This window comes from Tursiops truncatus, chromosome 20, assembly GCF_011762595.2.
Source record: "Tursiops truncatus isolate mTurTru1 chromosome 20, mTurTru1.mat.Y, whole genome shotgun sequence".
Taxonomy (NCBI): Eukaryota; Metazoa; Chordata; class Mammalia; order Artiodactyla; family Delphinidae; genus Tursiops; species Tursiops truncatus.
Genome location: NC_047053.1, coordinates 2,995,109 through 3,062,066, shown reverse-complemented (window position 1 = coordinate 3,062,066; position 66,958 = coordinate 2,995,109). Strand labels below are relative to the sequence as shown.

The 66,958-nt window shown below is 45.3% G+C and overlaps 1 protein-coding gene across 2 annotated transcripts; it reads right to left on the bottom strand.

The window, feature by feature from the left end:
- Positions 1-32,245: 32,245 nt before the first annotated feature.
- Positions 32,246-66,472, bottom strand: TEKT3 (tektin 3). Of its 2 annotated transcripts, none has more exons than XM_033847705.2 (8): positions 66,181-66,472; positions 58,060-58,667; positions 55,188-55,271; positions 50,475-50,545; positions 46,972-47,115; positions 44,354-44,576; positions 40,856-41,010; positions 32,246-32,998 (listed from the first exon to the last, which is right to left on the bottom strand). In XM_033847705.2, the coding sequence occupies exons 2-8, from the start codon at positions 58,636-58,638 to the stop codon at positions 32,782-32,784; spliced, it is 1,473 nt and encodes a 490-aa protein (XP_033703596.1). In that variant the 5' UTR covers positions 58,639-58,667; positions 66,181-66,472; the 3' UTR covers positions 32,246-32,781. The 2 variants fall into 2 exon arrangements, with proteins under 2 accessions (XP_033703596.1, XP_033703595.1); XM_033847704.2 differs by having other exon boundaries at positions 66,363-66,472.
- Between the last annotated feature and the right edge of the window lie 486 nt (positions 66,473-66,958).

Here is a 66,958-nt window from a genome sequence, read left to right as displayed (position 1 = left end):
CTCTGGGTGTGCCCGTTCTCACCGCAAGTGGCAGCCTGTGTGAGAACAAAGAGGTCCCCCAGTCCTCGGTCCCATCCCCCTCCCCTCCCAGTGGAGTCTGCAAAGATGAAATACACTGTGTGTACAACACGTGTGTGCAGGTAGGTTCCATCCTTTATCAACAACATAATTTTAAGGGGCTCAGACATTGCACAGGTCATCTCTTCACAGCATCTCTGCAGGGAACCAAATCACGTCCACGGTCCCAGCCCCCAACAGCAGAAGGGCCCTGCTACCTGCCCTGTCTGTCTAGACCCCTCTGTGCTCTACCACATGGGCGGGTACTGGAACACAGCTCCAAGAAATGGGTTCTTTCAGCTCTGTCTTCCATGGGCCTTCAATCGAGTCGTGATTAAATGTTGACCTTCATGAGATAATTCAAATAAGCAAAGCTCCGTTGAGAACATTCTAACCTGTGGGGCAGGACAGGCTGGAAGGACAATTGAAGAGCTGCTGCGGAGAGGTAGACAAATGAAAGCTGGTGTTCCTCGGGCTCTCTGCAACTTGTCCCCCTTCGAGCTCGGAAAGCATCCTCCATCTCTAGCAAGTCCTCTTGGGTGGAAGCTTCAAGACAAGGGGACTTGGTTTCACTGAATGAGTTTCCTGGATTTCTGGCAGTTTCTCCCCACCTTATGTCGAGGGTCCCCCATCTGGAGCGCCCATGCATGCGGGGACGTCCCTCTCTGCCACAGACGCTTTGCGTTCTGTTGGCCTCCGCAGTCAGGAGGTGGCCTGCTGGCCTTCCCCCGTCCTACCCCCAGCCAGCATCTTTCCAGGCCCAGTGAAACCATTTAGCCTCTTTTCATATCTCAGATCTCACCCTCAGCTGTTCCTCAGAATCCCCCGAGAGCCTGGGAATATACTCGCCCGGGCCCAGAGCCGTGGACGCGGTGGCCTGGGAGGGGGCTCAGGTGTGGGTCATTTCTAACGACCCCGGATGTTCCAGCATCCAGCCAGCTTGTCATAGGGTGTCAGGCGGTCCCCGGTTGCCTTCCAGCCGCCTTCTCTTGTGGAACCCAAATCGAGGTAAGTCCTAGTGTGGGCTGCAGTGTTACACACGCTGTGTTCAGAGTCTTGCCAGGCAAAGCAGGGGCGTGTGTGTATATTTGGGGTGTGTGTGTGTGTGTGTGTGTGTGTGCGTGCGTGCGTGTGAGACAGACACAGACAGAGGAGATTCCCACAATCCACGGTGCTGATGGGGACCGATAAGCATGATTTCCCGGCCTCCCCAGACAGCCCTCTTCCTGGGTGCCCCCATGATCCGACTCTGAGGCCTGCATGACAGAAGCCACTGCCCCTCAGGCCAGGACTCAGCCTGGAGACGTCTGAGAAGATCTTCCTGCTCCAACCCCTAAGGATTCAGAGGAAGGAAGCTCGGGTAGGGTGGGCTGTGGGGAATAGATCTTGCTTCTGGCTGGATTGAGCCAGTCTCATCAGCCCACCATCCTGGCATGAGCTCCGCAGCCGGGACCTGCTCTCCCAGCCCTGTGCCTCCTTCCACGTGGCCCCCTGCAGCCAGGCCCTGAGGGCCCGCTGGCTTTGGCTGTGACCTGTTTGACACGCTTCTGGAGGCTTCGAGGCGTGGGAGCCGGTCACCGCCATGCTCTGCTGGCCCCTTCGTGGGTCGCAACACGCTGTCCCACCAACCTGGGCCAGCGTCTCTGCCTCCCCACGGTCAGCCGAGGAAAAGGCCTGCCGAGACCTCTCTCCCGCTTCTGGAGGCCCCTCTTCAGCCAGATGGGACCCCACTCCAGGCATCTGTGCTGAGCAACGTATCCTGAGGACCACGGGGAGTATCCGCTGGGCTACTTGCCATGATAATAAATCGAATAGTCACCAGACCCCATTTATTATTATTATTATTATTAAATTATCTCCTCCCATCTTCTAGCTAGGGAAAATGAGAATTGGGCAAACTCCCTGAGGAAAGAAAGTGAAGACACATCAGACGAGCTCGTCCCGACTGGCTGCACTGTGCTACCTCAGCTCCCTAGAGATAAGTCACCCACAAGTCACTCACCAACGTAATAACAACAAGAATAGCTCCTATTTGCCTGGTGCTTCCTGCGTGTGCGGCATCATTCTGAACATTTTGTGTGAATCAGATCATTCTATCTTTACAGCAGTCTTTGGAAACAGGCACCCCATCAGCCTCTTTTTTACAACGGGGAAACCAAGACACAGTAAGACACTGAGTGATTTTCTCAAGACACCCCGTGAAGAAATGGCAGAGGCCACGTTCAAACCAGGCACGTGGCAGCAGAGCCCACGCTCGGTACCCAGTGCTGTTTGGAGTCTCTTATGGGCGTCCGACGCTCATAGCACATCGGTACCTTTTCCGTGGCGCTTCCATAGACGTTATATAATCTAATTCCCTTTTCTCACCAAAGATACTGACACGCTTTATCCATTTACACACCCAGGTTTCTTTTCTCATTAAAAAAGGAAGAGAATGTCCTAAAGCCTCCACCAGCTGCCCCAGTGCTGTGCGTCCCCCTTTCCAGCGCCCTGACGTACCCTGCCTCGGAGGTGTCAGTTTCTCCGTCCCGTGCAGCCAGCCCCGGGTGGAATTAGCACGTGCCTGACAGTTTGATTTCAGAAGACCATCACTGTTCTCTACGGGGAGGAGAATCCGAGCAGATTCTGAAAGGGAGAGGCAGCCCTTATTTTCTGCACTTACGGTGGCGAAAATGCGGTTTCATATAGTCTCTTACCTGAAGGGGAATCATGACCGTTTTTCTAGCTGGAAACTGAGGCTTGGAGAATTGACAGTGTTTCCTCCAGGGGCCAGCGAGTACCTGCTGGGGCTGGGACTTGCAACCAGCTCCTCCGATTTCCAAACCTGTGATTTTTTTTTTTTTCCATTATGCAGAGTTCCCAAAGGAAAAACAGAGGTGAGTCTCAACTGGGCATTTGTCCAGTGGATGAAGTTGTTGTTGGAGCATCGGCCCCTCACCAGGCGCTCGGTCAATATCTGGGGAGTGTTTTACTCGACCAGGGAGGACTTTCCTGTTTCATGGCAGCCAGCAGCCTGCGTGGGCGTTCCTGGCGAAGCCCGGACTCAGCTGGACTGAAAGGGTCCTCCAAAGGCCGGCTACTGCCCCATCCAGACTCTTCTGAGCAGCTTATTATTAAGAGAGCTAGCAAAGGAGGGGAAAGAAAGCAGAGCAGAGGGAAGGAAGGAAGGGGAGGGGGGAGGAGAGAGGAAGGAACGAAGCCGGTGTGACTTCCGTGAGCAGATCCCGCTAGAACTGGATGTGTCTGAAACTATGTCATCTCCAAGTCCCTGGAAGACATTCTCAATGAGCAACAGAGAAGCAGGTGGAAAGCAGCCTATGAGACACAAACTCTGGTTGGCCCAAGGCTGTTCCCTAAGTTACACAAATATACAATGTATCATGGGATAAACTGTACCTTTAGCTCCGTCACCTGTGGGAGAGAGAAAGCACAGACTGATCACGTGGAACCAATGGCATGATACAAAATACAAAGAATTCTTTGTTCCCAAACGCACTGTTGCTTAGGAAGGCCAGATTCCATAGATGCAAGCGGAGGGGGGAAGGCAGTCTTTTCTCTGACATCTCACGAGCTGGCAGAGCCAGGATGCAGAAGCAACTCAAGCAAGAGAGGGTCTGGATGGATTTGTACCTGGGATTGGAAACTCTGAAGCTTTCCTAAAAACTTTTACTCCTAGGGACATTTTTCTGCTCTGGGTGGGGAGAGGCTCCCGGAGGTGGGGAAGGGGACAATCTTGCCACATAAGGATGATGGGCTAGGAGAGGCGTGGATGGACTTTCCAAGCCCTGTGGAGACCAGGTGCGACAATGCCAATGTTGGTAGTTGTTGAGGGAGGTGGACAGGGAAGTCCACTAAAAGCCGAGGGAATGCTTGATTCAGGCTGTGGGGCATTCATCACCAGCAAAACACAAAAAAAGCAAAACAAAACCAAAAAAGTACACCTGAAACTAACACAGTATTGTAAGTTAACTAGACTCCAATAAAAATTTTTTTTTAAAGAAAGGGTGCACGCAGACCATCCCGCAGGGGACCTGGGGGGGCAGGGGGGCACACCCGCGAAGCCTCGTTGCCTCCACGATGCTTGCTTCTGTCCCATGAGCGCCTCTGAGCTGGAGGAACGAGGTTGCACTTCAAGTGAACTTGAGAGCAGAAGTTTTCCTCCTCACGACTCCTCAAACCACTTACCCAGCGTGAAACCTCAGCGGAAGCCAAGGATGTTCACAGATCGAGGTCAAAACCTTTGCAGAGGTTCAAGGCAGGACTGAGCAAAGCTTCAAGTATTTTTACCCTTCATTGTTAAAGAGTAGGAAATTTCTCCCCAGGGGACGTGGGTGATAAGGCCTGGGCTTCATGCGGCAATTACCTCAGAATTCTGATCCAGAAATTAAAATGCTAGAAATGTGGATGTGCTAAACAAAGAATGCAGCTATATGTTTCAGCACTTTTATAACGAAGGAAAACATGAACATCCTAAACCTCGAACAATAGGGGAGGGACTGGACAAAAGTCGGTACAGTCCTCGGATGAAATGCTGTGTAGATATTAAACATAACGTTGAGGAAGATGATTTAATGAAATGAGGAAAAGTCAACAACGCGTGGTTGGAGGGGGGAGTTACAAAATACCATCCCTATAATTGATCGGCACTCCCTGGGTGCTATGCTAAAACCTCGCATTTAATACCTACAAAAATCCCAGGGTGGGTGGACCGCTGTGACCCCTGCAGCCCCACAAGGCTAACCGAGTGCCCAAGGGCACAGAGCTGGCAGATGGTGGAGCCCAAGTTTAAACTTGGACCATACGTCACTAAATTCCATCAAATGTACCATCTTAGACTCATCCCAGGTTCCACAGCGACAAAAATGAAAGACTGCAAATCTTGGAGAATGACAGCTAACGTCTGTGTTTCCAACTTGTAACATAAAATGGGAAAAATAAGGTTGCATGCAACGGAACATATCACAGGGTTATTCATGATTAATAATCACAGATCTTAGCCTCGTGCCTCCGACACGATGAGCCTCTGACTTTTCTGGTGTCAGTGGAGGAATTTGCACTCGGCCCACCCCAGGGAGGGGTCAGCAGGGCCTCAGGCCAGGCCTCGCGTCATCTTTTGTGCTGTCTCCAGATGGGACTCACACACCCAGGCACGGAGGTGGTAGGACACCGCTGAATTACAAATGAAATACGATGTGTGAGTTTGGCAACCTTATGTTGTTCGTGTTTAAATACATCAGGAGGCTCAGAGAAAAAGCGGGGGAGTGGCCTGGACTTTGGTTGTTCTTTAGGAACCCTGAATAAGCCAACAGTTCTTTAGTTTAGTATGTGACTTTGAATCTGAGATTCCCTGCAACCCTCAGCAAAAGCAAGGTCAGACATGGTTCAGATGAAAACTGTGGTTCATTCGACCAAGGGCATTAAACTGACCCCCTTGTCTTACTAGCTTATTTCTCAGAACCTCTCCCTCCCTCCCTCCCTCCCTCCCTCCCTCCCTCTCCCTCCCTCCCTCCCTCCCTCCCTCCCTCCCTCTCCCTCCCTCCCTCCCTCCCTCCCTCCCTCCCTCTCTCTCTCTCTCTCTCTCTCTCTCTCCCTCTCTCTCTCTCTCTCTCTCTCTCTCTCCCTCGTCTGTCCTTTATGCCGTGCAACCATAATGAACTCAAAATACCCTTAATATCTGAATTTCAGTACCTTGTAGTTCCTAAATCCTTGGAAGACCTCAGGGCCGTTTTGAATTTTCCTCCCAAGTGATGTATCTTCAAGAGTCTCCCCAAAGGATGCTCTACCTGACACACTCACTCCTCTATAGTCTTGGATCCTTGAACTTACAATCGTGTCTTGGGAATCCCTAGGAGGGAACTAGGTGATGAAGCGTTTTCTAAATGTATGGTACCATGGAACGTTTGTTCCCAGATTTCTTCCCGAGACTTAGATTCCCTGGAGCTCACTACTGGAAACACTGGGCTACGTGACCCTCCCCGGCCTTAATCAGTGGAGACAAATGGAAGAGATGGCATTTCCTCAGACTGGCTCCAGTCACATCAGGAAATGAAGAGGCGATGTGTAGGTAGCAGGCATCAGCTAAGGCCCGCAGGCCAGCTAACTTCCCCCCAGCAGGGAAGAGACAGCTTCCACAGGGTCTGTGATCCTGAGTAAGGAATCGGCTGGATGTGGTCTGAGGTCATCGGAGCAACGTGGTTCCCAGTCGCCACTCAGGCTCTCCCCTGTCATACGTTTATTCTCCTTTTAGGGGAACCACAGCATCTTAACTCGGGGTGACCTCATCCTGGTCTTCAGAAGAACACCCCAGAACCCAGTTATGGGGTTATAGGAGTGATCCGAAGGTGGCCTCTGGGTATTGGCCCCTCAGTGGTTTATATCTTGAGCATAAGCTGAGACCCATTACCTGAAGGCTTGCTGGCATCTAACGCCAGTTTTTACACAGCCAATCAGTTTAAAATAGCCGGAATGAGTAAAGTTTTAGTTATTTAGAAGCTGCCTGCTTTGCATACCCCATGAAACCTCACCTCACATCTGAAGGCTACTGATGAGAGCCTTGTGGTTGTAAGACCCCCAAACCGCTTCGGTCCTTCAGTCCTCTGACCCAGAGACGCCCCACCGGGCAGCTGGGCAGCCTCAATGGGACACCCCCCCTCCTGAGGAGTTCCTTTCTTCTTCCCTTTCTGGATGGTGGTCCCTATGCAGGGTCTCATGCTGTGACAGACCTTGTCTCTCATGCAACCCTGTCCAAGAGCCTAATGAAGCTTGCTGTGTGTTACAGCTTCCTGTGGTCATATCTTTTTTTCCTAGATCAGCCCCAGGCCCCTCTGACGCACCCCAACGTATAGAGAGAGGTGATGCGTGGAGGAATATTGGAGCTGGTGCACAGAAACCCAGCGATGGCCGTAGGATGCAGGCTGCAGGGGAGGGCAGGAAATCCTCCAGAGAAACAGAAGCATCCTGGTCGTATCATCATGCAGACCACCCCAGCTTCCTCAAATGACCCAGCTGAAGAGCTTCTTCCAGAGAACCAGGGTGAGAGTGGTTGGCATGGGTTGCCAGTGATGGGCCCCCAACTGGAAGACCTTCTGACAAAGAAGCTTCACTCGATCCAGCTGAGGGAAAAGACCTGTCATGGGGCTGGATGCCTGGACCACTTAGCTATGGAGCTATGTAAAGGAAGAACCTGGTCCATGAACCTGTCCGTAAGCCTGGTGGCACCAGAGCGCCACTCTCTGCACGCCAGTGGGTGTGCGTCCACTCAGATGACTGCTGGGGCCATTTTCCTTATTTTTTTTTTTTTTTTCTGGAAACGTGAGGTTTATTAGAAAAGGCAAGAAAACTTTTTCTGCAAGCTCAAGTTTCTCTATTCATTTTTTTCTGTTTTTTTATTTTTTATTTTTTTGCTGTACGCGGGCCTCTCACTGCTGTGGCCTCTCCCGTTGCGGAGCACAGGCTCCAGACGCGCAGGCTCAGCGGCCATGGCTCACGGGCCCAGCCGCTCCGCGGCACGTGGGATCTTCCCGGACCGGGGCACGAACCCGTGTCCCCTGCATCGGCAGGCGGACTCTCAACCACTGCGCCACCAGGGAAGCCCTTCTGTTTTGTTAAATCGAGGTATGGTTGATTTACAATGCTGTGTTAGTTTGAGGTGTGCAGCACAGTGATTCTGAAAAATCTTTTTCAGATTTCTTTTCCTTTCTAGGTTATTACAAAATATTGAGTATAGTTCCGTGTGCTATACAGTAGGTCCTTGTTGTTTATCTATTTTATATATAGCAGTGCGTATCTGTTAATCCCAAATTGCTAATTTATCCTCCCCCCACCATGTTTTCCCCTTTGGGAACTATAAGTTTGTTTTCTATGTCTGTGGGTCTATTTGTTTTGTAAATAAGTTCATTTGTATCATTTTTTTAGATTCCACATATAAGTGATATCCTATGATATTTGTCTTTCTCTGTCTGACTTACTTCATTTAGTATGACGATCTCTAGGTCCATCCATGTTGCTGCAAGTGGCACTATTTCATTCCTTTTTATGGCTGAGTAGTATTCCATTGTATATATGCACCACATCTTCTTTATCCATTCATCTGTTGATGGACACTTAGCTTGCTTCCACGTCTTGTCTATTGTGAATAGTGCTGCTATGAACATTGGGGTGCGTGTATCTTTTCGAATTAGAGTTTTCTCCAGATATCTGCCTGATGGAGCCATTTTTCGCCCAACAATTTCACCAGCTGATCCCTACTCCCTATTCTTTATGCACAATGTTATGTGTGAATACCTGCGTGAATAGCTGAAACCAGTTGGTGTTGTCTTAACCACCACACAATGAATGAAGATCGAGTTCCCAGTCTACACCAGTGGTTGCTTCTATATGGGAAACAAAAGCCATACAGTTCCTCTTACTAAGGTCACTGGACTTTACTGGCTTCTTCCATGATGACAGAGTAAACAGATGACTAAGCGTTTTTGGCACCCAAGGCCATCGACAGTCAGAACCAGACTCTGGGAGCAGTGTACTTTGAACATCTTAACCTCAAATATGTGAAGAGGAGGAAAACTGAAGGTCTCTTAAAAACATATTCATTCACGGCTTCCCTGGTGGCGCCGTGGTTGAGAGTCCGCCTGCCGATGCAGGGGACGCAGGTTCGTGCCCCGGTCTGAGAGAATCCCATGTGCCGCGGAGCGGCTGGGCCCGTTAGCCATGGCCGCTGAGCCTGCGCGTCCAGAGCCTGTGCTCCGCAACGGGAGAGGCCACAACAGTGAGAAGCCCGCGTACCGCAAAAAAAAAAAGTAAACATATTCATTCAGTAGCTCTTTAGTGAGCAGTTACTATGGGCCAGGAGCAAACAATGTCACTTGGTCTCTTCAATCTTGATTAGATGCAAAAATAGCCGGGAAATCTTCCCGTCCCTGTATGCCCGCCTCTCTGCAATGTAGCTTTTGTTCCCTCCATGAAGAGGTACAGTCTGTTTCTCCACTGTTTGAATCCGGAGCTGACCACATGACCTGCTTTGGCCAATGGGACATTAGCAGGATGACATCAGCAGAGGCTTAACCCCCACTTGCCCATTGGGGGTTACTCTCCTGCTGCTGGGCACTGTTCCCCATCATCCCAATAAGCCCAGGGAGGCCTGCAGGGTATCGAGAGACCATACGGAGCATGAGCTCAACCATCCCGGCCAACACAGCAAAGGCCCCAGACATGTGAGCCACCCCAGGAAAGAACAGCTGATGCTGGCCCAGACCAGAAGGGATGCCAAACAAAACCCAGCCAGCTCTCAGCATCGTGAAAACCAATAATGTGTCATTTTAAGCCACTGAGTTGGGATGATTTCTTACGCAGCAGAAGCTAACTGATACATGAAGAATCACAGGGATGGGGTTTGGTACCACACAGGTTGTATTCAGAAGCAGGACTCTCTGCCAGCAGAGCAGAGGCAATGTCCTCGGGGGTAGTGGATAGACGTGGTGGCGCTCTTGGTGCTCTGGGGCCTGGAAAACGGGCTTTCATTGCTGGCTCGGCTGTGTCCGTGAAGAAGGAGAGTGGTAAGGTCAGAGAGACTGAGAAGACTCCTGAGCCTCTGTAGGACCCTATAGACATGCCAGATGGACGTGTCCCCTGGTCACGCACTGGATGTCATGCCATGTAAAACTGCTCTGAAACCTTCTAAATTCTCACTCTCAACTTCTCCTTACTCACAGCAGCCCGGTACTAGTTTTTGAGCCAGCACCGGTCCCATGTGTGCACAGTACTTCCAGCAGCATCGCTGTGGAGAAGGCTGAGCCCAGCCCTGCCGTTGGTACAATCCCTGGCCTGGAACCGCGAACTCTCATCTGTGGCATAAGCTTGACTATTAAAATGTTTTCTTTGAACACCGAAACAAATAGTACTTTTTCAATCCCCAACGCAAGGCCTATGGAAAATCAAAAAACAGGAAAGCTTTTATGAAGGACAGAACCCTTGCTTGGGAAGAGTGCTGAATAATGAAAACAATAACTCTCAACGTTCAGCACTTTCTTGGCTAGAAAAAGTAGTTGTACTGGGAAGCATCGTTCTACCACCTGTGGGTCCCAGTTTTGATGGCAACGCTGATCTGAGTGCCGGCCCTGCCCCGAGCGCTGGTACAAGCACTGCCCAGCGAGGATCAGCTCTCAGGGCTGCAGGAACTGCACTCCAGCCCGCGGAAGGATGCAGCCTGCTCTCTGAGCGGCCACTCCCCTCCACGGAGCTACCACTTTCTTAACAACCTGCAGACATCAGGACCACGAAGGGTGTCGTTTCCAGAGAAATCTGCAAAGTACTTTAAAGAGTGTCCCTTGAAGCATCTTCCTGAGGGAGGGTCTTGAAGCCTTAAGATTTTCCCTTCATGGGTGGAAACAAAGCTTGACATATGTTGAACTGTTCTTTGGAAGGGGGGAAGATAAGACTTGTCAAAGGGTCAGGGCTGCGGCGGCTCCTTGGCAACAAAACTGCCTGGAGTCCCAGGACATTCTAGAGCCAGCTATCCTCCATCTGGAGAGGATGGTTATCTCTGAAAGGTACCAGCATCCGTCCATTGCCAAGACCAGAAGCTGCAGCAGCATCCCAGCCTCTTCCCCTTCTCTCAACACCAGTTACCCACTGGCCACCAAGTGTTAGCAGCTGCACCTTGGAAATGTTTCCACCACCTTCATTCTCACGGCAACTACTCTATTTTAGGCCCTGGTTTAATTTCTCTGAATTACTGCCAAAGCCAAAGGCTCTGTCCGCCTCCATTTTGCCACTATCTACTTACCATTAATAATAACAATCATCACCAACGTATTCTGTTCTGGACACTGTGCTAAGTACTGAAAATTTGACCTGAGAAATAGTTACTATTCCTTTTCACCAACATTTTATTATGCAAAAAATTACCAAAAAATTCGACAGAGTGACCCAGTGTACACCCAAATTCCTACCACGTAGAGGCTCTATTTGCTCCCTTTTAGCGGCATTTGCTTTATCACAGAATTATCCATCTACCAACCCATTTAACTTTTACTCATTTAAAAGTAAGTTGCAGATGCCAGGGTATTTTTCACTCTTAAATAACGTGGCATGAAAATCGTTAAAGTGCAACACGTGTTTAAGTTTTCTGAGGTAAGATTTACATACAGTACAATGTGCACATCTCAAGGGCACCACGGGTGGAACTTGATAATTGCATCCACCTGAGTAATACAGAACGTTATTGTCAACCCAGAAAATTCCATCAAGCCCTTTGCCAGTCCATCTCCAGCCTCCAGGGGCAACCACTGTTGACAACTATGATTTTTGGAACTATTATTTGTGTTGTTGTTTTTTAACCAATGAGGGAAACAAAGCTAGAAACAGTGAACAATTTGTTCATAGAATCAGTCAAAAAACCTGGGTCTTTCGATCTCCAGAGACCACTTTCTCAGCCCTGTTTTGTCCACGGAGCTTCAGCCAGGTGCCTCTACCGAGGTAGCACTGCCCACTAAGGGCTCCATGGAGCACGCTAAATATTTCTTGGGAAAAAAGTCCATTGGAGGATTTCCTGATGGACATGAGCATCTAGAAGAATTCTAAAGGTTCTGAGAAGTCCTGCAATAAAAAAAAAAATCAAAACAGAGCAAAACGAAAACCTGGTTATAGCCTATTTATTAGCTGACTTACATCCTTTTCTCCTGTAACAAAACTTGCTGTGATGGTGCTTTGAAATATCCCCGACATATTCCGTCCCAGGTGACAGGTGGGCTGCACTTTGCAGCGCCTCTAACGAACATGTGTGTTCTGTCCTGTCTTCCAAGCCCTGCCCTACCCCTTCTCACCGCCTGGAATTCTCTCGGCCTCCTTCTCCTCTCTGACTTGTGCTCATCCCCCAGCTCTCAGCTTATTATTTCTTGGAAAGTTCCCAAACGCCCTGAAAGGACCGGTTAGGAATCCATCCCCTGTGTTGCTACGGTCCCCACTTCACCACCCCCGCATCCCGCCCAAATAGCACTCCTCTTCGTTGCCTTGGAGATTCTCTTTTTATTTGTCCGTCTTCTGCACTGTCTCCGAGTTGGGCCAAAGCACCATTTCTGACTCACAGCAGGTGCTCCGTGGATGACTGTGAATTTTAACCTTGCAGCTTGGAGCAGGGCTGACCTTGTTGGTGAGTCCCTAGTATATCACAGAAATGAATCTGTGACAAAGTGCTGTTGGTCGGGCTCCTGTCCCACAAAACCACAAATGTCACAATCCTGCCACCTGCACCCCGGGGACTGTGCACAGAGGTAGTCGCGGACTGTAATGGGGGCACCCAGGCTGGCTGTTGACCCCTGTCACATCTGGCCCTGGAGGATGGGAAGTGAGTGAGATGGAGGGGCCATCGAGTCCCTGAGGCTGCCCGGAACCCTGGTCAGCTTTGATTTCAGTTCAAGTTCTCATATGTTCGTACAAGCAGCTCCTTTTTCTTCCTCTGTCTCTATTTCTGACAACCAGAATAACTACCTGCACAGCAAGATTTTTAACACCTCTTGATTTCATTGCTGGAGGGTCCTTTTAGGTTAGGAATGTTGAAACATGCATCAGTTTTGTATCAGATGCTTCCAAGTGATGGAGGTGGAATCTACTCCCTGGAGAGGACCCCGTGGACCAGAGAAGGACCAGTTCTGGGAGGAGGCATTGCCCGGGGAAGCGGGGAGGTGCAGGCTACTGAAGGGCGTCCAGACAGAGGAGAGCATCGGGCAGCAGGTGCTTGGACCCGGGGTCCCAGGAGCGTGTGGAAGGAAGGTGCTAAGGACTCTTGGTGAGCACCAAAATGCACCAGCCTTAAGTGCCTAACACACTATTTCTGTGTTCTTCAGAGCAACCCTATCATCCCAAGCCAACTGAGGCTCAGAGAAACTAAACGAGATTCCCAAAGTCACACAGTTACCATGTGCTTACAAAGAACTACAGTCACTACTACGTAAGCCCCCAACAAAATCACTCTTTCCCATTCCCTAATGATGCAGTTTTAGAGAATTCTTTTCCTTAGATCTTTTTGATGCCTAATGTGGGCCGTATCCATGCTGTGCCCCAATACCCTCACATCCCATTTTATCATTTCTCTGCACCTGCGCCCCCAACTGCCCCCATCACTGTGCTTCCAATGGCGGGTACCTGCAGGTCTTTTTTGAAGGGCTGCCCTTGGGCTCCTGGACCACTCCACCTGTAGGCTCGGAGAGCTGGTGGTGCCTGGTGTTCACATACCTGCCTTGCACCCCCACCTTGGTCATTAGCCCGACTGTCCGGTTGAGGAGAATGAAAGCACAGACCCCTTGCTTTGGGTCGGGACAACTCGGAGGTGTAACTAGCCCTCCAAGCTTCGCCATAGGGTCAGGACAAGTTACCTTCTGCAGGATTTTGCCTGAGATGGTGGCATCTTTGCTTGGTTCCTCCCCTTTCGCTCCCTGCTTTCTCCATCCCTAACCAACCTGCCCTGGGAGCATCTGCTTAGCAAATCACTTGCTCTTGAAGCCCCATCTCAGCATCTGCTTCTGGAGAATCTGACCTAAGGTACGCCTCACATCCTTTTTGGAAGGTGGCGGGAAGGGCAGGGAAGAGAGGAGGGGAGAGAGAAGAAGCAGAAGAACTTCCTCTTTGGGTTACCTTCCTTGGCTATGACCTCGTACGTTTTAGCTTGAAGTTTCTGAGACATTTATTTCCCCACCACTGATCCCCGTAATTGTTGCCTTTAAGTCTGAAATTAGAATGGTAACAGGACATTCAGTTTGTAAAATACTTAAATAGGCTGGAGGGACCTCAGAGATTGGAAACTGGCCCCTGATAAGCTGAACTCAGCCCACCGACATGTTTGGTCTACACAGCGTAGAACCATGGTGTTTTCAAGTTGAATATGTCGCCAGCATTTCAAACCCGGAGTCACACGAAAATGTCCATTTCTGGCTTGTTTTGAAAAACTGGGATATTAGGCAACACCAATCCTGCATTATGTATAGCAGCAACCGTCTGGCTCAGACTTAAATAGTATATTAGTCAAGACAGAATGGGCTCTGATGACATAACAAATAAAACAAAAAAAAAGCTTAGCAGCTTAACCCAACGAAAGATTACTGTTCATTCACTCAAAGTCCACTGAGGGTTGGTGAGGGCTCTGCTCCAAGCAGCAACTCAGGGATCCAGGCTTCCTCCTTCCTGTGACCCATCATATAAATTAGTAGCATCCAAGATTACTGGGGGGAGGAAGGAGAGGTGGAGGAAGCACCTTGGCGGTTGACCACCCAGCTTGACATTTCGCTTCAGAATCCATTGACCAAAACTTATCAGGTGGACCCAACTCAGCTACAAGGGAGACGGGGCAATGTAAGAGCCGACAGAATACCCGGTGAGTATTTTCTCTGCCCGACAGGAATATGTGTTCTCTGTTTTGCTAAATGTCCACAGACCCTATTACCTGCTGAACATTGATATTTATTTGCCATTTATCATCTCCCACCACTCCTTTCACTCATTACATTACCTGGGTTGAAAGGAGCTGTATCAAGCTGGAGAGCCTCTGGGTCCATAAGAATTCCCCAGTTACCCTTTCAGGGCAGCCCAGAGCCTCGGACAGCCCTCCCCACGGAGGAGCGAGCCCTCAATGCTTAGACAAGACCTTCATCCACTGACCAAAAGACGCCTAACTGTTCCCAGAGGCCAGACCTGTCACCCACACCTCTCCATTTCCATTTCAGCAGGCACTTGGCAGCAGGTAAAAGGGCTTTTGGAATAAACATGGTTTCTTTGCTCTTGTCTCCCAAAATCTCCTCCAGGAAAACAATGTTAAAGTGGGGACTGTGTCTTCAAACCAGGCCACAAAACCTACTTAACAGAGAACGCAGTTGAAATTCCGTCATGTGCAGGAAACAAGCTTTTGTGGGTTAGCCAGGAATGAAAGTACCACTTAAAACTGATGCTATTGGAAACGATATTTCAAGGGCAAACAACCAGCTTATGACCTTTTCCTGCCACGATCACTTTTGTTTGTTTCCGGTCAGCGGTTAAATCCCTATCACCCTCCTTGGCCAGCAACAGAAGTCCCTTTGTTTGGTTTTTGACCAGTATTTTCCAAACAGGCGAGGGTCTTTCTCTTCTTTTGATTTTAGTCACATGGTCGGTACATGACTTATCTTCCAAGAATCTGCCCCAAGATCACTCCCTTCGCGAAGCTTAACCTGACAATTTCCCGCTACCACCACGCACTTTGTATAGAATAGAGCCTTTCTATTCGTGAGGAATACATTCTGAGCACTTCATGAGTTCCTGCATCGGGGCCCACCAGTAAAGCACCCTTATTCTCTCTAAATGCTCTGTTTTCTGGACAAGAACAGTTGTGTCCTTGGAGGTCTTTCATTTCTCCTCTTTTCTATCATTGTCACTAGCAACTGGATTTTTCTCAAGGTTGTTTCTCACTATACTGAGAGTTTTTTATGACACCGTGAAGGTAACTGTGCCAGTCCCCCCATCACTGTCCCAGAAGCCAGCATCTGTTGGTGGGAAGTCAGCTGGTGTCCTCATTAATTTGGCAACATGTTCTTGTCCATACACTTCACACTGTGGCCTCAGCCAACCAGGTCATACCGCACCCAGCAAAATTAAAATCACTGCATGTGTGAATAAACTACGGTACATCCCAACAATGGAATATTATTGAACACACACAATGAGCGATCCAGCTGTGAAATGACGTGGAGGAAATATAAATGCATATGACTTAGTGAAAGAAGCCAACCTGAAAAGTCTACACACCGTTTGACTTCAACGCTATGACATTCTGGAAAATGCAAAACTATGGAGTCAGTAAAAAGATCAGTGGTTGCCAGGAATTTGGGGAGCAGTTAGGAATGAATAAGCAAAGCACAGAAGATCTTTAGGGCAGTGAAAATACTCCGTATGATATAATGATGGGTAGATGTCATTATACATTTGTCCAAACCCATAGCATATACAACACCAAGTGAATCCTAAGGTAAACCATGGGCTTGGGATTATGATGCTGTGTCAGTGTAGATTCATCAGGTGTAAAAACTGTACCACTCTGGTGAGGTACGTTGATAATGGGGGAGGCTGTGTATGTGTGGGGCAGAGGCTATATGGGAAATCCCTGTACCTTTCTCTCAATTTTTGCTGTAAATCTAAAACTTCTCTTTAAAAATAGTCTTTTAAAAAAATCAATGTAAAGGGCTTCCCTGGTGGTGCAGTGGTTGAGCGTCCGCCTGCCGATGCAGGGGACACGGGTTCGTGCCCCAGTCCGGGAGGATCCCACATGCCGCGGAGCGGCTGGGCCCGTGAGCCTTGGCCGCTGAGCCTGTGTGTCCGGAGCCTGTGCTCTGCAACGGGAGAGGCCACAACGGTGAGAGGCCCATGTACCGCAAAAAAAAAAAAAAACAAAATCAATGTATGGCATAGACCTATGTAAGTACTCAGAGACTGCTGACACCATGAATACCAAGTCCATTTGTTGAGAATCTAATTATACTTCATTGCATTTCTTCATTTATTTCCTTAGTGGAGTCTTCCTTCTAGGCTATAAGGCTTGGAAGGCTGGGACTTGTCTTACCATTTTCTGATTCCTGTGGCTAACTACAGTCCCTGGCATAACATAGGCACTTTATTAATATCTGTTGAATGCATGCATGAAAGGGTTGTTGGAGAAACACACAAATCTCCAGACTTCCATGTATTACTAGAAAGCCTGCACGTGAACATGGGGACCCCATGTTTATATATGCACCACACTTTGTTAAATATTGCTTTGAGTTGTTTTACAACTCATTTATTGATGTTACTTCAAGCATTTAAAATTTCCAACCTAATGATTCATCGACTATCCATTCTGTCACTTGGACTTCAAGACAGGTTTAAGGAAAATAGAACGTGGTACAGTAGAATCATAGGATGTCACAAGAATGCCTAGGGCAGTGATAAACGCTTCTTTGAAGGTCTTTATCATCTCACCATCATTCTCTATGACGCTTCCTGAACGCTAATGTGTATAGGAACTTTGAGAGCTTTCCTACAATAAAGTAGGAACCCTCTTTGCTTTTTAATCTGATTAAAAACTTAGAGCATGTGGGCTTCCCTGGTGGCGCAGTGGTTAAGAATCCGCCTGCCAACGCAGAGGACAAGGGTTCGAGCCCTGGTCCGGGAAGATCCCACATGCCGCGGAGCAGCTAAGCCCGTGCGCCACAACTACTGAGACCGCCCGCCCTAGAGCCCGTGCTCCACAGTAAGAGAAGCCACCGCAATGAGACGCCTGCACACCACAGCCAAGAGTAGTCCCCGCTCGCCACAACTAGAGAAAGCCCTTGCGCAGCAACGAAGACCCAATGCAGCCAAAAATAAATAAATAAAATAAATAATTTTTTTAAAGAAACATGTTATAAAAAACAAACTTAGAGCATGTATGTGAAGACACACTATTATTATTATTCCCATTTTAAACATGAGGAAAATGGGGTTCCAAGTATAGAGAAACTTCTAAGTCCGCTGGAGTTGGACTCTTCTGCCACCAGCTTGATCTCAAACTTCAACTTTCTCCGGGGCTCATTATCTCCAAGGATAAATACTTCACGGCGTTGGGTGGCTCTAACGGCGGATCTGATAACTCCTGACGAGCCGCTGCCTGGAACAGGCTTAGGATTTTATGTGAACTATTTAGGGGCCTCTGATGAAAGGCTGTGTGGTATGAACACTCAGTCATGGTCCAAACATCTGAGGGACTGAGCTATGTTTATCCAGACCTGGCAGATCTTACGTTCAGAACTATTTTCCTGGAGCACGCTGGAGGGGTTTGTCTTTGCCAGAGAATGTTCCTATATCGTTTCTCTCGAGTGAGAGGAGAGCATCGCCCCTGCTGTGCACGGCAGGGATGCAGCTGCCTGCTCTGCGGCCCTCCCAGGGGTGTGGGAACACAGTTTTCATCAGATGCTTATAAACACTTTGTTCATTACACAGCCCTCTCAGCGCATGTGTGCGGACACCACGGCCAGACAGATACGTGGGACGTCCACGCCAGCTTGTAGACAAGCCCGGGGGTTGTGACGCCAGGTTCTTTTCTTGGCCACGAACTCCAGCCTCAGGCCACTTGTGGTCTGAGTCCTAACCCTGCTCTCAGCACGTGTGACCACATGGCTGCAGGACAAAATGACACAGCTGTGCTGTTGGGGATCCCCCTCTGGAGGCAGGAGATGGCAGTAGGACCCAAAGGCATCATCAATCCCTGGACAGACCCTTCTGTGAATGGGATGATTCGTGAGCATCTTTAAAAGCAAGCCATTTCTTACAAGCTTGATGACCTAGTTTTACCTTAGTTTGGGAGTATGGTTCCTTTTTGCTGTCTCCCAAACTTTACAGAAGCCTGCCTTAAATGCCTCCTCTCAGCGGGGCTCTAAGACATCAAAGGAAGTCACTTTCCACCCCCACTGTATTGGTTAGCCAGGGTGGCCCCAACAAATTGCCCAGAGAAGACGGCCAACTTCTCCCTGTGTCTTCACCTGGCTTTCCCTCTGTGTGGGTCGGTGTCTAAGTACCCTCCTCTTGTAAGGACCCCAGTCCTGGTGGATTAAGGCCCACCCACACGACCTCATTCGAACTTACCTCTTTAAGGACCCTGTCTCTAAATACGTCACATTCTGAGGTACTGAGGTTTAGAACTTGAACATAGGAATTTTAGGGGGACACACATAACACGTAACACATCCCTACAGAGAACAGTGTGGTGGAGTCTTGGCGATTAATGAGGGATTCTTCAAAGGGAAGACAAATTTGAGAGGAGAGAACTGGAGCATCACGCCTGAACTCCCTTCTCCCCAGAAAAGAGCAGACTTGGAGTTTCTGGGTTTCTTCCTTTCTTTCTTCCTTTCTTTCTTTCCTTTCCTTTCTTTTTTTCTTTCTTTTTAAATTTTATTGGATTAGAGCTGATTTCCAATGTTGGGTTAGTTTCAGGTGTACAGCAAAGTGGTTCAGTTACACATATACATATATCCACTCTTTTTTAGATTCTTTCCCCATACAGGTTATTACAGAGTATTGAGCAGAGTTCTCTGTGCTAAGTAGGTCCTTATTAGTTATCTATTTTATATATAGTAGTGTGTATATGTCAATCCCAATCTTCCAATTTATCCCACTCTCCCTTGCCCCCTTGGTAACCGTAAGTTTGTTCTCTACATCTGTGACTCTATTTCTGCTTTGCAAATAAGTTTCATCTGTACCATTTTTCTAGATTCCACATATAAGCGATATTATACGATATTTGTTTTTCTCTTTCTGACTTACCTCACTCTGTATGACAATCTCTAGGTCCATCTACGTCTCTGCAAATGGCACTATTTCATTCCTTTTTATGTCTGAGTAGTATTCCATTGTGTACATGTACCACATCTTCTTTATCCATTCCTCCATCAGTGGACAGTTAGGTTGCTTCCATGACCTGGCTATTGTAAATAGTGTTGCAGTGAACATCAGGGTGCATGCATCCTTTCGAATTCTGGGTTTTTTCTGGATACATGCCCAGGAGTGGGATTGCTGGATCATAGGTAGCTCTATTTTTAGTTTTTTAAGGAACCTCCATACTGTTCTCCATAGTGGCTGCACCAATTTACCTTCCCGCCAACAGTGCAGGAGGGTTCCCTTTTCTCCACACCCTCTCCAGCATTTACTGTTTGCAGATTTTTTGATGATGGCCATTCTGACCGGTGTGAGGTGATACCTCATTGTAGTTTGGATTTGCATTTCTCTAAGGATTAGTGATGTTGAGCATCTTTTCATCTGTCTCCCACTTTAAATCTCACCCCCTGTATTAAGCTTTCCCAGATCCTAAAAAGAGCCCCCACCTCCATCCTTACCTCCTTACACCACTTCCTTCATGTTTCTCGAATGGCGCTTATCCTACCTTGTCTTCCAAGAACTGCCCCCCATGACCCTGCAAGCACAAGGGCAGACCTGTCTCCTCTTCACTTCGCTGTGAAGTGCTCCCTGCGTCACCTGACCTTTGAGGATCCCACACAAGTTTAACTGGATAGAGTTACCACCCCTTCTACGTGAGCCTTGACACCACGTTCAAGTTCTTTATTGCTACCATTATCTTCTGAGTCAATGTCTTAGTCCGTTCAGGCTGGTATAACAAAATACTGCAGATTGGGGAGCTTATGTACAACAGAAATTTACTTCTCACAGTTTTAGAGGCTGGAAGTCCAAGATCAAGGTGCCAGCAGGTCTGGTGTCTGGTGAGAGCCCACTTCCTGGTTCACACACGGCCATCCTTTTGCTGTGTCCTCACGTGGTGGAAGGGCAGGGGAGCCCTCTGAGGCCACTTTCATAAAGACAAGAAGCCCATTCATGAGGGCTCCGCCTCCCAAAGGCCCCGCCTCCTAATACCATCACCTGGTGTGTGTGTGGGGGGGTAGGTTTCAACCCGTGAATTTTAGGGGGACACATGTTCAAACCATCGCAGCCAATGAACACTAGTGCCTGAGGGAAGGAACATCTTCCTTTTCATATTTTGGTCACAGAAGAATAGACTTTCTCTCCCCTCCTTATGGAACACTTTTGAAGGGAGCATCGCTGGCCTTTCTCTACCCCCTTCCAGGGCCCTTCCCCAGGAAAGACTGGGGATCACTGACTCACTGCACCATGAAAATCATCACAGCACTGGGGCCGCTAGGTTCAAGCCCCTGCTCAAGGGCCCGACACTCTTTTGGGTTTTACTAGCGACGTAAAGCCAGCTAGTTATCGTCACTCTTGTGCGACAGTCAGTAGCTGACTCAGGAATTCTCTTGGGGCCCGATCTCTCTCTCTCCATTACCATCTGAGAATGTGGTCCCCAGATTTCAATTCTGGGGTAAGAGCCAGGAAATAAGAGGCCCCCGTCTTGTCCCAAACTTGAAAACGCTCTTCTAATTTCCCACACTTTGTACTGGGATGTTGGGCTCTGAATTGGTAGACCCAATATCCCATTAAAAAGGAAGCATGCAGGGGCTTCCCTGGTGGCGCAGTGGTTGAGAATCTGCCTGCCAATGCAGGGGACACGGGTTCGAGCCCTGGTCTGGGAAGATCCCACATGCCGCGGAGCAACTAGGCCCGTGAGCCACAACTGCTGAGCCTGCGCGTCTGGAGCCTGTGCTCCGCAACAAGAGAGGCCGCGACAGGGAGAGGCCCGCGCACCGCGATGAAGAGTGGCCCCCGCTTGCCACAACTAGAGAAAGCCCTTGCGCAGAAACGAAGACCCAACACAGCCAAAAATAAATAAATTTAAAAAAAAAAAAAAAAAAAAAAAGGAAGCATGCAAATGAAAATGCCTCTCTGTTGCTTAGTGAGACCTGTGTTTATAATCAAACAGCAGGAGGAGAGAATGTCCTTCTAAACCTCCATTCACACCGTGGCAATTAGTCAGAAGGTTAAAGGGGGATCAATTAAATAATTGGGGCATCTCTTGCAATAAAGGGAAAACAATAAACCCCATACTTGGTTGAGGGTATTTAGAGGAACATTGTCTGATAGAATGGGGGGATCACATTCTCTGGGGAATCACACACTTTGAACTTTTCAGATGATTCCCGTTTCCTGAAAACCAAAGACGGAAGGTTTTCCACATTACCTGTCCCTAGGGATACTGAGTTTTGCTTATACTGTTTTCACAAGCCAACTTTTACTGAATATATATCCATCCTGTACGAGGACATCTATCTAATTCATTTAAGCACTTCGTTTTATTTTCTTTTTAAATTATCCTTTTTTTTTAAATTTGTCATTTTTTGGTGGTGTCACTCTCTGTTGTTTTAAATCCCCAGTTCGCAGAAAAGAATCAATGGCTCAAAAGGGATTTGTTAAGAATAAGAGTGTAATGAAAATAGTAATACAAATACTAGAGCTCAAAATAACCTCATAAATATAAATAGGAAAGAGGAATTCAGTCTAGTTCAAATATAGACTATGAATCTGCACGTGCTAGAACAGTGATAGGCAAGCAGATTTCCCGCAAACAACTCCAACTGGAGAGTTGAATGAAAAGTCTGACAAATGGATTTTTAAACTGGATATCACGGTACTTAGGAATTTCTTTCTTTCTACTCCAAACTGACTTGTCCTGTTCGGAAGCTTTGTTAAATAGGAGTATGAAGATTTTGCATCATTTTCCAACAGTGACCTTTTCTAAATAAACCCACTGAGAATTTTTTTTCTAAAAACAACCTCATAATATTGCTTTCCAGTCTTCAATGGAATATTTTCCTCTAAGGAGTCTAAAACTTCAAAGCCAACATTCAAAGACTTCTCCAAAGCATAAACAGGTTTGAGTCAAAATATCTTCCCGAAGTTTTGCAAAACCAGTTTCATAGCTCTTGACACATTTATGCTCAGAGAAGAAGTCGAATGAGCATGTGGAAATCATTAGGACCATTCCCTACCTATTTCCAGTTCTCTGCCTTCCGTGTGCCTGACAGCACTGCATCTCTTTGAAATCAGGCAGGGCCATGTGACCTGCGTCAGTCTGAGAAATGATGGTGGATAAACAACTTTCAGAGCTCTCTCTCTCCCACTGCCATGACAACTTGTCCATGTTCCAACAGTGGCTTTTCCACAAGTCTGGATCCCAGAGTGAGGATGATGTGCAGCAGAGCCTTCAACTGTCCTGTGCTGGACATGAACTTTGCTGGGCTAGATCTGGGGGCCATTTGTTACTGCAGCATAACTTAGCCCAACCTGACTGATACATAGTGATGGAATTTATGACGCAGAGTATTAACAGCATATAATGTGGAAGAACAACATCATGAGGGGTGGTGGTAAGGCTTGTGTTTGTTTTCGGTTTGCGGTTGGGTCAAACCACTGATGTACCAACTTTTGAACTCACTTGGAATATGAGTGACATATAATCAAAGAAGAAGAGGCTGGCCACTTTTTTCTGTTGGAAACTTAGAGTACAGAAGAAGAGGTATTTATTTTAGTGAGCAATTATTGTGTGAGTCATGGTGAGGATTGGAAAATGTGCGTAGGGAACACTAGCTAAGTAGGCACTGGGGGAGGAGCTGCCGTGAAAATAAACATCGGTCTTCTCAGGATCACCACTGCGCGTGTTAATTGTGATGCAATAAAGCAGGAAAGATGCTCAAACTGTAAATTACAACCGAGTGGTGTCCATTTGGCATATGTTTTTTCAACACATGGTGTGAAAGTACCTGCGGGAAGCGTAAGATTTTATTCTCTACACAGACTGTATTGGGTAAAAGGCACTCAAATGAGCATTTGAATTTAGGAATGAATGAGTTTGGGTTTTTTTTAAAGCATTACTTGGCGGCACTGATAATATCACTTAAAGCCATTTCAGTGACGTTCAGTGCTTTGTGTGTGTGGAATACCTTAACTATATATTGGGCAATTTATGAAGATTCTTCAAGAGATGGACACTTGGTACAAATGACTTAATAGCAAAGTATTTGACTCTTTCCTGACACTTTATGATTTTTTTTCCATTATCAGAAGAAGAGATAGATGACATTAAGGGGTAGACAGTGTTTTAAAACTAGCCAAATGATGCCACAGAATTTGAAAAATTCAAAAGCTCAATGCAATCAAAAAGTGAGTGAGGAAATGTTCACTGCTCCTTCCCAGCTTTTAACTTTCACATACTTCAACTGTTCTTCCTGATGTTTGACTAGACACAGAGAGTATGTACTTTCATGATTTTTAAAAATCTGTAATCTGTAGAGATTACAGATAATTTTAAAATACGGCTTCTGGAACAATAAGTAAGAATGGCTGAAAGATTTTTAAGGATATTGAGAGAAGTTTTACCTTACAGTAACATTAAAATTGTTATCAAGTAATTCATCTCTTTGGAAGATAATACATGCAGTCTCATTCTTCCAATACATTTAATTTCTCACTCTTTTCACTGGCTTCTTTCCCTATACTTGCAAACATGAACAAGTTTTTGCGATCTCAAAGAAACTTGTATGGACTGCCCTGTGTTTTTCTGGGTGTTGCATTTCTGCCCTTCCTCTCACTGCTGGCCAATTCCTGTTCCCCATGGAACACAGCCCTGTTTCCCTTAAATTCCTGTGTTATCTGGTTACACTGTCCTCCCCAAAGAGAACTATTAAAAGTTATCAGTGATCTCCTTCATGCCCTTCAAGTCTTCTGATCTTCGACCTTCTGTGACCCTTTACACGATGCCACACTGGTCCCCACGCTGCCTGGACCCATCTCTGCTCTCTCTCCACTGCCCTATTCTGGACGTCCTCTGACTCTGCTGGAGGCAACTTCTCTGCCTGCACCCCCTACCCCCCATCTCCTTAACTCCCAGAACAGTCCCTCTCCTTGACGTTCCAATGCCACCATTGTTCCCAGCGCCTCTGGACATCTGGGTGTGGGAGAAATGAGCCCCTAAGGGAAGAAACCTCGACACGTGGTTTTCCTTGAAGCCCTTCCATCTTCCTGCTCTGGCCACCACGAGTCTATCCTTCCTACTTCCTTGGTAGCTTCCACTGAGAAGTTCATTAAAAGCTTCTCTGGCTTCTTGCTGCCAATAGGTCAAATCTAAGTCCCTCAGCCTGGCACTCAGGACCACCAGTGTCAGTGCACAAACTTAGTTTGCAGCATCCACACCCACTGCTACCCTAATTAACACTCGGGCCGAAAGAATCTGGATTTCAACCTGGACTCGGACTCTTAGTGGCTGTGTGGGCTTGGGCAGGTTACGTAGCCTCAGTCTCTGCAAACCCAAAGACCAGGGAGTGGCATAGGCAGTGGGGTTTACCACACGCAGCCTGTGTGTGTCAGGCACTAACCTGCAGGGTTCAGGACCCTTTGCCTCGAGCACAGACGCAGAACACGGCCCATTTGTATAACAGACGGCAACACCTCTGGACCTCTGGAGGTGAACACTTGGGCCCTCCCTTTCTCTTATTTGTCCTTAGAGGTCAACCAAGTGATTCTCTTTTCTCATTGCTCACCCTTTTTTGACCCAATGGAACTATTTTATTTCCTGGCATCCCCCGCAATACTCATGACATTTAATAGATGCTCTATAAAGCTTTGCAAGTAAATGGTTGTTTGAGACCGCCGGGTCATAGCATAGAAAAAGGATCCCTGAGAGTCAGAAGATCTGAGCTTCTGTCTGGATTTGCCCTATTCTGATTCTGTGACACTGAACGACCAAATAGCTTTCCTGAGCTTTAGGGCCCTAAGTTTTCATGTGGAACCCTGCTAACTTTCAGTGTTTAATAGACACATGTGGCAGGTCGCTACCATTCTGGACAGAGAGGATGTAGAACACTTCCATCATTGCAGAAAGTTCTATTGGACGGCGCCAACAGCTAAAACAGCACAAGAGGATGATGACGTGGCTGGCAATAATGTCATAAAATAGTCTTTATGGGAAATGCCTAGAACAGAAGCTTCACTGACAGCAGAAACACAGCCGCCTTAAGTGGAAGAGACAGCGAGTGTCTGTGGGATGTACTCCAGGGCATCGAAGGAATTAGATTAGCAGAGATTCAGACAGGCAACTGAAAAGCCTCATCGTAATCATCTGGGTGTTATCTGAGCTCTCTGCATCATAGGAAGGAAGCGGGGGAAGCAGCCCTACTTTATGTGAGTCTCCAGCATTGCGCTAAAGCTACGAGGCAATTCCCAAAACTATTGCGAAGCTTCAAACGGGAAACAGTGCTTTTCAGATCTTTAAGCTTCTTAATCGATTAAAGAAATTGAGCTTGAGTTGAAGAAGCAAAACGATGGTATTTAGCTCAGAGAAGAGAAGGCTGGGAGGACCCATGGAAGAGGTGATACCTTTTCCAACCCGGAAATTTCACCTGATAACTCTCTGCTCAGTTCTCAGGATCTTCTTCAATATATTCCTATAATGTGTAACTTCCTATAATGTGTAACCTTTAAGAACACCCCTTGGCCAGGTTTTGCTGTACCTGCTGTACTATAAGGTCCTAAAGGGCGGTAGCCATATCCCTCCTTCCACGCTTCACATCACAACCAGAGCATCTTTTAGGAATTGAGAGGATGTCTCTCCTTGCATCAAGCCCTCCAATGGCTACATAGCACAAGTAGGACCAAGATCAAACTTCCACAGCCAGGACCACCTACATACTCTGAGGGACTCAGTGCAAAATGAAAATGCAGGCCTCCTTGTTCAAAAATTATTAAGAATTTCAAGGGGGTAACAGCAGAGCATTGAACCAAGCACGAGCTCCCCTGAGCCCAAGGCTCTGAGTGACTGCACAGGTCTCATGTCCGCGAAGCCAGTCCTGCCTGTATGTAACTCCTGTATGTAGCTCCTCACATGTTCAGGGTCTTTGAAAATGTGATTCTCTCCACCTAGAACACCTTTGCAGGCTCTCCCACCCCCAGCACGTTGCACATTGATTTTCTTACCATTCAGACAGTTGCTTAAGCGTCACAACTTCAAGAGAGCCCTCCAAGATGCAATCCCGCTCATAAATGCTCATAATTAGCTTAGTTCTTTGTGTGATTATTTGTCAGTAGAATCCACTGGACTGCAAGCTCCGTGAGGGCAGAGACCGTGTCGATCTCGTCTGTTGTATTATCTCCAGAGTCCAATACAGCACAAACGCATGGAAGGGACTCAGTAAAAATCTACTGATTGAGTCAGTGAATAAAGAACGAATTGCAATTTTCCACATACTATATCTTCAAAGAATTGGCTGGTGGGGACAGGTGGAGGGTGACGCTGGAGGACAAGATATCAGTCCAGACCCCAGTTCCTAGCACGGTTTCGCTCCGTACACCTTGCTCTGCTCTCCTCCAGGGATTCAACCAACCAGCGAACAGGCAGACAGAACGAAGCTGAGGTTTGGATTACTTACTACTGAACCATCCTGCCATTCCTACTGGGCCACAATATATCCTCTTGCTTGCCACTGGATTTGATCTTCTATCGTGAAACTGACCAAGAGTGATGGTCATTATTTCACCACTGGGGATAAGGTCTTTCTGCGTTACCCCCGAACATTTGCGCTTTCCCCTCCCTAAGAGATAAACATCATCATCGTCTTCTTGAAGCTTGAACAATAAACACATCTCAGAACTTCTCTACGAAGGTAATTATCCAGCAAACCAGAACTCAAATGACTCTTGAAATTCTCCCTAGATAGCTCTACGTGTGTAGATTTGGGGTTTTCATTGACTCTTCATCTCTAAATTTCATAATTAGACTCCTTTCAACATTTCCTAACACTGTTACTCCACAATGCCTAGTACTCATTTTACTAATACAGTCCTGTGTGTCCTGAGTTCCGCGCGAGCAAAGAAATGTGACCCAAGCTAAGGGTCTTAAAACCCACAAGATAAGATGAACAGAATCCAAACCAAGGTAAGAAAAGGAGGCACCTAGTTCTAAATTCCTTTTTCTCTCTAGAGGAAGTTAGCTATTTCTGTAGCTATAACTCCAGCTCAGACGCAACCCAGAATGCGCACAAACGGGAAAGAACCTATTTTGGTTAACTCGCACCAAAATGCCGGTAAGTGACACAAAACGCAATGGCTCCCCATTTGGGACTGAATGCTCTTTAGGAGAAATACGGTTCCAAAGACCCAGGCACATGGAGAGCAGTCCTACAGTCCATCAGTACCAACGGTTATTGCCAAGAGGATGCCAGAAGAGGTTGATTTCTAGAATTGCGTACATTCTGTCAAATCGGAGATTTTTTTCTTCTATCTGACGATACAGAGTATACACGCAGATATTATCCTTAAATGCTATTTAAAGATAGAATCAAAGACGTTGAGATCTAGGACTTGGCAATACTTTGGTAAAATTAATTCATTGTGTTGATGAGATTGATTCTTTGAAATATTATACCCTCATGGACGTCTCTTGGGAAAAATAACACTTTCGTTTTCAAATAATTTTCTTTAAAAAAACCACAAACTTTGATAGCGTCTAATTTATTCTTTTTTTTTTTTTTTTTTTTTTTTTTTGCCATGCCGCAGGGCATGTGGGATCTTAGTTCCCTGACCGGTGATCGAACCCACGCCCCCTGCACTGGGAGCGCAGAGTCTTAACCGTTGGACTGCCAGGGACATCCCATGATAACGTCTAATTTATTCTGTACAGTTAGATCTCTACCATGATGCCACCAGAGTTGCTTTTTGGTCATGGTGAGCTCTTTAGAAGCTCCTTGCTAAAAGGAAAAAGTTGGCAGCAGAAAGGGTCTCCCAGTAGCTCCCAGCAGGGTCCCCAGGGAATGACCCATTAATCACAAAACAGAACGCTTCTGATGTTGGAAGGGAAAGATCTGGGCTGAGGGAGAATATAGAACTGTTTAGAGCAGAGATCGCAATATTTGTGCTGCTTCTTCTCCATCCTGGACCCCTGCAGGTTAGATTAGCCTTCCGACGTCTAGATTCTTACCTGTGTGAACTCACACATGTCCTCAGACTCCTTCTCAACATTCCAAATAAGCACTGCTATGGTCTAGAACTGGTCCTCAAGGTAAAATAGATTTTCCATCCTTGGAGAAGACATTAAGTATTGCCTCTGTTCTCCATGAATGCCTGACTATAACAGGGTTCAGAAAATATCATCATGGCATCCCGCCTAGAAGGCTGGTCTTGGCAATCCCACCAATGGTGGGTCCAGCACTGCCGGGAACAGTTGAAGGGCCAGGGCTAGAAGAGTGGAGACTGACAGGGAAAACTGGGGATACATCCATGAGAACCAATTCCCCCTTCTCCTGAACTGGGTCAGCCCTGCACACAAAAGGAAGGACTCCATTCCCGTTTTCAGTGCAAAAATTATAACCAAGAACCGGACCCCACCTCAGCTATTTCCAGCATGAACTCAGGACTCAAAAGTGCCCTGCGAGGTGTTTATGACAACACTCTCCAGGGATGTAAATGGAAATTGCTAAAATTATAGGTGACTTGGTTATTTAGGGGCAGTTACACACATTTCTAAATCTGAATGATGCTTGGGTGGGTGGAAGCCTTTGACATTCCAGCAGCCCTTCTTAAAGCCACGTAATATTAAAGATAGCTTGAGCCTGAATAGATAAAGCCAGATCACGTGTTGATATTTGCGGACCTGTGATTCTGACGCAAGATCACACTCTGAGTCTTGGCTGCTCGTGGATCCCAGCGTTTGAATATCTGCCCTCGGAAGTAGCTGTGACATTTTAGACCAGAAACCGAATGTTTATTTGTGGAATTTCGCTTTGCCCACAGTTTACCAAAATAACAAGAAAAGTAGCCTTTTCCTCTGTCTGAACTATGTCTTCTTCCCATCACATTCTTGTAATGCTGGGAACATATGTTTAAGTAAAAGGACTCCACACTCACATATTCCTCAAAAAAACTTATAATTCGTGGAAAAAGTCAGCAAGATTTTCCCTGAAACATGTAACAAATAAGAGACGTGGAATTTATGTTTATTCTAACTATTGTCTAAAACTGATGACCACCAACACTTGATTACTCTAACTGCCAAGTGTCTTAGTGGCACTTAAATATCTTTGTTTCCATTAGAAGCAAAGGGAGAATGACAAAACCTACAATTTGATGTCTAAAATGATACACTGAGACCACAAAAATAACCCTAGTACAAGCTTATCATGTTTATGTCAACCCTACTAGCATTTTGAGATGTTTTGTGAAGTTGACTGACCAAGATGTGCTGAAAAATAACTTTTAAGAAACAGAAAGAGAGAGAGAGTTGGATTTGGCATTAATAGACAGTGGTTAGGACAGAGCAAAGAGAACACAGGCAGAAAAAAGATGGTTCTAAGAGAAAGAGGAGAGAAATAGGAGAGAAAAGAGAGAAACCCTTCCCTCCGGTAACTCATCTTCCCATTTCAGTATTTCCAGATCAAAGGATTCAAAGCTAGCATGCTCTCTACATCATATCAAATTGAATTCCAGATGGTTAAGGGTAATTTAAGAAGTCATGAATGGAATCAGAGGAAATTATAGGTAAATAATCTTGGAATGAAGAAGAGCTTTTCTGGTGTAACTCCAAAGAAATAAATCATCACGGAAGAATTTACACATTTCAGCCTCTGAACATTGAAAACCATGAGCAAAATGTAAAGGCAGGTGGCATACAAAGAATATATGCTCGGTACATAGGCTGAAAGTGTCACATGACTGATACACAGAGAACTCTAAAAAACAAATGAAAAAAAGAGAGATACTCAGGGGAAACAGGCAAATAACAAGGACTAGCAACTGACAGAAGAAATTCAAGGGTCCAGTGAACAAGGTTCTACACCACTATTCACTAAAGATGAGCTGGTGAAGAAAGATAACACAGCATTATCAAGATGCAGAAAGACAGGCCCTCTTACAGGCTGGTGGTGGAGTGCTGAGTGACATAAAGTTTCAGGAGGTCAATTTGATAATACACTGCAAAAGCCTTTTTCAATGTGTGCCTGACTTTGATGTAACGACTCCAGATCTAGGAACCTTCCTTAAGCAAAATATTAAAGTTGTTCGCACACATTTCACTAACAAGATTAAATCATGGCTACATTGTGATAAAGAAGAGTCGGGCACAACGAAAATATCTGATAATGGGTAACTGGTCATAGAACATTCTAGAACCTCAGGACAATGGACTATTAAAAAGCCATTAAAATGAAGTTATGGAAAGGGATTAAATGACATGGAAAGAGTATACATTTTCAAGTGCAAAAAGCGTAAATGAGTTGAGGTGAGCAAAGCACTGGGAATGGTTTCAGCCCAAAGTAAGTGCTTTGTAAGGGCTACTTTACTCGGGATTCCATTTCTGAAAGGAAAATGTGCATAAAAATACAGAAATAGAATATAGGTATATCAAAGCATCTAGTTAGTTTAGAAGTATGGAAGAGTTTTATTTTCTTCTTTTGCTCATCTGTACTTCCTCTTTTTTTAATCGAAGTGTAGTTGACTTACAATATTATATTAGTTTCAGGTATACAACATAGTGATTCAATATTTTTATAGAATAAAATAATAACTCCATTTAAAGTTATTACAACATAATGGCTGTATTTCCCTGTGCTTATTTATTTTATACATAGTAGTTTGTACCTCTTAATCCCCTACCCCTCTCTTGCCCCTCCTGCTTCCCTTTCCCCTCTTGTAACCACTAGTTTGTTCTCTGTATCTGTGAGTCTGTTTCTGTTTTGCTATATTCATTCGTTTGTCTTATTTTTTAGATTCCACGTATACGTGATAACATAGTGAAATAAGTCAGGCAGAGAAAGACAAATACTCTGTTATCCCTCGCCTGTATTTTCTGAAATCTCCAAGAGTGGTTATTTATTGTTTTTAGAGACACCAAGGCAAGGTTTTAAAAAATGATGTTGTGGGGCTTCCCTGGTGGCGCAGTGGTTGAGAGTCCGCCTGCCGATGCAGGGGACACGGGTTCATGCCCCGGTCCGGGAAGATCCCACATGCCGCAGAGCGGCTGGGCCCGTGAGCCATGGCCGCTGAGCCTGCGCGTCCGGAGCCTGTGCTCCACAACGGGAGAGGCCACAACAGTGAGAGGCCCGCGTACCGCAAAAAAAAAAAAAAAAAAAAAAAAAAGATGTTGTGCATTAACAGCTAATGACATGGAAACCCATTTATAGTATAATATATGAATAAGGAAAAGGAGATTACAAATCAGAAGTGTGGTCCCAAGTGTTATTAATTATGTATTTAAATATAAGCATTACATATGATACATATGTGTAAATAAACACTGCATATGTAAATAAATTTTATAGACACATATACTGTCACAGAAAAAGGACTGAAAGCATATACCATAAAATGCTGACCAACTTCAGTGATTATTTCTGGGTGCTGTGATAGCAAGTAATTTACAAGGAGTTCTGGGTGTGTCTTTTCCCTATTTTCCAAAACAGATATCAGCAAATGTTTTTCATTTGTAATAAAGTTATTTTAAAAAAATAAGCAACCCCTGAGATAAGACAGGACCTCCTAGAATGTAAGCAATGTCCCATTTTTCGGCCCACCCAAAGTCAGCAACTTTTTGTCACCCTGGGCCCTCAGGGCTCACTCGCCTGTGAGGTTAGCGAGTCCTGCTGATTTGTTGTAACATGCTTTGTGCTTCTCCCCTCTTGGTTTCCACAGCCATCTCTCTAATTCAAACTTTCCTTACCCGGTCATTGCTTTCACAAGGCCATGTCCCTGCACAGAGCTGTCCATCACTCCCCCTACCCTTGAACCCACCCCCCGCAACTTTCCAGGGGTCTCAGCCATCCTGTTTCTTCATACACACCCTACGTTATGAATCACAGCCAAACTGGTCTACTTACTAGTGTCCAAATGCACTCTATTTTTCCACCTTCGATTTTGCTCAAACTATCCCCGACTACTACCTTCCAGAGACCTCTCCGGTTCTCTCAGAACCCACATGCTGGGATACCTGCCTCCACGGCCTCAGAAAAGAATACATTGCTCCTTTCCAGCCCATTCATGTTACACAGAGAATACAAGAGTAATACAAATAAGGGTTCTTACCTTGTCTATTACATCTATTGTTTTTCTCTGGCCCAGAGGCCTAGTAAATCGTCGGCAACTAAGGTTTGGAGGCAAACGAAAGGTTTTACGAGACAGGACCGCGGCACATGTCTATAAATACGATCCTTTAATAAGTGAATATAGATTGGCCCTCGTGTAAGTGCGTGCGCACGCGGCGCCCTGGTTCCGCCTTACCTGGGGAGCATCACACCTAGTCCAGGGGAGGGGGCCCTAGCAGAAGCCCACCAGCCGCCGGGTGCTGGGGAAGCTCCTGCGCATGCTCATGCACTTCTCCTGGTCGATGTACAGGGAGTTGGCTTTGACCGCCAGGTCGTGCTCCAGGGTGGCCTTGGTGTGGACCAGCGACTGCAGGGTGTCCTGCGCGTCCCTCAGGCGCTGCTGCAGGGTCTGGATGGTGTCGTCCACCTCGTACACCTCGTTAACCAGGCTGCGTGGGGAAGAGGCACCTGTTAGGTTAGCAGAAGTCACGCTGGTTATCAGCTCCGCCGGCGCCGAGTGTGGTTACTGAATTCCCACCGGTCACATCAACCTCAGAACTACTTCACGCTGCAAAGCCGCAAAGCAAACAGGACGATCCAAAAGGCACACCAAGGATATTCGGGGGACACCAGCAAGTTTTCATACATGCATTGCGCATACACGCGAATATTAAACCTTATAATATTTTAAAAGGTAAACTTTTAAACATTTGATTTTTTTTAATAGTAAAGATGGGGAAAATGGAAACAGCTCAATTTTCATGCATTTACTTTATCATTGAAAGCTGTTTACATAGTGAGGAAGAGGGGAACACCCAGCTTTATTCAGCGTTTAGAATTCAGCCCAACCTGTTAACTACGGTGGGGGAGGGGTTAGTTAATGGGCACTCCTCCAGTGATAATGCCCCTCCCCCCAGCAATGCCCCAAGGTTCCAGAGTAAATATCGAAACGTCAAAAACCTAATGGGACATGAAAATGATAATTCATGAAATCAGCTACGTAAACCATGAAACAAGCTGCCGTTCTGATTGTGCTGATGATGAAAAACATGACACATTTTTCAAGACAGAAAGGAAAAAAGGCATCATTTCATGTAAAAAATCTAGCATTTCCTCCTCAAATTATTTTAACTGATATCATTTTCATTTCTTTGATTATTAGTGAAACTTTCCTAAATGTCTATTGGGCATTTTGCAATTTTTCCGTGAATTGCCTCTTCCTGTCTTTTGCTCATTTTTCTACTGGGGTATTACTAATTATCTTAAACTTTGGCAAAAAGTTCTTTAAGTTTTAGGCATATTACATTTTTTTTTTTTTTTGGTCTGTTAAGCTTGTGGCAAATGTTTTCTCTAATTTGTTTTTTACCTTTTAATTTAGCTTATATTTCGTTACACATAAGATTTCAATTTTTAGTTAGCTAAATCTTTCTTTTTCTTTGTGATTTCTTCTGTTGTGTTTATATTTAGAAACTTTCTCCTCCCAGAGAGCAATTAAGCAAGGACTCCTTTACCCTCTGATTTGGCCAATAATATCCAAGGGGTGGGACCATGTGGTCAATCAAGAGAAAGAATACTAAACAGGTTATAAAAGACAATAGTAAGGATAATAACTTACCTCAGTTGAAACCACCAACTCCAAATTCATCAAATTTTGCCCAGTGATTCAGAGCTAAAGTTTTCTTTGTTGGGGATGTTCATTTATCAGCAGACTGGTTGGGTGGGGGGAGGGTGGGTGTGTGCATGAAATTAACTAAAATGTACCATAATATAAAGAGAATAGTGACAGTGAACAAATAGGGGTGTGGACGTCGCTGCAGGCGGAAAAGGATTTCACGATCCTAGAAAAATACCCAGACCATGTGGAAATCATTATACCAAGACCATTTTATAGCTTCACAGACTTTGCCACTGGAAGATAAATGGCAGAGGTCAACAAGCCCAGCTTCCTTGCTCTACAGACAAGGAAATTGAGCCCCAGGGATGGATGAACTGCCCTCCCCACAGGCAGACGGCCTACATGTGTTTATACACCACTCACAGTTATCCAGGAAGCTAAGAAGGAAATCAGGAGTCTCGGTGGCCATAATAAGGAACTGGGTCCCATTTCCTGCCCCGCCCACTCAGCTCCCAGAAGCAGAGACCTGGGAAGTTGGCCTCGGCCCTGGACCCTCTGGGTGAGACCATCTCATTTCTATTTGTCATCCCCACAGCGCGGGCCTCCCAGATAATACACAGGGGGCCCAGTTAAATTTGAATTTCAGATAAACACGTATGTTTTTAGTCCAGGTACTTTTTTCACTGCGGTAAGATAGAAACAACATAAAATTTACCATCGGAGCCATTTTTAAGTGTGCAGTTTGGTGGCATCATGGGCAGTTGCACGGCCATCACCACCCTCCACCCACAGAACTCTTTTCATCTTGCAAAATGGCAGCTCTGTCCCCTTTCGACACTAACCCCTATTCCGCCCCGCGACCCCCATCCCCCGGCAACCACCGTTCTTCTTTCTGTCTCTATGAATCTGACCACACTAGGTACTTCATACAAGTGGCATCGTCCAGTATTTGTCCTTCTGTGACTGGTTTGTTTCACTCAGCATAATGTCCTCAAGGTTCATCCATGTGGTAGCACGTGTCAGAATTTCCTTTCTTTTTAAGGCTGAATAGTATTCACTACAAGTATTTTTACTTACCATAAGTGTTTTCTGTGTAAAGATGCCTTGCGGTATTGGGGATATACTAATACTAAAAAATTATTCGTCGTTTATCTGAGATTCATATTTACTTGGTCGCTAATTTGCAAAATCTGGCAACCCTACCACAAGAACCAAAATAGTGTCAGGCCCAAAATTAGCTCTCACAGAATATTCATTTAAGACGGCACCAAAGCCACAACGTCTCTACTCAAAACCCTCCGCCCCCTGCTTTTCGTAAAGGACAAATTGTAAATGTATTATGCACCAAATCAGCAGCTGCTGGTTGAGGTTGTGGGGGAGGGGTGCTGGTGGGGGGGAGAGGAGAGGGAAGAAAAGAGGCTCTTGTTTTTTACTCCATATGGATCTGTACTGTTTGAATTTGTTTTAAAATCAGAGCGTGTCTCTCTCTTACTTGTGAATTTAAACAAAGTGAAAAGTTTGACAGAAAACGATAAAGGAACAATGCCTTCATTGTGTTATCCTGTACTGAGTATTATTATGAGAGAACAAGAGGAAACAAGATCCTGATGATAACGGACACCGTAGTCAGACGATGGAATACTATGCAGGCAATACTTTTTAAACAAGAATTTGTTTTTGCCTTGGGGAAGGAGACTCAGAATACAATGTTGGTTGAAAAAGTCAGGATAGAGAACTCTACATGCAGCGTGATCACAATTTTGTTAACGTGCCTGGTGGCAACCACGGTTATCCCTCAACGGCAAGGAGAATTGACGGTGATTTTTATTTTTTATTTCATTTTCTGATTTTCTATCACGAACAGATACAGCTCTTAAAGCTAGAAAGAAAACAATAAATAGTTTCCAAAAAGGAAACACAGTTTTGAGGGACTTGAACTCTCTTTGGCCTTGAACTCAGAGAGGTTACCTGAAGTGCCTCGGCTGGACCGACACCGCGACGGGGCAAACATCACATCTCCATCCGAGGCCACAGCGGACAAATGAAGGGGGTCTGGAGACTCCCCAGGACCGCCCTGCAGGCCCACGTTCTGGACACACCCTCCCTGGTGGGTATGCCCGCAAGGGGCCCACCCACGCCAAGGTGGGGTACAGAGCAGATGAATCACCAGCACCCCAGGCCACCTGCCTGCCCCATCTCAGGCCATGCTGACGTCATCCTTGCGGATGCTGGAACCGAAGGTCTTCTGATCATCCCTGACCCCACCCTCTTCCTCACACCCCTACATAAAAATGTAAAAATCTGCGGTACCTGTCTCCCCGTGCCCCTGCGCCCTTCCTCTCCATTATGCAGGCAAGTCCTTGAATGTCCCTGCTCCGTGTCTGACCTCAGGGTCTCCCCCTTGCCGTCCCCTCAGCCCACGATGCTCTTATTCCACTCTTCATCCCGCTAATTTACGCCATCCTCAAAGCCCGGCTGGACAGACCCTTCTTACGGAAGTCCCTCCCTCAGCCCTGGGACTAGTTCGCTGCCCGATGTCGATGTCGTGTGTTCCAAGAGCGCTAGCCCTTCTGTGGCCCTCGGGGTGCTTGTCGTGGCCTGTGTGCTACGTCTCCCTGCCGGCCATCAGGTCCGGGAAAGTGACATCCACAGCCCCTCCTGCAGTTGACAGGGTCACAGAAAATGCTTGATGGATGGGGACCAACTTCTGTCTCCTAGGAGATGCAGCCCATGATGGGAGGTAGGAAGCTGCCCGGAAGTCCAAGTCAAGCGTCTCCCAGGAACGAGGAGCAGACCCCAGGTGATGAAGAGGGAGCACAGGCCAGAGGGAGCCACCTGCAGCCAGCCCGAGGTGGGGAGCACCGCAGAGCACCCCCAAAAGGCTCACGGATGCAACGACAAGCCGTGAAAACACACCCACACCGTGCATCTCCTTTCATCTTAGAGCCTGAACTGTCTTCTTACTTCTAGTGGGGGAGGGAAGGAATTAAACTTAAGTGTGGAAGTTTCCTCTGGCCTGAGATCTGTAAACACAGCATCTGAGAACTGAGCTAAAGGCATATTTTGTTGTTGTTTAGGTCAGGCTGGATTTTAAAAGTACGTTTCTTTTTTGAAGATCCCAGGGTACACAATACCACTAGCAAAGAAACAGATCTTCAGAGAGGCTGTCGGACACGGCTGGTGACGGGATTTATGAGGGTGAGTGGTTTATAATCACACTGGCCTGCTTCTCGTCTCCCAGCCTTCCCTGAGCTGTTTTCACCGCTTCAAAAGGAACTCTGAACCCAAAGGTAGGGACGGAGCAGGGTGACGTGCGAGTCTTCACTCCTGACAGCCAAACGTTAGTCTAGTGGAAAATTTATCTGTCAGGGCTCTTCTGAAAAAGGACACATTAAAATACCAATTTTTTAAAAAAGCAATTCCAGATACTTAGAATGCAGGCAGCTAACATCCTGGTTTTCCCATCGCTGTGTGAAGGCAGCTCAGAGATACTACACCTCCCTCAACTTTCGCCGTTAGAAATACGTTTCTCCTCCCCTTTCAAGGCCACCTTCCACTCTCAGCTTCCTTATTCTTGGCAGATGGCAGACAGCCGTTCTGCTGAAACCACTCATTTTGGGGGAAATTACAGAACCGAAAAAACAGTTTGCATTCAAATACAAATAAAACTACCGTCGTCTGAAAAAAATATATCAAGATTAAGTAAAGCAGAGCCTGGTCTGGCCTGCCCTCAAGGATGCCAAGAATGTTTAGAATTGTTCTTGAAAGCACCCATTTAGAAAAAGTTCAAATGCAAATCAAAGTCTTGAAATGGAAACAGCACTTTTTCTCTGTCCTCACTCCCCTGAGTTTATGGTCCTTGTGTTTTCTTCATCTAGACAGCCAAAGGGCTGCTTTCAGAATGATGAGTTGAGTAAGAAAAATAATCCCCTCCTCCCTCAATAACGATCCTAAATTCCACTGCTGTTCCTCTAGGACCATATTTTTGGCAACGATATTTTAACCAGAAATCTTTACGGAAACAAAAGTAGGTTTTGTCCTGAAGTCAGTAAAGGAGCAGAGGAAATAGACACACTGCAGGGTCGACAGGAAGTAAAGGAAAAGCAAATTCTGTTTAGCCGTGAAGGGGGAGAAAAGAGGAAAAATCATTCAGCTTCTCAGAAGCAGCTGTGAATGCCTCATTGTCTGATAACTGCAAAGTCAAATTCGACCACGACTCAAATCCCTTCTGAAAAGCAACCCTGTGTTGGTCTGATGGCAGCCCGGACAATTTCTCTCTTCCCGGCTCTACTTTTTTTTTTTTTCTTTTGATAAATTTATTTATTTTTGGCTGCGTTGGGTCTTCGTTGCTGCTCGCGGGCTTTCTCTAGTTGCAGCGAGTGGGGGCTACTCTCTGTTGTGGTGCGCAGGCTTCTCATTGCGGTGGCTTCTCTTGTTGCGGAGCATGGGCTCTGGGCACGCGGGCTTCAGTAGTTGTGGCTCACAGGCTCAGTAGCTGTGGCTCGTGGGCTCTAGAACGCAGGCTCAGTAGTTGTGGCGCACAGGCTTAGTTGCTCCGCGGCATGTGGGATCTTCCCGGGCCAGGGCTCGAACCCGTGTCCCCTGCATTGGCAGGCGTATTCTTAACCACTGTGCCACCAGGGAAGTCCCCCGTCACTACTTTTGATGACTCCGCAGAAATTGTCGGAGCATGAAACTTCAGCTCAGCTTCTCCCAATAATATTTGCATAAAACCACAATTCATGATCTAATCTAACTGGCCAAATGGGTGTGATCCCACTACCAGGTTCCTGTAATAAATAGATACTTCAGCCTGGTCGCCTCCGGAGTGGCGGGCCGCTTCGCCTCCGTGATGGGCTGTGTGTGAGTGGGGGTCCTGTGGAACCCACTTGGAGAAACATGTGGCCTGGGTGACCTCCTCCATGGTGAGGGCCCAGACGACAGCTCCACTAGGAGAAACACAGCTACTGTGGGAGACGAAGGCCATTTGAATCTATTCTAGAGCACACCTCTTAGCATCCAACACAGACAACACGCGTGCTGCCCATGGAGGGTGTTTTGCAGTAACGTCTCCTCTGTGACCCTCTGTTTTATCCTCTGTGAGAGTGAGATGAGGATACAGCACCTGCTTTGCTGACCCATCCCATGTGGGCATTGAGAAGGCCGGATGAGCTTAGGTACAGGACGGCGGGGTGGCAAAGGCCCCAGACGATGAAACATGGGGAAGCAGAGGCAAATTGCTGCTTTGTTTGAACGGAGCTCAGCAGGGAGATGGGCAAGGATTCTAACTACGTCTCTCCTTCCTCCCAGCAGTTGCCAGCTGGGTCACCGTCACTCAGCCCGCTTCTGCCTCCATTTACTTACTTGTAAATTGAAGAGGATGCATACGGTAAAGTGTGCAGGACAGTGCCCGGCACAGAATAAGATCAATAAATGGCAACAGCTATTGTGATTGTCACCGTCACCACCTTTATCAGCATCTTTCTCATTCTTGGCCTCACAAAGACCACCCGAAATTTCCTTCACAGCCTCACCCCACCGCTTGTTCCCTGGGTAAGAGCTCCAAGTCGCTTTGTCCCTAGGATATAAGGGAATTCAGTCGTGCACCAGGCAGACTACAAGGCTAGTGGTCTCTCCCACTGCTCCAGTTCAAGCGCTGCCGCTTCGTCCCTCCAGTTGCTATACATTTCATTTGCTTCTGCACAAAGTGTTTCAAGACCTAAGCACAGCAGTGATGCAATCCAGAAAGAGGCAGATAGGCAGGTACTGAGAAACTGGAAACGAAGCCAGAATGGGGGTGGGAGGGCGGCCAATCCCATTCAAGCCCATCCTGAAAGGAATCTTCCAAGTTAAAAAGAAGAAGGAGAAAATACACCTAGTGTCCAGAAGATGAAGTGTAGTGTCAGATCCCTCCCACCGTGTACACGTGGGGGATGCTTGATGCTGACCAGCTGCTTTCAATTTCTGTCAAGAACAGAACAAACTGAAATGAGCTGAAATGAGCCATCGGGATTAGGGGGTCCTGAGGATGCTCTTAACGATGAGAGCAGGAATGAAGCACCCAAAGAAGCGGATGAGAGCGACGGTGAGAGCAAGCAGACGGGGTGGGGGGAGGTGGTACCCAAAGTCCCTTTTCCGATGAGTCAGGGGCACTCGGACACACACAGCGGCCAACCTCTGTACTGTTTCCGAGACAGGGGATCTGGAAACTCGGGACACTCCAGGGAGGTGCAAAGGAGCCCAACGCCACCTCCACCCCCTGGATGAGGCTAAGTGTTACCACTACTCTTGTGTGTAGTGTTGACGTCATTTCCTTTTTGTTTTAGTCGCGGTAAAATAGACATAACACAAAATTTACCATCTCAGCTCTTAAGTCCCTGGCATTAAGTACATTCACAAACTTGGCAACCATCACCACCTTCCATCTCGAGAACGCTTCATCATCCCAAACCGAAACTCCGGGCTGTTAAACACGAACCCCGTTACTGACACTTTAAAGGAGGCTCTGGCACCGTGACCATCACTAGGCCGCTCTACATCCCCGTGTGCTGGTGGACGAGCCGCAGGAGCTCAGAGCTGCCGGCAGCCTGGGGGTTTCCCCAGAGGAGCCCGAGCTGGCCCTGAGGGCGCCCCCCTCCCCATCACCGTGACCCCCTCCTGGTTCTTCCCCCGTCGCCTCTTCCTCGCTTACCGCAGCTGAGCCGTGTCTCTGCAGAGCTCTATGTTGGGCCTCCGCGTACGCTCATCCAGCCTGGTCTGAGCCACCTTCAGGAAGGCGCACTTGTCCTCGATGGCTTTCTTGATGGATTCGATGGTCATCTCCGTCTGGAAAATCTCCTGCAGGGTCTGTACCAGGAGAAGCAAACGCCGGGGCTTTGGTGCCGGGCCCTCAACAACCTGCTCTCCGACCCGTGCATCGGTGGCCGGGCCTCCCCCTCACGGGAAGGAGGATTGTCTGAGGGCCTCCTCCCACCAGCCCCATCCGGGACCCGCGGTGGGAGGTGCGGCACCTGCTCCCACCCTTTGGAGAGCATCTCCTCCCGACTCAGCGTGCGAGGACTTAGGCCACAGAAATGGGCGAATGCCGCAAATCCGAGCTCGCTTTCTCCTTTTCCCTCAGATCACCGGCTGTTAGATATTTACTGATACATATTTGCACGTGACTCCGAGAAAAGGGAGGCCAGCAGCTTCGAGGGTCCCCGCTTCCCTCCCACGTCGCTGCATCCTTGCTTCTTTATCGTCCCGCTGCCTCTCCTCACTAATCTCAGAGAGGTTTTCCTGCTAGGAGAGGATTTGCCTTGAGGCAAATCGAGGTCAAGCTTTGGGGTGTCTCACTTGCAAGGGAGGAGCTCATAATCTGGTAACCCCAATTTTATATTCTTCTCTCCTTAAAGAAGTCCCCCGGTTACCTAAACCTGAATCCCTCCCTGGTTCGTCTTCCTCTTCTGACAAGCAAGCCCCCTTCTTGTGCTCTGAAAACCCTGCCTTCTCCTTCGCCTACGACCTTGACCTCTGCCCCCCCCCCGGGTCTCCACACCCCCCCATTAGTCCCCTCTTCTTCAGCCGCTTTCCTGTGGCTTGGAGATGCCCCCCAACCATCACCCAAATTCCTTTGAACCCTCATGCCTTCCCCACCACGCTCTCATCCAATCCCCCTGGGTCCTCTCTGGCTGGTACCTTCCCAGCCTCTCCTCAAGTTCACAGCCACATGGACTCAGCAGTGGCCTCGCCTACTCCCTCCACGTGCCACCCACCTAACCTCACAGCGGCCCCCGTATCCAGTCTCTGGCCCTGGTTGCTCTGGTGAGACCACGCACTCAAAGTCAATGATGAGGCCTCTCCGGAGTGTCCCTCCCCTTGAAACCCTCGCCTTGCTTACTTCTCTGGTCAACTGCTATCCTAATCCCTGATTTTGTCTCTAACCCCTTCTCCTCACTCCAGTGCAAGGTGCTGCCCTTGACCCCTTCTCTGCTACCTCCTTTCTCCCTGCAGAGACCTCCTGTAACCACACAGCTTCAGCACTTGTGAAAGCCAGGAACTCTTTCACCTGTCAGTTAAGCTTTGCCCTCTCTTCCAAGCTTTCAACCACCTGCTGAAAATCATTACACTGTTCTATCACCAAGGTCACCCTCAAGGGCTCCCCGCTCCACGAAGCCACCCCCATCTCTCACCACTGGAAATAACTGCTCTTTCTGCTAAACAAACTGAACCTTTTATCTGTAGCTCCAAAGGGTTCTTTCTGCACTTTTCTGATGGAACTTATCATTTTCTACGTACGTGTCTTGTCCACACAAGACACAAGATGGCAGGGTCAGTGAGTCGTCATCTGTGTACACCCCAAAGCCCCTGGCACAGCACCTTGAATGTAGCTGTTATGAGTTGAATTCTATCCTCCTCAACCCCCCCAAATCCATATGTTGAAGTCCTAACCCCCAGATCCCGGAATGTGATTGTATTTGAAGGTAGAACCTCTAAACAGCTAATGAAGTTCTTTAATGAGGTCATTAGTGTTGGTCCTAATCCAGTCTGACTGGTGTCCTTATAAAGAGAGATTAGGAGACAGACAGGCATGGAGGGAAGAGAGCACATGATGGTGTGGGAGAAGGCGCCCGTCTACAAGCCTAGGAGAGAGGCCTCCGGAGAAAGCAACCCCACGGATAACCTGATCTCAGACTTCAGCCTCCAGGACTGGGAGAAAATAAATTTCCGTTGTTTAAGCCACCCAGTCTGTAGGGCTTTGTTACGGCAGCCAGAGCAAACTAATACACTAGTAAACAAAACTTTGTTGAGCAAAGGGACTCCATCGTGTCAGCCTTCTATCGATAAAAGGCCTTTAGGTGGCCCCTCACTGCCCAGGGGACGCCTGCCCATCAATGACTTCCACGGCCTGGCTCCACCTGCCTTTCCAAGCTTGTCTCTCTAGGGACACACACCGTCTGCGCCAGCCAGAGGGTCTCTTTACGGACCTGACTCAACCTCTGATTGGCTATACCTCCCGAGGCTTTGTTCACGATGCTGCCCCACCTGAATGCTCGCTTCTTCCTCCAAACTCCCAGAACGATTTCTGCGTTGGCTATTTGGCAACGGTGATCTGTCATGTTCTATTGTTTTTCATCGTGCATGCGCTTTTCACGTTACGCGCACCTTCTCCACAAATATAAGCTTCCTGGGGCAAAAACTACGTTTTATCCTTCTCTCTTCCCTTCGCTGGATGTAGAAGCTGTCTGACCCAACAAATGTGCATCGCCCAAAGAAGACACCATGAGAAGGAAAGGTAAATTACTGCAGCCTGGGAAAACACAGTGCCCTCGATAGGATAATATCTCCTGAGAGCAACAGAGCCAACATGGTAAGGTTCTTAAAAAGAGAAGTGAAACTACTCAATATTCTGCAATAACCTGTATTGGAAAAGAATCTGAAAAAGAATGTATATAAGTAATAATAATATATATATTTATATATATATAAAATATATAATAATAAATGTATATAAAGAATGTATATACGGATAACTGAACCACTACACCTGAAACTAACACAACATTATAAATCAACTATACCCCAGTATAAAATAAAAATTAAATTAAGAAACAAAACCAGAAAACTATATGCAGCATAACCCACAGAAATAACAAGGACTCCAAGACCGATACTAAAAAAAGCAAGAGCACCTTGTTTATCTTGAAACCCATGAATTCTGCCTAAATCTTTCATCTTATTGTCCTCATAAAACACTTATACTTAAAACACTTTAAAAAGTTCAATATCAGAAACATTTTGAACCACTTAATAGTCGCCTGTATTTGGTTTTGTATTCCAGAAAAAAAGGCCCGAAATAATTTAACAGAAAACATCCCTCCCATATGTTCTAATAATAAATTCACTTCCTAGTTACATACGGTGATTCATTGAACGTTAATAGTAATATTTTTGTTTCTATTAAATACTAGGAACCTTCCATGACATAGTGCATTCTTTGTGTTCCCATTTCCAATTCACGTTGGATTCCAATGTCATGTTGACACCTAGCTACCTGGCTAAAATAAATGGTGCACTCTGTACCAGTTTTCATTTTTCTTAGTCTGTATGGCCAGGAAGTCATGTGCCTTACGGTGGAGATCTGTGGTCCCAGGGCCCCCTGCTCTACCTATCCAGGTCAGCTGCGGGGGCCTCCCAGTGCTTGGCTTACCTTTGCGAGGTGAATCTGAATCTTATTTTTAGCATCTGCAGTCTCAGCAATGCGGCTGGTGAAAGCCAGGTTCACTTTGTTGAACTGATTCCACATCTCGTTGGCTGTCACCACCAGGAGGTTCTGGATGTCGTCTCTTAGTTTCGCAGAGGCAGCTCGCTCGCTCTGGGAGCGAAGAATATTGTCGTGGGTAAATTTGGCCCAGGACTCGGGCACTGAGACCCTGAAGAAAAAAGAAATAGACCCAGACAATGGAAACGATGATGAATCAGCCTAGATTTTCTGTAGACAACCGCTCGTCCGGAGAAAGAAAAAAACCCCAAATCACTTGATCCTGGTTTTACTGCATGAAATGTAAACATCAGAGCAAAGCTTCTTTTAAAATTTTCTTAATTGTTCCTTGTTTGAGTGCTTTCTCTCTGTAAATCCGCAGCATAGATTAAGTCCTCTGCCAATGTGCAGGGGCGGGGGAGGGGATCGGCGAAGGGTATGAGTACGTCCATTCATTAGAAATGTGTGTCTCACCGGCCCCATAAGTGTTACGAAAATATATTCAACCTCAGGACTAATCAAAGTGGTACTAATGAAAACAACAACATATTAACAACGCTTTGTCAGAATAACAAAGAATGAAGAGAATGATAATTTTCTGGTGAGCATGTTTAGAAAAAGATTCTCTCATCCTGCAGGTAGGAAAGTTGAATGGGTACGGCCATGCCGGAGAGCAAATGTGCATACCTCAGAAATTCCACTTTAGAAAGTGTTTTTATTGAAATCTAATTGAAATCTAATTTATTGAAATCTACTATAACATTATATCAGTCTCAGGTGTGCAACATAATGATTTGATTTATGGGTACCTTGCAAAATGGTCACCACAGGAAGCCTAGCTGACAACATCCACCATCACACACAGTTACAAACCTTTTTTCTTGAATGAGAATTTTTAAGATCTACTGTCTTAGCAACTTTCAACTATGCAATAGAGTATTGTTAACCAGTCACCATGCTGTGCTTTACATCCCCGGACTGAAAATACAGAATGCTTCCTGAACTGGCACACCATCACTGCGCAAGCGTCATGCTAATCTCTGTATCGATCCACTTCAGAAACTGATCCTAAGGAAATAACCCAAAGATGTACAGGTAAGGAGATTCATTTTTAGCAGTGTTTATGCCAATCCCTGAAACGCTGGAAACACGCTAAAATGTCCCAAAGTAAAGAAAAATTTGAGTAAATGATGGTACCTTTTAAAAAGTAATCCATACAGCATGCGAACTCACGCTGTAGAAGAATATTTTCACAAACAACGTATTTGACATATCCTGAAGTGAAAGATCAGACAGGCTATACAAACAGCACATGCGTGATACCAATCTTTAAAAATATAAATCGATATCTACACGAGTGGAAGAATACTGGAAGGACTGACGGTAAATTGTTAATATTGGGCCTCTCTGTGTGGTTTCTTTGCTTGATGGTGTAATAGGATGTCAAATGAGACTCTTACTGTCGATTAGGGTTTTAGCTCAGGCCATGATGACCAAAAATAACATCCTATCTGTTCCATACCCTGACACCCTACAAGAGACGGCTAAGAGTTCATGCTGGAAATAGATGAGGCCCTTTATGGAGGACCAAGTGGTCAGAGTGTGTGTGGTTTGATCCCAGCCCACCCGCCCCTCCACGTCCACCCCAGAAGGAGAAAAGAAAGATGCTTCCTGCTCTCCTCAAATTAAGTAAGAGGCACTTCATGGGGACCACTTAGGACCGAGGGTCTGAATCTGATTCACACCTGAAGAATCTGAATGACAAAGTTGGTACCCGTTGCTGCTCCTATTACAGAAGAGCTAAGAGGGGGTCTGCTTTGGGGTGACCAGCCCTAAAGGGAGCTTTAAAGGGAGTCTCTTTAAAAGGGGGAGGGGCCATGAGTGTGGATATGGTTACAGTTACATAGGCATAGAAATTTGTTAAAACTCATCAAAATGTACACTAACGCCAAATGCATTTTAGCATAGGTGAATTTCACCTCAATCAAGTTGATTTTTTTTTAATGTTCTATGCCACTATTTTCCAAAGAGATGTGAAAGTGACAGGACCGTTTTTATAAGTAAAGAAAGATAGCAGGGTTATCAAGATGCGGAAAGACAGGCCCTCTCATAGAGAAAAGAGCATGAACCCAAGATCGTATCCAGGGGCCTGGCAAAGAAACCACGGACGGGGCAGGTGTAAGAAAGAGTGGAAACAAATTATTCAACATTCAGCTGTTTTTCAGCTTGTACTTCCCACCCCGGGCCCACGTCCAGGGCATCCAATACATTGGTAACATTTTATTTTCTTTGTGCTAAACTGTGTTTTCTAGGTTCTTGTGCCTCAAGCAGGTGCTATTTTCACAGTTAGAAATATAAACAATGAATATTCTTCTACAAAAGATTACAGCAGGATGCAAGTGTCTGCAGAACACCGTGCTTACTGACGACCTGTCCATCGCAGGTGCCTCTTACCTTTCCGCATCCTCCCAGGATCTCCGATTTACCTGTGCGCTGCATCCTTTTGAAAGGAGAGAGAATGAATTAAGTGACATGGAAATCACAGAGGCGGCACGCGCCCTACTCACATGGCATTCACCCGCTCCACTCCGCAGAAGTAGCTGACGCCGTCCGACGTGTTTCGCAGGTGGTGGCATTTATCGTCGATGCGGCAAGCCGCCTGCTTGTCACTCAGGTCCTTCTCCAGCTCGTGCTGGGAAGCTCTGTTGGCTCTAAAACACAGAGGGGAGACAGAGCTTCAGGCTAAGGGAACAACGTCACAGGAGGAAGCATGACGGCCCTTCGGGGTGGGGACCCACCTCCACCCCCGACGCGCACCCATGACTGCTCTCTGGGTCTCTCCTCCTTCCCACGATGTCCAACTTCTCCATTAAAAGCAGCTTCCCCTGGAGCTGTCCCTACATGTGGGCGATGAGAGCCCTGCCCACACTGTCCCTTCCATGGGCATGAGACGTGCAGACACACAGAAATTGGTATCTGGAGCTCCCCCAGGCTGGGGCCCATCTTCCTAGTACCCAAACTGCTGCAGACAGGACACTGGTTTGGAGCAATCTGTCCACATCTGTGCCTCCCTTTCCTTCTTCCTTTTCCTCAGCTACGTCCTAACCCCTCTCTCCTCCATTCCTAGAGTGCAATTCCCTGAGAAGTTAGGAGGTATTCACAGCCAGCCTCCCTCCAGCTGTAAATGACCTCACTTTGCAGTTGTGCCAGGCCTGGAGGTAGAAACCGAGGGTCAAAATGGACCTCCCCTGCAGGAGTCAGCGTGTGGAAAGAGGCCAGGAATTGGCAGCCCCCGGCCTCCCGCTCCCGCCAGAACCCTCCTGGGAAGGAAGAGGACTTGGTGAGCTCTGAGATGCCTGGCATTCCTGCCCTGCCATGCAGAGAGAGGACCCGGCAGGCAGCTCAGTCCCAAAGAGACAGGCCGGTGGGGCAGGCGTGGGTGACAGGTGAGCCACGCCCTGACTTGTGGCATAGTTCATTCCACATATCATTACAGCGTGCCTACTCTGTGCCAGGATGCATCACGGACAAAGCAAACGTCACCTCCCTAGAGGAGCTCACATCCTACGGGGGGGTGACAGGCAGTCCCCATAAGGAATAAGCAAATCCTGTGGTTTGTAAGCAGAACAACGCAGAAAACAAAGCAGGAAAAAGGGGGCCAGGAGTGTGAGCGATGATTCTAAATAGGATGGCCAGGGTAGGACTCTCCTCAAGCAGGTGATACCAAGACTTGCAGAGGGAGAACCAGACCTTGCTGCCCATTGGAATATGTCAGGTTTTCCTCTGAGTGGAGTGAGAGACCACCGACTTACAATCTTAAAGGATCATTCTGGTGTGGGGTTAAGAACGGACTGCAGGGGACAGAGAGACCCCATGAGCAGACCGGTGAGGCTACCCAGGTGAGAGATGGTGGTGGCCTGGACCAACAGGGTGGCAGTGAAGGAGGTGAGAAATGCTCAGATTCTGCAGATGCTTTAGAGATGGAACCAGGACTTATATACACGACCAAATGTAAAATGGATGGCTAGTGGGAAGCAGCCGCATAGCACGGGGAGATCAGCTCGGTGCTTTGTGACCGCCTGGAGGGGTGGGATAGGGAGGGTGGGAGGGAGGGAGACGCAAGAGGGAGGAGGTATGGGGATATATGTATATGTATAGCTGATTCACTTGTTATACAGCAGAAACTAACACACCACTGTAAAGCAATTACACTCCAATAAAGATGTTAAAAAATAAATAAATAAAGAGCGCAGGCTCTGGAGCAAAAAAAAAAAGCCAAAGTTGAGCCATTGGGATAGCAGGATTCCATCAGCAGAGGTGAGCAAATCTATGGGTGGGATGGAGGGCTGGGGGAGAAGACAGCAGGCTTTGCTTTACGTTTGAGTGTCCATTAAACATCCAAGCGGAGGTACCAAGTGGGTTGTTGGAATTGGGGAGAAAGGTCTGGGCTAGAAATAAAAATTGGGCAATCGCATACAGAGAGCATGTGAAAAAGCCAGAGAACTGGATGATCCTAGACATTTCTCTACTCCCGGGGCCCGAAAAAGGCCCTGGCATAGAGGGACCACCCAGGAAAGCCTGTGTGCAACTGAAGGGCTGATCCTCCTTAAATTGGCCTGTGCTTTCAGGTAAGTCACTTGACCTGTCAAAGCTCTTTGTTTTGTTGTTTGTAAAGTGGAAATGAGGGTAGCAGTACACAGGTCATCTGCGTTTTGTGAATTCTAAATCAGCGTGTGTGTGCAGAGGAGGAAAGGAGAGGAAGCTGCATCCCTGCTGCTTCCGAGTTCAGGTTACTGGGTTGAAACTCTGGGATTCTTAGGCCTTTCTCATCTGTGGTCTGGGACCATGATGCTCCCCAGGCTTCCTCTCTTGGGCTGACACCCTTGGCCTCCTCTGACCTGACCTCAGAGCCTCCTTAGGAAGGCCTTCTATCCATCCACCATTTAGAGCCCAAGATGGGAGAGATCTAGGCCTCCATGTTGGTTTCTAATGAGATTCCATTCTCAGCTGAGATCCAAGCCCATCTCATGTTCCTTCCTGAATTGTTCCTTCAAGACAAGTGGAGCTGAAAACCTTCCTCCCATCACCTTTGCTGGACGGAGCCCAGTAACCATGTTAGAGCATCCTTAGCCAATCCTCAGCTATCCTCACCAATTTCTGAATTAAGGAGACCTTCCAATGACAGCTTGAGAGAGAACTCAGCCATCTGAATCTCACCGACCTTCATAGCATCGATCTTGATGGTCAGCAGACTGAGCGAAAAGAACCACCACCTTTAGAACCACTATTCCTTTGGCTACATCACACGCTACCCCTGACAACATCAGTACAGGCAGAATCATCATTTCCTCTGTGTGACATATTCAACACTACTTCTTTCCATGGCCGTCACCAAATGAACGTTGACCTTTCTAGTCCTATAAGGCGACAGGCTCGGCCAATATTTTTTCTATGCTGACAGCTGTTATCATTGCTTCAAACCCTCCTTTGATTATTCTTCTTTGCCGCCAACCCCCACTATAAATATTAAGCGCCTACTGTCTACTATTGCCAAGAGAAGAATTTGTATTCTGCTAGAGAGTAGGATGGGTGAACAATTACAGTGCAATGGATGCAGTGAATGCAGTGGTGTAATCACAGCACCAAGGACCACGTACCAGGATTGCCGAGAAACCGGAGGAGAAGGCTGAGTTTTTAAGGAGAAGTGGAAAGTAAATATATAAGTGTGCCACAGTTCATCGCTTTTCCAGCTGTCGGGCTGCACGTGTACAAGTCTATCTCTTATCAAAGAATAAAAGTGTTTTGAGTTAAAAGTAACCTTAGCCACACTTCAAGATTGGATAAAAATCCTTTCTGAAGCATTGCAAAAATTATATCTTTAAATAAAAGTTTAAAGTAAGTACCCCAAGTACTCATTTTACCTTCTAAATAAAAACGTGTATGTGCATGCGGATGTGTGTCCATGTATAAGAAATCCTTACATAAGAAGCTAAGAGAAATCTGACTGGGAAGCGTGGAAGTACAGTTTCGTGATAGAGTTTCAACTATATAGAGAGATAAAAGCTCTTACGCCAGTTGGGCAATGGCCTTGTCCAAATGCAGCTTCATCCTTTCTTGACAACACAGAATAATATCAACCTCCTACCCAAGTGAAAAAAAAAAGCCACATTAATGTTTTGATATTGAACATAACGTTCAGAGTCGACAATGTAACAGAACATTGATGATAGAAAACTTTGTTTCTGGGAAAATCGTGAAGTAAAACAAGAAAAGAATTTTATACCCACTTATTTACCTACACGCCCCCGTGATATTGCTGTCTTAACATAAGACTGAGATTCACCCTTTACAGGGCTTTAGGGAAATATATTATGGAACAAGTTGGGGCAGGGGTAAAATTTTAGGAGTTTTATTTTTTATCTCTGGTCTTTGATTGAATCAGTCAATCAATCAATCAAATTCTGGTGATACCCAAGGTTGAATTTAATGCATGGCTTCTTCTGTACTAAGTATTCTTCCAAGAAAAGTGAATCTGGAAGGGAAAAGGACAGCCTAAAAGGCAGTTCTCTCAGGCAGTGCATGTGACCTCCAAAAGACCCAGTTTTTTGTTCCAAACGGAGGCCAACCTCCACCCTAGGAGGCCAGGTCTCCCCTTGTCCTGCCTCTGCCCTGCAGCCCAGCTGCTATACTCGTATAAAATCTGCACCACCCATGCCACTCTGCTTGACCACGCACGTGGCATTTTGATGCTGCTGGGATGTATATATTGTTACACGTATAGCAGAGATTTTGTGTGGTAGCAGAGATTTTTCAAATAAACAGTTACTTCCCTCTGAAGTTCATATTCACATTACAAAATTTAGGAACCCAAAATAGCACCTAGAAGACATTTAAAAAGTGCACATAACGATCGCTACCACTTTTTCAAGTGAAAAGTGATCATACCATCATACTGAACATGAAACTTGAACACTTTCCCATGACATAAAACTATACTGCAATGAACAAGCTCAAAAATATTTAGACACCACCAAGGGGGATGCCTTTTTTCAAGGTTTTGACAAGTACAACCAAATTGCCCTTCAGAAGAGTTGCACCCATTTACAACAATAAATGAGTGTGAGCTTCCTCACCTCACACACCCAGTAGACACTATGGTTCCTCTCAATCTTTGCCAACATGAAAGACCACCCCCCAGGAAAAGCACACTTGTTCAGATTTGCAGGTTACTATTATGACTGGGTATTTGTTCATGATTTGACTTTCTTCTCTTGTGAACCACCTGTTCATGTGCTTGTCTACCTTTTCTGTTATGTTTTTCTTATTTATAAATATTCTTGTATTTAAAATTCAACCCTTTCCCATTATATGACACATATATATATATATATATTTTTTTTTTTTTTTTTTACCAGTTTAGCTCTTGCCTTTATATTTTGTGTGTGGTGTCTCTGATCTACAGACATTTCTGGTTTCTATGACATCAAACGATCAAATGTTCCCTTTGGGTTTCCGCTTTTGTTCATGTGATTTTAGAGGCCTCTTCACTCCAATGTTAATTATTACTCAACTATATAGCCTTCTTATTCTTTTATTGTTTAATTGGTTGTCATAAAAATATTATGCCTAGAGTTTATTTCAGTGATAACCCTCCTGCCTGATTCTTTGATACTCTGAATGACTGGAGTAAATGAAAAACGCAATTCCCATGACATGTTAGCAAGTCCCCCTGCCTTTACAGGCAGCAAGGATTTCTCACACATTCTCATTGCAGGTGGTGCCTGTCTTTGATATTTTTGGTTGTCTGGTCTTCATCTTTCTCTATGGCTTGGGGTGTGTGTGTGTGTGTGTGTGGCCATTTCATGGAGGTGTTGGCAAAGGATACATGGAATACTGCTTAGAAAATATCACTTAAAACCCAAAATCCCAGTGAGCTTTTATGCTATGTGTACACTATTCACACAGAGGGAATTCCTGGAACTTTCAGTGGAAAAAATTACGTTTAATGAGACTCTTGCTATAAAAAATCCCTTCAACACTACTTTTTATACTTGAATTTAAATAATGTCATATGGTGAACATCGTGGTTGGAAGCAGAAGGCTTCCTTGGAACAGGGAATGCCTGAAACCAAAGACTTTTGTAACTGTCCCCAACGCTAACTTACCTACTAGTCTGCACTCACACATGGGGCTGGTCTGGAAACGCCTCCATGAAGTGACTGCAGGGCAAGGGCCTTATTCCCTCAACCGCCCGTGAGAAGAAAGTTTGCCGGAAGGTGGTGGGTACAGACAGAGGGCAGAAGTGTGAGAAGAGCCCAGATGTCATCAGACCGACAGCTGCCACCTGACACCCAGGGAAGTGAAGGTCATGGCAGAAAACCCAAGAACCACACACTAGGAGCCTGGCAAGTGATGCCACCCCTTCTGGATCCTGAACTTGGGGAGGAAAAATAGACCCCAAGAATAAAAGGGTGGCAGTGACTCCTCTGAGTTTCTCAGAGTCTCAGTGGCCAAAATGAATACACTGTGGCTTGAGATGGAAAGAGAACAAGGAATCACATCCAAGCATTTGAAGAACCTTGAATTAATCCTACTATCTGAGCAGGCGAAACCTTTGCAAAGCATCCCTTACGGTTCTCCTCTTGGGAGCTGTGGTCTTGGGATGGGGTGGCGGAGCGCGGAGGTAGAATAGAGGCTTCACAGCCTTTGGCGTGCCCTCACCTCGAGCAAACCCCCCCCCCCCGTTGCCTCACCCCCCTGCGTCTTGGGTGGAATAGTGGTTAAAGACGTGCTCTGGCATCAGATAGCCCAGGTCCAATGCTGCCTTTGCAAATGCTGGGAGCAAAGGCGAGTTATAAACAAAGGGTAATAACACCTGCCTTTCTAGGTTGTGGGGTAGATAATTATGTGCCTTGCAGATGGAAGCTCTCACTAAAGGGTAGGACTTATAATGCGACATGGATCATAAAGTATGATCTAGAACTTAATCCTCATGTGCGACGTGGCCTCCACCCTCTTCTTGGCTGAGAAATACTGGCCAGGTCACAAGAACTCCAAGTTCTGACCACACACATGGATGTGTGCTAACTCTTGGCTATACCCTGAACTGTGGATATACGATCATTTCTGGGACCTCACTGTTAAACCCAGACCCTGCTTCCTGTGGTTCTATGTATCCACAGATACATACAAACTTAAAGGCTTAACTGAGCCTTTTTAAGTTTGGGGTAAGTGGGTAAACTATCACACTCTTAACAGGTAGAATAGGCTACTGAAATCACACTTTAAAAATCAAACTATAAGTCCAAATGGAATCTGGATAATGGCAAATGTCATCTATAGGAGCAAGCACCCCATTTCTATAGACAGTGTGTTTTGATGACGACATTCTCAAATTCTCACTCATCCCTGAGTTTGGGAAGCAGCGGTGTTTCCTTAAAGATGTGCACTCTCAGTGTTTGCTCCTGAATCACTTGAAGTTGACCCATCACCCGGCTGGTTGTGAGGGGGCTGGGGTCCTACAAGCCATTTAGAGGCGGAAATCCCAGACGGGGAAGGCGTTTCTTGCTACTGGTGGTGAGAATCCACCCAGACATTCTTTGCATGCTGGTATCAGGTTCTATTCAATACTGTCTCAGAGCAGAACCCTCTTGGGATGGAGTCATAGAACCAGTAACAGTACCATCAATAGGAAGGGGAAGGCAGAAGGCATCAGGGTCAAAGAAAAGTTCACTTTTAAGCTTCATGAATGTGAACCAAAAAATGAGTTACCAACGTACATATGTCTGGCACTTGGGGAAGCAGAACGAACGCTTAATAGAGTATCCAGGCTAAAAAAAAAAGAGAGACTGGGAAGGGTCCCAGGTACCTAAGGGCTGAAATCTTAAGAAATGGCAGAGATCTTGTGGGAGAGAGCCTAGGAGGTAAGCTCCCGGATGGCTGATCAAAAGCTGTCCAAATGCATATACCCTTTGATGCGTGGATTACAGTTTTGGAAATGTATCCTGAGGAAATAATCAGAAATGCATACAGTTATCAATACGATGCATGTGTGGAGGCAGGGGCCACATGGGAAGAAACCTCTGGACCTTCCCCTCAATTTGGCTGTGAACCTAAAAGTGCTCTAAAACATTGTCTTCTAAAAAAACACAACACTGCCTTTCCACGTCTACATTTAAGAATAAACATCACTGGGCATTTATCCAACAAAAAAAGCACTATTCAAACGCATAGATACACTATAATTCTAACCTGGAAGATATGTCTGTGTGTCTTTAAGTTGGGTGGTATCTACCTAAGTATGATTATTAAAAAGACTGAAATACTCTAACATTAATAGTCATTTCTGTCTAATTGAACTTAGGTGATTTTTATCTTTACTGCATTTTTCAAATTCTCTCAATAAATATCTATTACTTTCATAACCCCCCAAAAATATATCTTTTCTAAAAAATAACATAAACAACAAAGTCCTACTGTAGAGCACAGGAAACTATATTCAGTATCTTGTAATAAACCATAATGGAAAAGAATATGCAAAAGAATATACATATATATATGTATAACTGAATCACTTCGCTGTACACCAGAAACTAACACAACATTGTAAATCAACTATACTTCAATAAAAAATAAAATAAAATGTATCTTTTCTAAATACCATAAATATCTGATACTATAACTCCTTACTGTGTCTTTACATAACATCATTTTTTGTTTCTATACATTAAACGCACATTTGCAATGAGGTTTCTTGTTATTGAAGGGTTTGCCCCATATTTACCGTCAGCAACTCTTTTTCCACTTCATCATGAACTAGATCGATTCCCATTCTCTTCTCTCGATGAAACAGACATTCCCGGGCTACCTACAGATACACAAATAATGAAAAACACGAATACAACCTGACTAAAATCAGTGACTAGCACTTCTAATAACCTGTTTCTAAAACAAGGCAATAGATGCTCCCAATACCAACTTTTCAAGGCATTTTCCTGGAAATCAAACAAGAAACTCAGTGTGACAACGAAGTGAATCCCTGCTGCTAGTGAAAAGGTAAAGAGTTTGAAAAAAATTCCTAATTTGGAAAGTTGACAAACTGAAGCAGATGGCATCTACTTAATCCCCACAAATCAGCATCTGAGAAAACTATGTGACATCAATTCCTTCTAGAGAAATAGTTCAATAACCCAGATCATAGTCTTCAAGATCTTATTTCCAAATGTTTTCTACTGAGAAGAGTGAAGAAGAAACAAATGATTATTTAAAGACCTCAAAATATTTGTGTGGCCAAAAATCCAGGTGATTATTGTTAAAGTACCATTTATTGTTTTCCTAATTATAAAAGTAATATGCGGGGCTCCCCTGGTGGTGCAGTGGTTGAGCGTCCGCCTGCCGATGCAGGGGACACGGGTTCGTGCTCCGGTCCGGGAGGATCCCACATGCCGCGGAGCGGCTGGGCCCGTGAGCCATGGCTGCTGAGCCTGCGTGTCCGGAGCCCGTGCTCCGCAACGGGAGAGATCACGACAGTGAGAGGCCCGCGTACCACAAATAATAATAATAATAATAATATGCTTTATCCATTAAAGAGAAAAAGTAGAGAGAAGTCAAAAATGAGTTATCCATACTCCTATCAGTTTTGTTTGTTTTAAACAGAAGTTACAGTGCCCTCATAATTTTATTCTTTTTAGGATTGATGTTAAATAGTAGACTTGAAATAGTCTATGAGACAAAGTACATTAATGACTCCAATGGAAAGCAGCTTAGATAGCCAACAACTAAATTATGCATGAAATAACATCATGTAAATGTTAAAATACTTTTTTCAAAGAGTAAGTATTTCATGACATGGGATGACTATAATGTTAAATGTTTAAAAAGCATAAAATATAATAGTATGTACACTGTAATCTGGATATGATGTCATTGAACAAAATCTTGGAGTGAATCTCTAATTTTTTAATAGTCTAATGTACACTGACTAGAAGATGAATTAAGGGGTTGAAGGGAACTCTGATTATTTTCATGTGTATTACGAAATTGCTTTCCAGGAAGTCTCTACTCATCCATAGTCTACTAGCAATATCTGAAGGGTCCGTCTTCTGCACTTTTGCCAACCCTACACATTATCGGTTTTCATTTTTGCAAATTTGGTAAGCCAAAGACGGTTACTTCATTGACTTAGTTTGCATTTTTGTTATTGAGTTTTAATATTTTTGTCTTATATACAGTTGATCATCAGTATTTCCTCTTTTGAGCTGTATCTGTTCATGGGACTAATTCTCATTTTAATTGGGATCTTCTGATACCGTGTTGATTGTAAATGTTTAAACACACAAGATATCTGGACAAAAACTGCAGAAAAGTATTTAAATTATGCCCATCTCATTGAGAGCAGTCATCACTGAAAGGAGTGTCAAGGGAAGAAACTGAATCTCCTCTGGAAATTAAGTAAAAGGTAAGTGGCTGTCATTTTAAGTGTTCATTAAAGTAAGTGGTGGGTGGGGTGGGATGGGATGTATTGTAGAATAGACCAGGAATCCTCAAAATGATCCAGAGCTCAGAGAAAGTATGGAAGGGCTTCTGATCCCATGGTGAGTTCTTTTAAAAGAATATCATTAGTGTCCTGTCGACCTTTCTCAGGATTTCTGTGGTCGTGTGTATTTGTGTGCACTCGTGTTTAGTGGGGAGGAGGGGTGCAGTAAGAAGCTACGGTGTGCAGGGGTCTCCAGCAAACCCCCCAAACAACTAGACTTCTAGCTCTTCGATTCTCTAATCTCACACAAACATGGAGAAAAAGAGTGTTCGCTTTGCCCATTCACATATACACAACTTGTAAAATAATCTGCATCATTTGGACATCTTCACATACAGAATGTCTTCTTCCAACGGTGGTGGATAGAATGGGGTCAGGGGGCCCATCGCACACTCAGAGGATTAAAGGTAATTTGATCTCCATTCAGAAGCCTGGTCAGAGGCCAGCAACCAACTGAAAGGCTGCCTCTAGGACCAAAACTGGCTTAACTTCTATCCCATTTCTCTATTTAACCAAACTCATTCCATTCCCAAGAAGCTCTAATTTGATCGTTTCACCGTGCCTGAAGTGGAATCATAACATACGTGCAGAAGGCATTTCATGACACAGACTAAAAGAACAGTTTTTTCCCTCTCAAACAACGTTGATGTTAATCCAGGGACAGCAATAACCAAGCAGCCTATTTAAGAGATGGGAAGATGGCATTTTCACCATAAAATACTGTGCGTCTTAAGAGCGTCGCTTTAATTAGCCTCCTTTGCTTTGCATGCAGAATTCTCTCTACTTTTTTTTCTTTCTGGGCTGCACCACTGGGCTTGCGGGATCTTAGTTCCCCAACCAGGGATTGAACCTGCGTCCTCAGCAGTGAAAGCACTGAGTCCTAACCGCTGGACCGCCAGGGAATTCCAGAATTCTTTCTACTTAAATGGTTGTTCGGTATAATGTGAGAAAAATGGCAATGGTTTTATCGTCACTGAAACCCGGTACAGATTTATTGACAAGGGCTTGGCTTCTACAGGGGAAGCGAAATATAATTCAATAGATAAATAACCTCAAAATTTCAACGACAGGGTTATAATCATAAAAATGCACTGTCCTTTTAATAAGGTCTTATAGTTACCTGAAGAGGGGCTTCTGTCTCCATCAAAGCCCTCTCCAGTTTTTTCTTAACATCGGTGAGTTCATTTGTCTCTCCAATCATTGCATCCAACTCATGAATGATTTCAGATTTCCAAAATCCTATGTCGTTGACTCGTTCTCCCAGATTGTGGGTGGAGTCTGCCTGGGTTTTTCTCGTTTGTTGATATTTGTCTTGAATCAAGCGAGATGTATCTACCCTTAGTCTCTCTGAATTGTGTCGGGAGGTGTTGGATTCTTGAAAGTTGGCTAAGTTGGACCTGTACCAATCATCTGGGGTATATCTGGTGAAGAGTGTGGTTCTGTTGGAAACACAGGGAAGCGTGGTGCTCTCGGACACCCTCTGAGATCTGGTGCAGCACGGGTCCAAGGCTGGCGAGTTGGAGGCTGCTTTGTAGTACGTGCTTGGTCTCCAAGGCAGGCTCAGACTGTGGGTCAGATTGCAGTGCGGGAAGCAGTTCCTATAGCTTGAGGCCATGGCACTGATGGCTGGTAGGAAGTTGGCTGGTGTTGGTCTAGGGTGGGCATAAGGTGCCGCCAAAGTAGAACCTAGAAGCTCCATGATGCTCAAGCACTATTTGTAAATCTCTCCTGCTTAAAAGGGGGGGGAAAGGGGGGGAAGCAAAAATAGACAGTCACATAAATAACCTTCGGTGAAAACTCACAGATAAAAGGGTCCATCTGACTTACTATAAGCAGCAGTGTTGTCTAATACATTAGATATTTGTTTTAATTTGATAACCACCTTTACTTGTGATAACATATTCTGCATTTATTTTTCATCTCTGTCTCTGGATTGTATTCAAATTACATTTTTGTAGATTGGCACTTTGAAGTTTTGAAATATTTTTTCAATCATGAGAAGTAACACCGTCTCGTAACAGATTCAAATGAAGAGCCTGAACTATGCTTTCTAACAGATTGGGATTCAGATCTCGGCTCTGCTATTTACTAGCTGTGAGACCTGGTGCAAATGACTTAAGCTCTCTGCCCTCATCTCTAAGTTGGGAATAATAATAGTAATTGCTACTTTGGTTTGTTATAAGCAGTATTAGCTGCAAGGGGTTGCTGAGCGGCGCCCACCCCCCACCCCCCAGTCTTCCTAAATAAACACACGATCAGAGTAACACCGGTGTGGCAGGTAAGCCAACGTAACTCAAGGAAGTACCTAGATCCCCTTTTCCTGGCAACTTCCCACCTCTAAGCAACTCCGGTATAGACAGACATGCTATGGCAGCCCCTGAGCATTAAGTAAGATGATGCTAAGTATTTGGAATACTCAGCACAGTTCTGGGCACATAGTTAATGCTCAATAAATGTTAGCTTTTAAAATTACTAGCTCAGAGGTGTATACAAAGTAAAAGATAAATATTCACTCTCCCCCCTTCAAAATAAACTCCTCAGAAGTAGACACTGTGAATAATTCATTACTAGTTGTATCTTTCCAGATTTTTCCTTTTCATATACCAACATATATATTATTTTTAAATCTATATACATCTCCCTATATACATATGCACAGAGTTTTTTAATACAAAAATTGAATTATCTTAATCATTATATGTATCATTCCAGAACATGCATTTTTGAAAATATATGTATTTTGGACCTCTCCCCCTGTTAAAACATAGAGAGCCACTTTATCCTTTTTTACCAGCTGAAAATATTCTATTGTCCAGAATTTGGGGTCATTGTTAGTCCAGAAAGCCAAGGATGCCATAGACTATGACATACTTTTCAGCATCTGAACGTCATTCTGTTTGGGGGTTAATGTCTATAGATGCATTTACTGAAAAGGAAAAATAATATCAGATCCAATTCTGTAGGCTCCTACTCAGAAAAAACAAACAAACAAAAACACATTCAGAGTCCGCCTGCCGATGCAGGGGACACGGGTTCGTGCCCCGGTCCGGGAAGATCCCACATGCCGTGGAGCGGCTGGGCCCGTGAGCCATGGCCACTGAGCCTGCACGTCCGGAGCCTGTGCTCCGCAACGGGGGAGGCCACAGCAGTGAGAGGCCCACATACCGAAAAACAAAACAAAACAAAACAAAAAACACATTCAGTGATTCTTTAAATAGCTGTTTTGATGCCATTGGTACCCAAACCACAAAATAATCTATTTGTAGAATTGTGGCCAAATCAAAATCCACTCGGACTACATGTGATGAAACAGCTACCCACTGCCACTGGTGGTATCCCACCTGACCCTGGCTCCCTGATGTTTTCCTTATTCTTCCCTCCCTCAGCCCCCAAACACTTTATATGGGCCAAGCTTAGAGTACGATGGTAAAAACGAAAGCCTTAATAACCACTTGCCATTCCACACCTAAGTCTGAAACTTAAAACATTGGTTTTTGAAAAGGCAAATTCCAAGTAACTTGAGCCACGAGGGTCCTCCTGGCTACTTTTAGTTTCAACCCCTTCCCCAAGTCACATCTAGAAATAATCCCATCAGTTTTCTTTGAGCAAGAAGCTTCGAGTGGGATTGGACCACTCTTGCTTGGCTTTTCTTAGTTCCTGACAACAATGAATCTAAAAGCTAATGTCACACTTGGTCCTTCAATCACGGAATTCCAGGTGTAGAATTCCCACATGTATTTACTCGACACCTATGATGCTGAAATCTTGAGGCAGCTCAATCCATGTCTGTCAAATATCAAACCACGAGTGTTCAGGTTTAACACATGTGTGAAATGCAGGGGTCCACAAGCCAGAGGAGACATATGACTTGAGAAAATCAATATGGTTTGTAAAAGCATCCAGTGATAATTTTTAATTAGAGATGGGATATAATTTAGAATCTGGAATCTGAAGCATAAAGTCAGTTGTTTAAAAAGTTCCCAGATGTAGAGCTCCTCATATATGGCAGTAAGTTTCACATGAGAGACAATATTCCATTGCCATTCCATATTCCAATATTCCATGTTCCAGCTCCAGTAGGCCCCCTTCTAAGTCATTTAGGAAGACCCAATAAAAGACAACAGCCTGGCAATGTCTTTTTTTCTCTTTTTTTCTTTTGGTCATTATTGGCCAAGAAAATTGAGAATCTCATGGCCTAAGAAATATTTAACTCAAAATAGATTTCTGCCTTCAACCAGGATAGAGTAATAAAAACTAGACTTAGCCTCTCACACCTAAAATCTAGACAAAATATATGAAACAACTGTTTTCAGGCTGCACAGGACTCTGATCTGTGAGAGAAGAGAAACAAATAAGGTGAGCCCTCTGATCACCTGGAGGCAATTTCCAGGTGAAATTGGGGAAAATGGATGGAAACCAAACAGAGCCTGGCAGCATCTGTGAGCTGAGGAGGAGGCCAGAATTTGGGGAGGCTGAGACACCTGGAAGTTGGGACGCGGGATTCTGGAGTAAAATGAGTTATGCAGAAAAAGCGCTCCATAAATCTATGTAGGGGTCCACTTGGGTCTTTGCTGAGTAATAGGTTGTACATACATCAAGGAATGTTCCACAAACCTTGGCAAATAATGATGGCAGTGTTGTTAGCTGCACAATTCCTAGAGCTCACAGAGGGCCCAGAGACATTTTGAACCCAGACCAGTCAGAGTGGAGAGTTGTTAGTGGTCACCTGGAGCGTTTGATGGAAAGCCCAGAGAGGTCACGCATTAGAATGGGGCCGACCTATCTTTAGAACGAAGGTACTAAAGACTCTGGAAAAGCTTGAATTCAGGCCTCAAAAAGCTCAAACTAATCCACAAGTAAAGTGCCTGCCAACGTCAGGAGCTCAAATATAGAGCACCACAGTGTCCAGCATCCAATCAAAAACTTCCAGACATGCCAAGAAGTAGACACGTGTGGCCCGTAATTAGGAGAAAAATCAGTCAATAGAAACAGGTATACAAATGGCGGAAATGTGACGGCACTAGAAAACCACGCGCAAGTATTTAAAGGAAAACAAGAACATAATGAAGAGAGATGTGGAAGACTTAAAAAAGAACAAAATGAATCTTTAGGGATAAAACATACAATATATTCTTGCACAATTTCACTAGATTGGAGTAACTGCAGATTAGACACCAGAGAAGCAAAGATTAGTGAGCTCGAATCTAACCAAACCAAAGCACAGACTTTTTAATTCACTGGAAACAAAAAATGAAAAGAGCCTCAGTAACTTACGGTATAATATCAAGTGGTCTAACATCAAGCACTTGGGGTGTCACGTTAAGACGAGAGGGAGACAAAATAGCTGAAGAAACAATGGCTGCAAATTTCCCACATTTGATGAAAAGTACAAACCCCTATGTCTAAGAAGCTCCACACACTCCAGGAGGATAAGCACACATCCATGTGTGTGTCCACACACCACTACCTCAAGGCTCATCATAATAAAATGGATGAAAGTTCACAATAAAGAGAAAAAATTAAAATCAGAGGAAAAAAGACACAATAGATAGAAAGGAACAAAGATAAGAATCAGTGAAGAATTCTTGTCAGAAACTATGCAAGCCAGAAGACAATCAAACAACATCTTTAAAGGGCTGGAAGAAAGTGTAATCCTAGAATTCTATTTCCAGTGAAAATATCCTTCAAAGATGAAGGTGAAATAAAAGGTTTTTTTAATATATATATATATACATATATATATATATATAAAAGCAAAAGCCAAGAGAATTCAACTGCAGCAGAACTGCACTAAAAGGGCTGTGAAAGGAAATTCTTCAGGCAAAAGGACATTATACCAGATGGAAACTTGGAGCTACACAAAGAAATGAAGTCTCAGAAATGGTAAGTATGTGTGCTAATAGCAAAAAAAAAAAAACTTTTCTAACTTTTAAATTTCTTTAAAAGATGGCTGCTTAAAGTAAAAATAATAAAAATTCATTGGGAGGTTTATAATAAAAACAAAAGTAAGTTATATGGTAAAAACAGCACCAATGATGGGAGAGCAGAAATGGAAAAGTACTATTGTAAAGGCCTTATGACTAAAATGGAATAATGTTATTTAAGCATATACTACAGTAAGTCAAAAATGCATACTGTAAACCGTAGAGCAGCAGTTCTCAAAATGTGACCCAAAACCATGGGCTTGCCTAAGACCTTCTCTGGAGTGACAAGGTCAAGGTTATTTTTATAGTAAACACCCAGATGTGATTGGCCTTTTTCACTCTCGTTCTCTCAGAAATGTACAATAGAGGTTTCCAGAGGTGACATGATATGCGATATCACAACAGACTGAATGCAGAAGTAGATATGAGAACCCACCGACTAACAAAAATTTTAAAACTTTACCAAAAATGTGAAACAGTGCCACTCTTCTAACTAAATTTGTTTCAGAAAACGTAGTTTTTTAATGAAAAGTATTGTTTATGTTACTATATAATAGGTTGTTATGATTACTTTTAAGAGTTAATATTTTTAATTTCTCTATTTTAATTTCTGATATAATAAATATCAGTAGCTGTAATCTACATAAACTAAAGCTCTACAGAGTATCCTCTCTGACCATATCAGAGTTAAATTAGAAATCAATAATAGAAAGGTGTTCGGAAAATCCTCAAATACTAGGAAGCTAAACAACACACTTCTAAACATCCTATGGGTCAATGAAGAAATAACACGGGAAATTAGAAAATATCTTGAACTGAATGAGAATAAAAAACAGAACGTATCAAAATTGTGAAATTCAGCTAAGAGTGTTTAGAATGAGGTGTATAGCTTTAAACGCTTATATAAGAAAATAAGAATGAGCTAAAATCAATGATCTATACTTTCATCTTAATGGCTAGGAAAAAAAAAAAAAGCAAAGTAAACCCAAAGTAGAAAGAAGGAAATAATAAAAAGTCAATGAAGTAGAAAATGAACAAATTTTTGAAAAGCAATGAAATCTTAACAATAAAATTGATAAACCTCTTGCAAGACTGATCAAGATTTAAAAAAGAGAAGACAAATGACTACTATCAGAAGTGAAAGAGGGAATACTACTAAAGCCCCTGCAAATGTTAGAAAGTTAATAACGTATGATTACTAACAACCTATGCCAAGGAATTTGACAACAGAGAGGAAATGGACAAAATTCTTTAAAGATACAAACAAAACTGCCTAAGAAGAAAAAGGTAACCTGAACAGCTGTATAGGAATTAAAGAAATTGAATCTATAGTTTAAAATCTTTCTTCAAAGAAAACATCAGGTCCAGATGGGTTCACTGATAAATTCTACCAAAGTTTTAAGGAAGAAATAGTATAGCTTTTAAAAGCCTATGGCTTACTTGCGTGAGGTGCCTTTCACAATGTTTAAATTATTCTCTAAATTCTAACTCAGCCTCTTCCTAAAGAGGCAATGAGCACACACTATGATCCTTAACTGATGCTATAAATATCTCACATTTGCAAGTAAACTAAACAAATTCTTTGGGAAGATGACTGAAAAGAGCTGTGGAAAAATTCATCCCCTAAATCATGCAATTGTTTTTTTATTATGCTTTTAGTCATGACCAAAAAAGCATTTTAAGAAATCAGACCTGCTACAAAGTCAAATACAGTATTTGACTGTATTCATTGAAGTTGGGGTCAATAGTTATTTACATACTGGAAAAATGCTACAATAGTCTTCTATAAATATTAACATGCTAAAAACATAATTAATCACACAGAGACTGTAAGTACTGGAAAGCTCCATTTCAAACCCAAAAGGTGGCCTCAAGCTGGAGAAATATATTTTATTAGCACATTTACGCAAGACTTTAAGATCATAAATATTTCAAGGTATAAAAACCTATAGCTCATAGTCTGCAGAAGGCATGACAAGGACAGAAAGTTTCCATGACTTTTTTCACACATTGCCTCAGATCAGTGGCCAGCACAGGCTTGAAAGAATCACACAAAACCCCTGTTCCTTTGATCATATGTATTTAATTCCTCACAGTTTCAAATTGAAGCAGAAATAAAACACTGCCCCTGACACATTAATAAGTACCAGACTTAGGAGAAAGTATATCAGATTTCAGCGTTTAAGTAATTTCTCTCTATGCATATATTAAATAAGAATGCAGGAAAAGTTGAACAATCTGTTTCTTTTAAAAAAGTTTGATAAGGAACTCTCTTCATTGATGGTGAAAGTATAAATTACTACACGTTGGAGAGCTATGGGGCAGTATCTACTAAAGTTGAAAAAGCACATTCCCTATGACTCAGAAATGATACAATTAGAATGTACAAGAATATGTTTCTGGTGATTTTTAAAAGGGAAAAGCGTAAAAGTCCATCGACAGGAGTATGCATGCGTAACTTATGATAAATCCATGCAAGAATTATCACACAACAGTTAAAAGCAATGACCTAGAGCATGTAGAGAATGATAGCATTATATAAACGTTTAAAATGAGACTATATATTGGTTTCTGGATAAATACCTAAGTAGCAAAAGTATAAAAATATACAGAGCATAAGTAAACACTAAATTCTGGTAGGTGGGGAAGGAGAAAAAGGCATGCGATTCCCAAGGGGTACATAGGAGGCCTCTTCTGTGTCTGTAAGTTTTTTTGTTTTGTTTTGTTTTTAAACAAGGGGTGGGTACCTGCATGCTTGAACACTTTGTGAAATATTTTAAAACGAAAACAGTTGAATATTTTATCATACACCTCAATACACTTGGCCTATGAGTCTGTTTGCTTTTTTCACAATAATCAAGCGAGTAATTCTACTCATTTCTAAAATGTTTATTCAGCTACGCCACCATAAGCATCTAGGGAGAAAACATACCGTTACTTTGTGCAAACTGTCAAAATACAAGTGAGTGCTTCACAGCCAGAGCTGAACAGAAAAGGCCACGGACAGTAAAGGAACAACTGCTGTGACCTGAATTTCAGCAACTCTTTGAACGGCCAGGTGACTGGTTGTCCAGCCCTCCCCTTGGCTGCATTTGGAAGACCGGGCTAAGTAAGCCGGGAGAACAAGGCAGAGGGTTGAGGCACACAAGAACCACAGGGACAAACACAGCACTGCCAACAGGTGTAAGGTATTATACGACCTAGGGTCTGGGGTTCTGACACACCTTTCCTGGTTCTGCATTTATAAGTAACTTCTCAATCCGCGAAAAGCACCAGAAACGTACATTAAGAAGGCTTGAGAGACTGGGTAAGTGTACCTGTGGGTTTTACGGTTTTCATTTGCAGGGGTGAGGGTAGCGAAGTGAAGATGGAGGCGGGGCCAGGGTTTCCACGACCTCACCCCGAATTCTGAGGCCAGACGTTGGAGTCCTAATAGGGGCGGGGACTCTGTCGGGGTCGTCCCAGCAGCAGGCAGGTAGGTGCCCGAGGGACCACTCACCTGTCGGCGGTGCCGGGCGAGGGGCGGGGAAGCGGGCGTGGGCGGGAAGGGGTCGCAGCCCCACAAACTACAACCCGCTGGAGCGCGGACTAGCGGCCCCGCCCGACCCCGCCCCGCCCCGCCCAGCCTCGCCCTTCTGTGACGTCAGCGCCCGAGGACCACTCAACGACCGCCGCTGCTGGCTCCCCGGCAGCCGATTGGCCGGTGGAGGGAGAGGCGGGCGGCGGGAGCCGGAGAGAGGAGGGAAACCCTGCGGGCAGGCGACCGTTGCCATGGACGCTCTCGCGCGTAGTAACCACAGCTCCGGGGGAGACAGAGAGGTGGAGGGGGTGAAGGGGTGAAGGGTCCCCCGCCTCCCCTGCGGCGCCTAAATCGGAGCTCTCTCAGCTGCGCAGACCTTGGTGGCCCATTCTAAGGCTCGGGAGGCTGACAAGCCCCCGCGTTTCAGCCTGGCTGGGAAGACAGGCTGACCTTACCCCACACCCTAACCTGGCCATACCCATTTGTGCTTCTCCCTGTGACATAGTGGATGCCATTCTTTTATTGAAGACACAGATAAATCAGTTGTGTCCACGTGGCTTTGGAGAATGGCAGCA

Coding starts and splice junctions, on each gene's coding strand:
- TEKT3 (XM_033847705.2), bottom strand. CDS start 58,638: ATGGAGCTTCTAGGTTCTACTTTGGCGGCACCTTATGCCCACCCTAGA. Junction 44,577..46,971: donor GTGGAGCGGGTGAATGCCAT/GTGAGTAGGGCG, acceptor TTTTTTCTTCAG/GGTCTCAGTGCCCGAGTCCT. Junction 41,011..44,353: donor TTCAGATTCACCTCGCAAAG/GTAAGCCAAGCA, acceptor CTCCTGGTACAG/ACCCTGCAGGAGATTTTCCA.